Below are 60,948 nucleotides of genomic sequence, written 5' to 3'. Positions count from 1 at the left end.
AAAGTTATGTATGACTGTTATATTCTATCTTATATAATAATTATTTTCAAGTACTTCTTATTAGAGTATTAATTAGTTAACTAATTTCAGTGGTAATCTAAGTTTATGTTAGCCACTTCTACCTTAATTAAGTTATTAGTTAATGTAACTATTTTCTTAGTAGTATTTGACATAGCATTAAAAAGTATAAATTTTATTTTAAATTTCTGCATTTAAATAAAAATAACTTTTACAAAACTGTTTTATTTCAGATTTAGTTTAATAAAAAACACATATTTTAAAGAAAAGCAGAATTAAGTTAGAAGACATTTGAGTTCATTAGAAAAAACTCCATAAAAACATTTTCAACCAAAAAAGGTATGAATTATGTTCGCTCAATGTGTAATTGTAGATTTTATAGCTCATACTTTTAAGTTAGTGTTGTTGCTTGGTAACTAGATTGAGTATACATGGTAGCCTTGGTAACAAGCATGAAATTTTTAGTTGTTGGCATTATCTCTGTGTGTAAATTGCACAGTTGAAATGCTGGTATATGTTTGACAAATAGTAGGTACTAAATAAATTGTATAATTTAAGTTGTAAGTGCCTTGGAATTCATTTAAATCCATTAAAATTCAAATTTAGAAATGTAGCAAACAAAGTTTTAATTGTTTTTTTTTCTTCTTGTTTTGATGCAATTTTTGAACAGTTGAAGTAATTTAGTATCCATTAAAAAATACCAATTTTGATTAGAGAAGGTTTAGCTTATAAAAGTCATAAAGTAAACTTTCTAAACTTGATACCAATAACGATTTTATTTACATAGTTTTCAAATGAATATAGGAAAAACAAGTAAAAAGTATTAGTTTTATGTAGATTTTTAAACATATACTTGTTTAAATTAAAACCAAAATCTAAATTTACAAACAGTAAACAAAAACCATTGGTTTAAACTTATTATTAATGAATGCTTAAATAATTTTATGTTTACTTTATTTAAATCTCAAAGTATATAAGATAACTTTTTATAAAAATAACAACTAGTTTCTGTGATTTTTTAAATGCTACCAAACTGTTGCATTCAAGCAAATAATGAGTTTTCAACTACACTATTGGTGTACTAAGTAAAAAGCAACTAATTGTATTGATACAATAACTTTAAATAAAAATTTCAGCGTTGCACTGGTTTTTATCTAACCCTTACTTAACAGAATTAACTAATTTTAACAGAGTTTAGGGTATTGGTTTTACCAAAATATAGGGCATAGTAAAGTGTTTGAGTTTCTCATATAAACAAAACTAAGGCTTAATAATATTAAGAATTTTTAAAGTATGTAAGAACTAGTTGGATTTTCTACTGGAGTCAAAGTAAACTAAGCTAGGGTTAATCATCTGTAAAGCAATAGTATTATTTGCTCAAACTAGCCAGTTAACATAAACAATTGTTTATTCTGATTTTGACAAAAGCAATAAACTTATAAAAATCTACATTGCTGCCCAACTAACTTGATTATAATAATCATATTTAGTTACATAATTATACAAAATTATGTTTTGATCAAACAACAACTTGTTGTTTAATTGAATGAAATATAATTCTATTGTACTCTCTATTTTGCAAAGCTAAAATGATTCAAGTATTTATTCAACTTGTTCAAAATAAAAATCTGTATAAATAATGTATTTGCTCCAATGTTTGCAAGTGCAATAAACTTACAAAACTCGAATTGTTAAAAAGCAAGATATTAGCAACTAAATTAATTAACTTGAAAAATTAAAGCTACTTGCACATTAATATAAACTTTTGATCAAATAACAGTTTGCAAAAATAAATCCAAATAAAAATAAATCTTGTGTGCTTTGAACTATTTAACCTCAGTTTGAGATGAAATGATTTGCATCTTAAACTGGGACTTTTTTTTCACTTATGTTCTGCAATCAACTGTGTTTGACAGGTTTTTAAATATATTATTTTGTGTGAAAGTTTGAATCAGTTTAATTTAGCCCGAAATAGAGAAATAGCATGGCGCCCGCTAAAGGCTCTAGGAACACAAGCATAAGCAGGTTCAGCAAGAGTTTCAAAAAGAAGTCTGCGAGCAGCGAAAAAGTTGCAGAAACTGCCAAAAATGATGAAACTTCAGCTGAAGCAAAACCCGTTGTGAAAGACCCCAAACCTCCAAATTCAGCCACTCCGAGAGGAGTTATCTTGAGGAAAAAAGCAAACGATGGTATTAACAAGTCAAAAAGACTAGCTGCCAACAGAGTAAGGGTTTTAATAAATGAAAAAAATGGTTTTCATTTGAGATTAAAATGATTGCCTTGCTTGAAATGCATGCCGTTTTTGTTTGAGTATCTTATGTTATCTAATTTAGGTTTTGTTTAGTTAATTAGATTAATATAGTCGTATTAACCAACTAAATTAAGCATAGTACTAACTAAAAGCGTTGATAATTGATTCTAGTTAATAAAAAATAAAGACTTTCTTTTAATAAACTACTTCTACTTTAATTATGTGCTAATGCTATTTTAAATTGTTACACAGTTATTATGATAACAGTTATCTGTTGATTTATTTTTTATGTGTTTGTATTCTGTTGTAAAACAAAAACATTTTTTATACATGTTTATTGTTTAAAGAACTATATATACAGTTTGTATTGGTTAAAGCTTATGTTAAGCTTTTGTTGTATACTTATTTATATATAGATAATCTTAATACTGTTAACATATCTAACAAATAAAACTAAATTTATATTTTTGTTGTGAGTATTTTTATATTTTAATACATAATATAGTTTTACATTACAATTTTTATTTATTTATATTAATTTTTAACTACTACTTTAAACATAGTATAGTTGTACAGTATATTTTTTGTATCAGTTTAACTTTTAGCTACTGAACTAATAACATATTATTATTTTTGATATTATATAAAATAATTTTATAATCATGACCAGAATAAATGCATTTTATTCCTTAGTTATTTTTATAATTGCATGGTTTGTTTATATTTAAAAACTAAGCATCACTTCATTTAGTTTTATTTATATTTATATAGTGTCTGAAATACCACTATAACTGTATAAAAACTTAAGTTAATATACAATTTATAGTTTTTTTAAGCATTATCACTTATTTTATAGTTTTATGTTGCATTTAGTGATAATTTTTTTTACTTAATAGTAACATTTGTCTTTTTTATTTTTTAATTAACAACATAATGCGTACTAAAAAATACCAATTGACCTAATTTAAAAAAATAAAGTTTTATTATAAATTAGTCAAAAAATGTTTATGTTAATTTTTTTTTCATAATAATTATTTTCAGCTAGTTATAATTTAAGCTAGCTTTAATGGTGTGTTACAACAGATTCTTGTATTAAAAATTAAAATGTACTATAAGTAATTAATTTAATTTCAATATAAATACATGAATTTCTGTATAATTGTACACAAACTACAGTTCAATGCAGTTTAATATTTTAATAACTTATTAGTGTACTACTCTTATTTAATTTCGAATTATATAAATAGCAGGAATAATATATTTTACTTTATTTATTTATATTAGTTTATTGATATACTACAAAAGATTTTTTACATACAGTTTAATAATTTCCAGATGTACTAGTTTATATTATAATATTCACAACATATAATATACATTATTATGTACCCATTCTCAATTTGACATTGTTTTAATACTCTTTTAGTTATAGTTTAAGGTTAATGTTTAATAATAAAAAGATAATTTAAATATTTCAATTAACACATAGAGAGCCGTACGAAGTAAGAGTTTGTACGATCCAGCGTCTGAACTGAAGAAAGTTCAAATTAATGATAAAAAGATGAGAAACCTTCCAAAACAGCAATCAACCGGAAATAAAAACGCAGCAACTTCTAATAACAATAATGTTGTTAATAACAAAGCAGCAGGAGATGCTAAGAAACCTGCTTATAAGTAAGTTTTTTTTTATTGAGTATGAACTATATATAATATATGTTGACTGTTAATAACGCAAATGTTGCAACAACTTCTAATTATAATAATTTTGTGAATAACAATTCAATTGGAGATGCTAAGAAACAAGTTAGTTGTTAAAATTTGTTGTTGAGTTTTATCAAATATTTGAAACTTTTAGTGATTTCATAGCTTATTGCATTATTAAAAGTTTTCAACAACAATAACTATTTTATTGCTAAGAGTTCTGCTAATAAGATGGTGATTTGTTTATTCTGAAATTTAAAGTTTGTTTTTAATTATAAAGGTTAACTGTATAAGTTTAATTGTAAGTTTTCTATTTATTGTTGTACATTTTTTTTTACATGCGGGTTTAATTATTTTCTTAAAGTAATTTAGTGTTTAATTTACAATTAAATAGTGTTTTTGATTTATTAACAAAATAGTAACACTAAGCTTTTTTTAAATTAACTTTTTAAAATTGTGTCAAAAACATAAAGTTATAACCTTGGGTTGAATAAAAATTATAAATAAAAATTTGTGCTTCAAAAATATAAATCAAAAAATAGTTTGACAACCCGAAAAACTACTTCCTCAAAAGTTTTAGCATTACTTTGTCTTTCTACTGCGCTTATAAATGTCGTGTTAATTTGTAACAAATATAAAATAATAACGAAATACTGAATTTCAATTGAACTAAATGCCCTAATAAGTTTATACAAGCAATATTTATACTCTTAAAATGTTTAGTATTAAGTTTACTCAATGATGAATTTTACTAGAAAAATGAAATATATTATAAATACCAAGTCTTTTTCAAAATAATTTTAAAAATAATGAAAAATACTAATAAACATTTCTATTTTAAGAAAAACTTAGATTTCTGTAAATGATGAGTTTATTTAAGGAAATAAAATTATCACATACACCTAAGCATATTGAAAAACTTTAGCATTTAAATTTTCCTTTTACTTTGCACTTTAAATGTCACAGTACAGTTCAAACACGCATTCACAATATTCTAGTGTATATATATGCACGTAAAAATACTTGAATAATTTATACTTCCAGTCTACCACAATGCTAAGTGTGGTGTGGAAAGCAGTTTTGCTTTTTACTTGTTATGGAAATAAATATTTGTTTTATGTTTTTTTGTGTTTACTGTTACGACTGTAGTTTTTTATATACGACTGTAGTTTATATCGCATACTTTGCTTTTATCCTGTTAAAACTTATACTTATATGGGACATTAACTGCTAAATATTTCACAATATAAAGATACATCAAATAAGTTTTAATGAACGGAACATGCGTTAAATAGTTATAATCATAATATAGTTTTTTAAAAATGTGATTGTCATGTATTAAGCATGAAAATTTAACTGTGTTATTTATTTACCTCTCAAAAATGGAACACCCTATTAAGTAGCAACAAGAAACGAAAAAACAATTAACTAATATTTAAATATTTAATATATTAAGTACCCTATCAACTAGCAACAAGAAATCTACAAAATATTTATATATATATGTTCGGTTTGTTAATAGTATATTTGATTTATTTCAAATATACTAGATAGAAAGCCCCATCTACAAAACACCATCAGGTGATTATTTAAAAAAAGTAAATTTTTGATAATAGATTATTAATTAATTTATTTTCAGAAGGTGGAACCCCCCATCCACAAGTAACAAGAAACCAGTTGACGATTTCAACGTGCCTTCGTTGAACGAGCAGAACGTCAAAAATTTCGAGAAGAAGTACAACCAGAAGAGGGAGGGTTTCATCAGGGCGATCAACCCGACCAGGCCCCACAGCAACTCGGTTGCTGGTGGCAACGTTGCCAAGCAACCGGTTCCTAACAAACCGGTTCCAGCTCCAAAGAAACCCAGCTTGCTAGCCACTAAGAAGCCGCAACCTAATCCTGAAAACGAAGTTTGTTTTTTAATTGTTTAGGTTTTATTTAGGCTTTAAAATTTAAAAGCTGTTAGTGTAAAACTATTTTAAAAGTTTTAATTATTCTAAATACTAAACTCGCACTAAAGAAAACGAATAATTTTTTTTTCTTTTTTAAGATAGAAAATATATAATAAGTAGATCATCTATTACCTAAATTTAAAGATATTAGATATTAAAAAAAAAGATTTAGCTGAAAAAGTAATTTACAACTCAAATATTATTGAGGTAAATTTTAAACGGGTATGCGAAAACTAACTTATATTTAAGACTTAAAATTTTTGTATTAATAAATAAATTATGTTAATTTCAAACAACTTAATAGACTTTGATTCTTCTCTTTTTTTTTAATGAATTAAAACCTATGTTTGAGTTTTTACATGATGTCAAAGCATACAGTAAATAGATATAGTAAAAGTAGTTTTTCATGACCTATAATGACCATAACAAGAATAATAAGTTTATTTGCCACGTGAGACAGAATACAATAAACATAAAGAGAAAATAAAGATAACAAAAGACGTTGAATATAAACAATATTTTCTCAACAGATTGTTTTACAATGAAACTTATTTTAATGTGAATTTTTAACTATTGTGAAAAATGATTTTGATGAGTAGCATTTTAATGTATTTATTTTGACAAGTTTTTGTTGAATGTAAAAGCAGGAAAAAAAAAATAAAAACATTTCCGTAAAAAATACTAGTTATTATGACTAAAGGAATATTTTTAAGATAATGAAATAACCATATACTAATTTTGCTGTTATATTATAGTTATTGCTCTTCTTAATTTTTAGTATATTGTTTTTATTTGTAATTAATTCACTTAAATTATTTTCCATCCTAGTATGTGCACTTAATACAAAGTATTTGTAAGTATTTCATTTTGTTTATAGCTAATTAATTTAATTTCGTTTTCATTTTAGTTTTTTTTTGTAGTCAAGTAATATATATTTTATAATGCTATTACGAGTGAAAACAAAATTTTAAAATTTGATTCGCTGAAAAGAGAATTATTGTTAAAATGTTCTCACTTGTAACTTTAAAACGTAAAAACTTCAAATTTATATTTGTACTTAATAAATATTATACAACCAGGTTGTTAACGAACAAGTGTTGAAACCCAGCGAACTTCTGAGAGCAAGGTTGAAAACGAAACCTCGATCATTCAGCGTCAACAACAGAGTGTCTACACCTGCTAATGTAAACAACAAACCTACAACAACTTCAAATGCAAATAATAAACCTGCAACTACCACTGCGAATAGCAGACCAACGACAGCTTCTAATGCGAACAAACCTAATAGCTCAAATGTTAATGCGAAACCCACAGCTAACAAACCTCCCTTCACCGTGCCCACAAACCAAAATCAGGGCGTTTTGCACGAGAAGTCGTTTGTGGTCAGAAGATCCACTCCTGGTGATAATAGGTGAAACTAAGTTAAAATTATACTTTATTAAAGCTAATAGTTATGAACTTAAAAAATACTTCTATTTTTTTAGCCAGGATTTGTTTCTGTTTGCTAATAAACATCAATAAAAAAAAACACGTCATTTATAATTTTTCTAATTAGGTATTTAATCTTTACCGTGAATTTTATGATTACTAATCAGAGAAATTTATATATTCCGTGTTCCAACTAACAAACAACTTTAATATTAATTATTAATAACTAGTTTACTAGTTTGAGACATTTATATATTCCGTGTTCCAACTAACAAACAACTAAAGCATTATTTATTCGCAGACAAAACAAATCTCGAGATCCTTCGCCGTGGAATCCATCAACAAATGTCAGAAAACAAGAAAGAAAATCTTCGGGATTAGTAAGGTGAATAGAAAAAAAAAAACTTCACTTTATTTGTTTTTGTATAGCATAAACAAGAAAGAACTAAGAAGCCTATTCAGGGCTAGTTATGCCAGTTGTGTTCAATTTGATAATTTTTTAAATAAAAATGTGTAAAATTATTTTTTTGTTCCTTAATACAAAAAGAGATAAAAGTAATACCAGTATTAACAAAGATTTTAAACAATAACATACGGCTAAACTAGTTTAAACTTTAAATTAAGCAAAAAATAGACAACATATATAAAAAATTACATGAATATCACAATAGTGTTTAGAAAAGCAAAGAGGTACTATAATTGAATTTTTACATTTATATGAAATAAAAATATTCACCAAAACAAATAGATCTTTATAAAAGTTTGAACATAACTTAAACAAATGTAACATTAAAGAAAACCAAAATATACTCTGAAAGCCACACACATTAAAGTAACACAAACTCAAGAAATAATAAACACATGAAGGAAGTTTACAAACAAAAAGTACAAACTGCAATTAAACAGTGAATTTTCAACTGTTCACAAAACTTCATAAAGATTTAAATAAAATGATATAACATGTACAAAATATACCTCACACATAGAAATGTTACACAAACCCAACATTAAATTAGCATATGGCGATGGTTTACAGAACTGCAATTTAATAGTGTATTGGCACAGTCACTGTTACGTCATAATCAATGCTGGCAGCTGTTTCTCTGTTGATTTCGTTTGATCTAACGTTTTGTTTGGATTAATTTGTAAACATTAATGTAAATATTTATAAATGTACGTGATGTCAGTATTTTTTTCTAAATTTATTGCTTTTAGTTGAATCTTCAATTTATTTTATATAAACTTATAACTATACAAGATTTTTGTTTTTATTTAGTTGTTTTTAAACGTATTACTATTGTATAATGTATTAAAAAATAAATTAGATATTTCAAGTTTTGATACATTCAATAAAGTACAAGTTTAGAACTTTACAAATATTTATTAAATATTGCAATAAAAAGTGACAAATTTGGTACTCAAGTTTTTGAATCAACAGTATTATACAAAACATTAATAAATCAAACAATATCAATTTTTTTTCAGTTCATCATCCAATAGAAACCCACCCACAGCAGTTGTTGCCCCCATTACAAAAAACACTCCGCTTCAAAGTGTTAACAAGAATTCACAGAATAAACAGAAAACCAGCTCCGTTTCAAGCAACAATAACAAGTAATTTAAGTTATATGTCAAAAGTATTAAAATTTTCAAAGAAATCACCCTCTGTGATTTGTTAACAGCAGAAAACAAGCAGTTATTTATAATGATTTGTGTTGAAAAATAGTTAGTTTATATAAATATTCAAGACTATAAGGTGGGGGACCAAGGAAATTTCATAATTTCATTATATTTATTGGCTTACTAAAAGCTTGAAGTATAAATGCTATGTGTCTTGTAAAAAAATTAAGTTCAAATAATATTTTGATGTATATAAACTATTTTTTAAGATTTTTCATAAAATACTATGAAGTAAAATATGATAATAAAGATACAAGTGAGTTAATGTTCTCCAAGTTGACATTGATAAAAAAGTAAACAAACTTTAATAAATATGTCATCTTGTTTTTATAAAAAGTAGTTGTAAGTAAATAAAAGTTTAACAAGTTTGCTATATACATGTTTTTATTTTACTTTGTAAGTTCTCAAAAAACTTTCCGATTAAGTTTAGTGTACACAAGGTTATTCAATTTTTAACATAAAATTTTAGCAATAGCATTATGAACAAATTCCTTATTTTGCTTTAACATCATCAGTTTCACAAAGTAATTTAAGAATAATTTAGCAAAGCACATAAAAAATCCACATGGTGTAAAAAAGCAGGCATAAAATGTAGATCTTGAAATTGTTTTTTTGTGACAAAAAAAATACAATTCAACCGTAACTAAAACTATTTTAATTCTTAAAGAATTTATATGTAAATCCATTTCTTTTCCCAGATTATGAAAACTAAATTAGTAAAAATATGCAATTCTGAAAGTTTTAAAATATACTTTATTTAAAAAAGCATTAAAAAAGTTTCAGTTTTTTAAATTTATTGGCATTTTATAAGACCTAAAACACACATATATATAGCAGAATCTAAGATAACTTGACAAATTGGTCACACAGTTTTAAATCCACGTGATTTTAAAAACAAAGTATTTTAACAATGGGTAAAACAGAGATCAAAAAAGCTAGCTGTCTAGTAATAACAACAAACTACTTGTGGTTAAAAGTGTTTGTCTTAAGCTGGGAACTAAAATTGTGTGGCTAGGTTTAGTGTAACACATAGGTAAATATGTTTTTTTTGAACAAAAAATCAGAATACTAAAAGGATAAAACTATTTTATTGCTTAAATTTTAAAAGTATTGAATAGTTTTTTGTAAAAAAAATATACTTTTAGTTCTAACCATAAATGATTATAAGTAAAAGTTTGAAATTTAAACCAAAAGTTAAATTTTTCTTAGTGATTAAACTTGAAATTTGTTAAGATTTTCAATTAATTGATATCATTATAAAGTACTTAAGTCCAGCTTTGTAATAAAAACTAGCACTTCCATGTTAAGTTTTAAGCAACTTACTTCCTTGTTAATTTTAACAAAAAGTATTTAAGCATGACAAAAGCTATTAGTCATGCAGTTTAAATCCTAAACTTTGTGATTACTATAGATTTTAAATAAATGTTTTTATTTTATGCTAAATTATTACAATATAAGAGTTACTTTAGCAAAAGATTGCGAAAATTCTAAACGCTTAATTAAAAAATATTTAGTTATATAGTTAATTAATTTAAGTAAAATTTAAATTCATGGTAAATAGGCATATTTTTAGCATTGATATTGCATAGAATTACAACATTTGTGTCGAAACTTTTTGCTAGTGTTATGGAAAAAAAAAGAGTAGTTGTTAGCAAATAATCTTAACATAAAAAATGTTGTCTTACAAGTTGAAATATTGTAAAACATAAATTTAATTTGTAGTAGTTTACGTAGCTATTCAATATTATTTGACTATATGATAATTATTTGTTTTTAATGTTTATTTGTAGGAATGTTCAAGTTTGAAATTGAAAAATATTTCTATTGACACTGACTTGGTTAATTATTAAAGTTTTTTGATATTATATCTTTATTTATAAAAAAAAAAAATTTGATATAAAAAGTTTTAGTTGTTGTGCGGAAACACTTGAGTGCTTTTAAAATTGTGGTTTTAATTGTTGTTATTTTAATTTACTTTATTTATAAAATATCAAGAATCGCTTTACATTACTTATTACTCTTTAATTTTAATGTTAAATATAAAAAAATTAAGTATAGTCAGTATTGCCCGTGTTTTACCATAATAAAAGCAAGTAAAGAAAAATATATACACCCAAAATATTTTTTTTCTAAAATATTAATTTTATGTTTTAAAAGTTATCTACAAATAGTTGTTCTTATTTCAAAATTGTTAAAAATTGTTAATTTTTTTGATTAATTGTGTTATTTTGTGTTCTTTACTGCTTTACAACACATTGTTTTAAACAATTTAAGCAAAAAAAAAAAGTAAGTGTTACCAGTACTTAGCACATCAAAAGTAAAAAGAGGGACATTAAAATATTTTAAACATGTTTTTTTTTTAATTGATTTCTCTACAATAACTATTATTGTTTAAAGTTGGCTTTGAATAGTTCGTTTCTGCCAATTATTTATAACAAAAATAAATGAGTAAATATTACTAATGTTGGAAGTTTACTATATCACGAATTGAAAATTTGTAATATTTGCTGCAATGCGCATTCATTTAATAACTATTCTTTTCATCTTTTAACAAAATGTCTTTTATTTAACAATTTTTTTTCATGTAAGAATAAATGTCACTTGTTTTTCATAAACTCCTTGGTAGTAAACATTTATTGAATATGTTGTTAACTTTACAACCTGTTTTATTTTTACTACAAATAATATTGTTTGTAATCAAATTTACAAGTTTTTGTCATCATTATTAAATAAAATGTAAAATGTTGTTATTATTTTTATAATTTAATTCCAAATATTCCTTGGTAGTACCAATTTATGAAAAATTTGTTATTCAATTCTGTTATACTTCCTTTCAAATCTAACAGTTATCTAACAATCTAACTAAATAGGTTAATTGAGACTTGTACTTTTAATTAAACGCTTTTGTAAATGATTGCAAGTTAATAAGCTTCTTAAAACTAAATATTTTTTTGAAGTGTAAGTTTTTAATCTAAAAAGGTACTTACTTATTCAAATCTTTTAAGTACTGTTTGAAGTATTTGCTTGTTCAGGTGCTATAAAATATATTAAGTAAACTATAGTTGGTAGATCTATAATCTATATAATATTTGTAAGTCAAAAGCTAATTTAAGTTTTTTGAAGTAGAGATTTTCGGCTTAAAAAACTTAATCCTTTAATTACTTAAAGCTTTCGATAATTGTTTAAAGTACCTAATGTATAAATTTTGTTGTAAATAAGTTAACTTTGATCAAGTTTACTCAAAAAACTTTATTAATCTGCCTGAAACTAAAATGTTTTCCAAAGACTTTATAGTCATTGAAGAAGTAAAACTCAATGCTGCAATCATCTAAATCTTTTCTATGTTGTTGTTTTTATTTATGTAATTAAAATAACAAATTTAAAATGTAGAACTTTCTCATAAGAACTTAATTTTTTAATCACCCAAGCTTTTATATATTGTTCGAAGTGGTTTACGTAAAAGTTTAATTGCAATTCGTATTGCTTTTTAACTCTTTGTCGTAAAACTCAATACAAAGCCGTGGGAGTTGATTGTTTTGTATTCAATATTGTTTTGTTTTGAAATAAGATTAAATTGTTTACAGTTTGGTATTGAAAATATAAATCTAAGGAGTAGTCTTATAATAATGTTTTGTTTCAGTTCTCGAATTATATTTATTTTGGTTACAAACACTTAAACATTTTAAAGAAAATAATCATTGAAAAAAAAAGTCATACTTTTTATAGTTTGCTAAATAGAAGTTAACATTGCTAAATGTTTAATATTTGTTGTATATATTAGTAAGCATAAAACACTACTCTTATTTCAAGCTAGGTGCAAATAAAACAAAACAATTAGAGCGTAACCAAAATTAAACTTTTGTGTCAAAAAAAGTGGTTTTTTCTAATAACCACATTAAAATAACCTTGAGACTCGATAATATTTTTAAACATTAATAATTTAAGCACCACCAATTTTAAGTGAAATAGCGAAAATAAACATATAAAGCATTTTAAAACGATTAAAATGTTTAAAAAAAATAAATTCTTTAAGATAAAATAAATTCTCTAATAAAAATCATAAATGAGTTACTTTCGAAAATAAACCTTTAAAATATTGTAAAAATATTCCCTTATTTAATACATTATAAGGTACAAAATTACATTGTAAAAGTTAAAGTTTTCTTACTCAAGCAAAACAGATGTAGCATAAATAAATGCAATTATTTAAGTTTGAGTCACGAAGTAACTAACTTAATGCACATTTGTTTGCACTACTGTGAAAACTGCTATTTTAATAGCTTTATAAATAGATTTGCTGCAAAATAGTTAGTATTATAAGAAAGGTCAAATATAGACTTTTAATAAGAATGAATTGAAATCTTGGTAGTAGTTTATAAACTGTTACTTTTAAACTAAGTTGTAAACTAAATTTTTTTTGTTTAAATTAGATAATTACTTCAAATAAATTTTAACTATTTAGTAAACTTAATGAAGTTCTTTTAAAACTATATAACTAACTTTTACTTTTTACCCAATTGTTTAACTAACTCAAATAAATCAATTATTTTTTTAGTTTTTTAAGATATTGCACTAATTTATAACTAATTAAACTTTACTAAAAGTTCCTAATAAAAAAAATGGTGGTAGTAATTTTGCTAGCGTTTGCTTTTTTAAAAAAAGTTCTTGCATTAACACTTATGTACTAAAGTTATATTCACATTCTTAAAGTTTGTTTAACAGTGTTAAAAGTTTGTTTTACTCTATTTATTAAGCTTTTGTAGGTTTAAGTGTTATAGCTGTGATTTTATGCAAAAAATAATATTTGCACAAATATTTTTTTGTATAAAAAGTAATTGATTGGTTAAAAATGACGAGAAAAAATAAAATAAGTAAAATGATGGCAAAGCTTCTAAAAGGGTAAGTTATATTATTTTAGTTTTAGTGTGTTTTTGTTTTTAAAATTCTAAATAGTTTTTTTGATACTACATAAAGTTCAGTTTCATTAAGGCTGGAAGAAATTGTTAAAAACTTTATTTATATAAAGCTTTCATCAAATTCACTGCCTTGTTTATAGTTTAACAAAGTCTTAACAAAGTTTAAACTTCGTATTTTTATTTAATTATTACTCATTAGCTTCTAGCATTTGACTAAGTTGACCTACAGTCTAGTGTCCTGAATATCTTATTTTGTAAGTCAAAAAAAGTTTAGTTATAGTTAAAATATTTTGAAACAATGTAATAAAATACAGTAATATACATTACTTCTTTATTTTAAGTAGCAATCAAGTTATAAAAGCTTTTAGATAATTAATTATGTAGTTTAGGTGAGCATTGATTATTCGAAGTTGAATTTTGATAACCAATACTGAAAACAAAAGTGTATACTTAAAAAAACCTGCTCCATCTTAATCAAACATATAATAATAACTTTTAATTGTAAATGTAAACTGTATGAGTTTTAGTTAAGACTTGCAGCAATATTTGTAAATACATACAAAAGGCTCAATCTTTATTGATTGCAATTGTGTACCGTCATGGAAAGAATATAATATGATAGCTAAAGCGACTTGACTGATTATTATCACAAAAAAAAGTTTTCAGTTCTTGTAGTCTATATCAGTGGTCGTCAAAGTGTGCACAAAATGTATTTTGGTGTACATGAAAAATAATCCTAAAGTTTGAAACTTACACTAGATATTCTTGAGTAGATGATTAAGAGAAAACAAGTAAAAAAAGGTCTTATTATTTTTGAAACTTGTATTGTGGAAAAATTTCAGGAAACTTAGGAGGTGCTCATATTATTTGTTTTGCGGTTTGGGATGCACATTTTTGTTTAGCTTGACGGCCACTGGTCTGTATTGTATATGTACGTAATACATAGAAATAAGTTGAAAACAAGTTCAGATAATGAATTTAAAACATATATAAATATAGCTAAAGCGATGTAGCCACTATACTGTAATAATATTGACGACTGGCTTATACCATATAATAATGTTATTAAGTTGTATATTCCAATAAAAAAATTGCTTTTATGCTTTATCGAAGTTGATGATGAAGAGCAAAAAAAAAAAAAAACGAAAAGAACAAAATATAAATCAACTTAACTAGTTATTGTCACAGAAAAAACCACTGAATATTTTTTTAGTGCTTGTAGCCTATATTGTATGTTTATTCCAATAAAAAGTTTTGTTACCCACAGGAAGAAGCTGCCCCCGCTGAACTCGGACGCCCCTCCCTCCCCCAAACAATCGCCTGGCAACCAGCTGCTTGACGACGACGCGTTCGAGGACGAGGGGGTCGACGGGTTCGGCACCTTCATGGTGAAGAAGGAGTGTGACGTCACGGGCGATGACGTCACGAAGAGCTTCTCGCTGATACGCAACAACGAGAACAACCAGGTCATATCGAAGGCGCAGGCGAGGAAGCTGGAAGTCAAGATGAGGAGGAAAAGTTTGTTTTGTTTGTTTTTTAAGTTAATTTTTTATTATTTTGTCTAGTACGCTTTTATTTAGTTGGACTTTTTTACGTGCTAATGATTGTTAATTAGCAGGAGAAAAGTTGGTTTTCTTGTTTTATTTATTAGATTATTCTTGTTAGATAAGTATCATGTAGTATTATGTTTGATTGTTCTAAAATGTCTTAAAAAGTGTTAAACCAAAAAATCTTATTTTTAAGTAGTAACGAGTATAACTATTTCCTTTAATTATATTAGTTGTGCAACGTTTGTTTGCGGTTTAATTTCAATAATTTATTTAATTGGTTCAATTTCATTATCGGCGAGACAGTATCAAAATATTAATACCATCTTTCAAAATAACCCATGTGTATAATATATAAGAATAATTCATAATTAATTAACAGTAGAAAAATTGGTTTTGTTTTTTGTTTAGTGAAACAGTTCAAATGGTTCATAGATATCCATGTAGGTTGTGCATATTTATTCACAAATAATATCTTGCTAACGACTTAAAGGTAAAGTGCAAAGCAAAAAATGTGAGTTTTAAATTCACCATACACTCCCCTTTTAAGCAAACAATCTTATCTATAAGGCGAAAGCCTCAGTAATTATTAAAGTAGGCATTTTTTTGACTTGTCCCAACAACTTTAACGTTTTTACAACAGCGATTCGATCTATTTGTAAGTTTAAAGTTAAGAGTTTGCAGTTTTACACCCCTTCTTAACAAATAATGTCGTTTACAAGGTTAAAGACTAAAAGTGACTAAATGCATTTTTAGTTGTGTCACAGCAGTAAATGTAGATTTCAACTAAACAAAAAAATGGATTTAAACTAATTTGTACAGCTATTTTTTAAGTTTGTGTCACAACAGTAAATGTTTTCAATATTAAATGTCAAGTAATTAACAGTATTTTAATTAAAATAGTTGTAAAAATCTTTGCGCGATAACAAAATACACAAGCTTGTTTTACAACCTGTCTTGATAAATGTCAATTAATTTAGTTTAATTTATAAACAGGATACAAATAAATGACCTTTAATTTATCTGTTATTTCCTTCATTTAACATTTCTAACTTATTAATTGTCAAGTTACTTTGATCTGATTAATTGAATTTGCTTTATTACTTTTGTCACTACCATAAATTACTTTATTGCTGGTTTTTTCATTTAATTTCAAGTTTTAAACATAGACTTTTTTGATAATTTAGAAACCATTGGCACATGATAAAAATCCAAAAAGTTTTTCATGTAACTGTTTTTATAACATTATTGATAATATAATTACTGATTAATCAATATTTTTTCTCATCATTAGCACAAACATATGTTCCAATATAGAGAGGTTCATTAAAAACCAGATATTATCATATTAAAGTTATTATTACTTATTAACTTTTATCATTTTAGTTAGTTTAACATTTTTAAAACTGGTTATGTAAACAATTAATTTGAATGTTCTTAATGTGTAATAAAGTATTTATTTATTTTTCCTTTTGAGTATACATAAAAATTGTAATATAATGGAAAACTTATTTTAATTTCTGCTATTAAACACTTGCCTAATTAAACTGATGTTCTAATTTATACCCACGTTAATATAAATTCGCTAATTTTGTTTTTAGACCTTCAATTCAATAGAAAATTCAAATTTGTATGTCCTTAATAGGCGACTTAGTTTATTTGCATGCCCTACAAAAACAGATGTTAAAATAAAGATAGAGAAACTTTACTAAGGGTAAAGTTTGGTCATTGAATTAGTCGTCTACAAAAAGTTTATTTTCTCAATAGCAAATTTCCATTCAAGTTGCAGTTTGTGAATATAATCTTTGAGGTTTCACTGCATTGTAAATGTGACCTGAATAAAAGAGAAAGTGTTTCGTTTTTGCTACTGATTTTCCTTAAATTAAACTTTGCTGAAAAAAATATACCAAAAAAAGTGATATTAAGATAAAAGAGAGAAAAACTTATTAGGTCATTATACCATCTTTCAATTAGTAAAAAACTATTAACAAAATATTTCTTGCAAAGAGCTTATTAATGAATAATGTATCCGAAATAAAAATACCTGCTACTTCTATTAGAACATTGTTAGCTTAAATTTATTACAAAATCTTACTAATGAAAATACATCACTATAATGCGTAGATGTGTCACCCGTGCAAACGCTAATTCCCCTTTCCCGATAAACTATTACGTCACAATACTGTCGCGTCACAATACCATATGTTCTTTGATGTTTTACGACGGGTAGTAAAGTTTGAAGTTTTGTTATCCTAAGTAAAAGTTGAGTTTGGAATGAAATAAACAATTTGAAGTAATGTATGATAGTTTTAAAAGCTTTAGTCAAAAAAAAAAGTTAAATAGTTTTGAGTTTGTATTATTAATTTTATATAAAGTATTGCATTTTCAATATTTATTCAAACTTAGAATATTTCAAATAGTTTTTCATATGTTTATAAATCTTTATCCTTTTTTGAGTGAAATGTACCACAATCATAATTGATACATGTATGTTTTTGAAATTTCAATTAACTAAAAATTTTCTCATTTTCGTACTAAACTATCAAATTGACTTTACAAACTAAAACAAATTTATTTTTTGTTTCATTTTATGAAACTTGCTATTAAATTTTATCACAATATTTATTGTTTCTCATTTCTACTAATAGAGTCTCTAAAGTTGTGATGTCATTATTTAACCACAAACGCTAAGTTACGAAAAACTGTATATTATAAAAATCAAAATTCTTAAGGTTACTATGCTGAATTATGTTTCCTATTATATGAAAGGATAAAAATCCTTAACATCAAGATATAACGTTAAAATGTTTATCATTGTTAAATGATAGCAGAAATAAAAATTTGTTCTATGTCTAGTGAATTTGTATAAAAATATCAATAGATTCACTTATTTTGAATCAAGTTCATAAATCAGCAAAATTTTGTATATAATTAAAAAAAAAAGCCAAACAATTATATACTATAAATTTAAAGCTGCTAACAAATACATATTTATTATTATTTGAAAATGTGTTATTCCATTAAGGTTTTGAATTCGAAAAATTCAAAAAAGTAGAAACAGCTATTAAACTATGAATTTAAAATTGATAACAAATCTCTATTTATTAAAAGTCTGAATCTATTTTGTTCTATATTTTTGTATAATGGGTAAAAAGCCAAAACATGCTTTGTATTAATATTATAGATCAAATTAGAATTTCACATCTATAATGTGATAGTAAAAATATTTTATTTTCAAAATTTTTGGTAAAACAGTTCCTTTGTATTTATTAGCATTTGATTTATCCTTTTTGTCATTACAAAGTTTATGAAGTAGTGACGTCATTATTTGACCACAAACTGTAAATTACCAAAAATTGTATAAATAGAGTCAAAAAACGGAAACATTATGTTGTGTTCCATGTTAATGGATCTTATTTTCAAGGGTTGATATTGCCCTACGTTTCTCGATCAGGACATAAAATCATGTAAATGAATTTTTTAATTTTGTATATTACATGATATCTAGTGAAACTATTGTTATAGATGTATGTTTTGTTCTCAAAAGCTGCGTTCTAACAAACCGACTTTCAACGGGATTAGCAAATTGTAAAACTACTGACTTTTTATTTAGTACGTGAAGTAGAGTTTTTAAAAACAAAAAATGTTTTAAACGATCAAATATCAGCTTTTCTTAAATTGAATAAAAGTTCTTAAGATAGGGTTTTCACCCATACAAATAATCATCCAAATTAAGCATGTGTATCTTGAAACCTGCTGGAATTTAAATTTTTCATTTTGTAAACTACCTTTTGTGGTTAACCAATGACGTCACAGCTTTATAGGTTGCTTTTTAATAAGTTTTCTTGTTTGTAATACTCTTAAAAAACGTATTTCGATTTGAACATGTTTGAAAAAATATTACAAGTGTTTTGTTTTTGTGGTTTTACAGAGTTCATTACAGAACAAACAACATGGTACCGATTTAATGTTTATGTTTTTAATGAATTATTGAAAAAAAATCGAAAAGTGTTGCAGTAATTTTAAAACTTTAAATTAGGCTCAGTAAAAGCTTATGCACCAAAACTTCTCTTTTTCAGTTTAAAAACTGGCAAAAAGTTGAATTGTTTAAATATTGATAACTTTATGATAGTCGTGTTTGTAGGAATAAAATCTACAAAATAACTTTAAACCGTCAAAAAATCACTAGTTGTTACTTAAAGTTGTATTTAGATTTATAAGTGAAATTTCATCGGTACGTAAAATGTGTTAAAATACTCTCAAAGATTCATTCAAGCTTAACCAAAACTTGTATACAAAATTTACTCTTGTGCAAATAAAATACAATCCATCATTTTCAAGTTAGATTCTAGGAATAAAACAAATTCTTTATAAAAAAAAAAATTTAAACTGTGACGTCGTTGATATTTTCACACAAGTTATAGCATACAAAATTTGGGGTTGGGTCCATAAGAATGTTTTTTGCCGATCAGTGGCTAAAAGGTCAAATATTTTTAAAGGCAAAAGCTCTTTTAAAATCTGCAAATATTAAAGTAGGAAAAAAAACGTTGCAAAAGTCATCAGAATCAAAGCCTGGACACATGCCGTGAGATAAGCTACTGGTTAAAATCAAGCTTTTTATCATATCACCTTGAACAAATAAGACTTGGACCCCAGAATCATTCTTTTTTAAACTCGACAGTCAGACGCAACCGAAGAAATCAATATATACAAATACTTTATCAATAATGTTTTACTTATAATCTTTAATCTAAAATATGTACCACATCTACTGCTTAGATCGAAAATAGTATTAGCTGACAGAAGTCTGAATATTGTTTTAAATGCAACGCAGTAATTTTCTAAACAGCATTCATTCTTTCTCGACAAATAAAACATTTAAAATTTAATGATTCACAACTTTGTACACAAAGCAACGCTTAACTCAGTTAGTAAAGTTAATGAGATCCTCAGTCATAATAAATGTTTTTTTCAAGTAGAAGAATAATATAATGAAATGTTTGTTTTAAAAACGACTTGAATCAGTTTTATAAACTCAATGGTGTGAAATCGCTGGATTTAAAAAAAATATTTTTTTACAAAGCAGTTGTTGATGAAGTTGTCATGTATTAAGTATGAATTTATTCGTTCAAGACTTTATTTTACAAACTAATTTTCGGTCAAAGACCTCGTCGGCGCTTAAATAAACCTAAAAAGATAAATCCTTTAGTAGTTGAGATCTCTTTGTTTGTTTTCTAAAAATCAAAACATATAATATGTGTTAAGTATGCGTAAAACAAGTTGATATTTTTATACAACTGTTGTATCAGTTTTTTGAGAAATGTTATAAAATGTAAATAAAAGCTTTGTTGTTGTAGTTGCGCTGTTTGAGCGCTTTTCACTGTACTTTTCAAAAAGTTTTTTCCATAAATATGCTGCCAGTTCTATTATAAAAGATACAGTTATTTAAATTTACTAACAGTGGAGAATTGAGAAATTAGTTATGTTTGTAGAATTAAAAGTCGAGAAAGGCAAAGATATGGTTGGTTGTTAGCAAATTTTCTTTTATACAAATAAAAATTAAAAGTTATAAATAGTCTTTTTTTTTGATTCGTTACTTTGCAAACTTTTGCTAATTTCTAAATTGCGAGATTATTTGTTTGAAAATTGAAAAAAAAAACTCAATTGAATTTATTGAACAAGTTTTTTTTAGTGACGTCATTAATAGTTTAAAAAACAATTTGTACCAATTTGGTTTTGTTATATAAATGATTTGTGAATTCAAGTAAACAACGAAATCGCTTTCTTTGAGGTTTTATTTTGCAGTCGTGGTTATGCGGCTTAAACTGTTCACTTTAAAAAGTATTACAACTGCTTGGTGGGTTATTAGAAAAAAAAACAAAGTTTTTATATATTTTGGATCCAAAACTTGTCAGTGACGTCATTAATTATTTCCACACAATTTTCATAAATTTAGTTTTTATTTTAATAAGTTGCCTAATTAGGAAATATGAAAAGTTGACCAAGTTAACCAAGTATTAGTTTGCAGCCCCACAACGTGGCCTAAACCATAAAATCTAAGTAAATTACATGAAAAAATCATGAATTAAATAACACACAAATCGAAAATTATTACTCAACGGGTTGTTTATAAGAAGCAGCTTTTCTATAAATCAGGAAAACTGCAACTATGTGTTACCTTTTTGTTTCGAAGTCGAATATTAAGTTGTAGTTTTTTGGCTTTTTTTTTCAAAAAAAAATTGGTAAAGAATATTTTTTAAACATATTAAAAATTTTCTTTTTAGACCTGCCAACCCCTGCTATTTAAGATCTAAGGCTTGTGTTTATGATTTTAAGATCATCTTTTCCTTGAAAACAACGGGCTAATAATACTTTTGCAATGAAAAAATACGAATAAAATACTGATTTTTATAAAAGAGCTATCAAGACTTATAGACGAGTGCCAAAAAAGTTATATTTATTTAGAACAGTTGTATTTAATTAATTTTTTTTTGTCATATTTAATTAATTTTAACTGGGGCAGACGCTACAGTGTAGAATTTTCAAAATAAAATATTAAAACTATCTCTGCACGCAAACTAGCCGGTGACGTATTTAAGCTTTCCACGCGATTTTATCGTTTAGCTCCCGTACATGAAGCTAAATATTCTGAATTAATTTTTCTTTCCATCCGATTGTCGGAATTTCTTAATTTTCAGTCGTAAAATGCGGCTATAAAACTACTTGTCTACCAATTAAAAAAAAAAACATTTTAATTAATGACACCTTCACAAGGGTAAAGCTGAATAGTAATAATTTTGTAGTAGAATATTACAAAAACTTGATTGTGACTGCATAAAAGAGCTATAAAGTCCTAGAGACGAGTTTGAAGCAGTGTTTTGAAAAGTTACACTTAACAGAGTTTTATTTCTTTAAAACTGCGCAGAAAACAAGCTTTAGTTTTAATTTAAAAATTTTCATGTCGCGCGAATATTTGATGATCACGCAACTGATGTTTTGACACAATTTTAACTTATCATACATAAAGTCGAAAGTTTGGTGATTTACTTATTGCTCTTTGGATTTTGATTTCACAACTGTGCAATGCGGCCTGAAATAAATAATTGAAATGACTTGGTAAACATAACAGTGAATACATATGTTATATTTAAATGATAAACTAGTTTGTGTTTCATTCCCTTAACATCAGTCTAGTATTTAAATCGGTTTTAATCCAACTTAGTTTATTTTGCAAATGTAGTGTAATTCTTATGTAGTATAATTTTTTGAATTTAACTAAAAAAAAACATTTTTTTTATATACAAGCCAAGGTCGTAGAGTTATTTCAAAGTATTACATTGACATTATGAACAATTTAACTTCAAATAAAATCTAGTTTTTCAAAATCGTTGTAGTAAATATAAAAATTTCTCATCTGAGTTTGCCACTGTCAAAATCTTTTCTCTTTTGTGCGAGTCCAACATTCGAAGTGAGTTTGTGTGAAATTAGAAGAACACATTTTTTTTTAAGTTTCACTCCAAATAAAGTTTTTTTTTTTTTGCACGAAAAATTTTAGTTGCGTTTTCACGCATTCAACGCGAACTTGCCAATTTGATCTTATTATGAATCTGTTTGAATTTGAACTTTAACAAGAGCAACTTTTAGCTTTTAAAGCATTTCACTTCAAGTTTTTAGGAAATGTAGTTTTTATTTCATCAAAAACTTGTAAAAAGCGGGTTTTGATTAAAAAAATTATGACCAAGGTTTTATATTTCTTTATATGTAAAAATTCAAACTTAAATTCAACTCAAAACGCAATTTTTGAATTTGTCACAATTATCCCTCCTAGCTTTTGATTGAGTTCAACGTTTGATATTACAATGCAGGATGAAATTTACAGAAAAAAACTGAAGTTAAAGGTTTTACTTCAAGTTTTAATTTAAAACAAGTTTAAAGTTTTACTTCTATTTTTTTTACACGGCAACTGTTCAGTGACGTCATCGTTTATTCCAACACAATCTTGTCTTTCAAAACTATGTTTATAATAAAATGAGTATGAGTAGGCCCAGCTTCTTGTCTTGATCATATGCTGATACCTAATTTGTAGCCGCACAGTTCGGCCTAAACATAACTTGTCGTAGAACGCCTGCAGTCTACTGAGAGTTCGTTTGAAAAAATCTCAAGCTAGCTTATATGAATTAAAATCAACTTGTTTTATAAAAATGCAAGCTTTTACAGTGAGAAATATGTTATCATTAAATTTTAAAACTTCTCAATCATCGTATGAATAGAGCCATCAATTCTGTGGGAAAATTGTAATGCTTTTTTTTAAACAGCTATATTCGAACAAGTTTAATTTCTGGGTTGTAGATTAATAAAAAATTAAAAATACGTAAATTCAGAACAATCTTATTAGTTTTGCTATAAAAAAATATTTGAAGAATTCTTTGATACATATTGCAAGTCTTTAATTTCACTTAAAAAACTCATTTTTTGTACAAAAACTCCATACTGACGTCATTAGGTCTTTCGGTGCTGTTTTGTATTGTAACCATATTATATATTAAGTTGGTTCTTGTAAAAATTAAACTCTTATAAAAAATTCCCCCAAATTGCAACTGCGCTATGCGGTCTAAAGTTACAGAGTAAAAGTAATAACAATGATAAAAATATTAAAATTAAGAGTAATGACAGTAGTAGACAAATGCTAATATTTAACGCAGCAAAAAGGTTTCATCATCAAATTTATAACCTCAAATAATTTAAAGGACTAAATAAAAAGGTAAGTTTAGATTCACTTTATAACTTGTCTACTATCTCAGCAAAAACTTGCTTGTGACGTATCTATTGTTTCATCGGAATTTTATCATTTAACTCCCGTATATGAATTATATGATTTCAATGATAATTGGTCATCATACCCTCAGTGATCGGTACATTTAATTTGCAGCCTTTTCATACGGCCCAAAACAACAGAGTAAATAATTAAAGTATTTGTTTTTGTTAATGAAATCTATAATGCCCTTCCTCAAGCTTCAGGAAGGTTTTTATGAATTCGTGTTAACCTTTTCTCTTAAAAGTATACTGACTTGGAGTTTTGCGGCGAAAATGTTTTGTGACCATTTCTTTTCCTTAATTTTTGAGAATTCTTTTACAGCAAACTTATATACCGAGTTTCTATATTCTTGGTTAGTTTCAAATGTCTCAATTTGTATTCGATTTTAATTTTTATATATTTGTTCAAACATTATCTAGTGACGGCACTACCTTTTTCAACAAATTTTGTTGTTTTATTCTTGTATATGTAAAGTTAAAAGTTTTGTAACGCAGCTCCAAGCTTTCTAGCTACATTAATTTGCAGTTGTGTAATGTGGTTATAAATAACAACAAAATTAATAATATATTTTATGTAACTCTAACAAACATTGTATCAATTTTTAATTGTCTTTTGTTCTTGATATTTCAGAAATTCTGCTATGTAAGCAACGAATAATGGAGACCTTAATTTAATGAAATTAAATATATTAACAATGAGAATAGATACAAAAAAAAAACATATTAGCTTACAAACATTTAAACTTATCTTCAACTAAAAAAGTTATAAACAACTTTTTTAAACAGTCCCAACAATGGTGCAAGGAAAGGGTTTTTTTATAATAAATTAAAGCGTAATAACTTACAAAATAAAAATTAAAACACCACTGAAAATAAACAATTAATTATAGTAGTATACATTTATACAAGTTCCAATAATGCACTTAGACAAGCGAATAAAAAAGGGGCCAACTTTTTGCGAAAAAAATCAGACTAAACTTAATTAAATTCACATAACATTAATATTTATAATGCATTTTTACTTGTATACACATATTTTAATTACTAACTCCAGGCCATAACAGTGCAGCCCGTCAAGCAAACAAAAAAGGAGGCCAGAATTTTAGTGTAGCTAAATAAAATAATCAACCAAATTTACAACACTTCTGTATTATGTTGTTATAGTTTGATTTTAATTGACGTTTACTCTTACGTTTTTTAAACAAAAGTTTACGCCAAATTTTTTGTGAAGCTAGATTAAGTAAAACAATTAACCAAATATACAAAACTTGTTTATTATGTCGGTACAATTTAATTACTAATTCCAGGTATTACTATTGTTATGATATAATTAAAATATTTAAAATTGAGCAGACCTGCAAACAAAAAATGAGGCCACAATTTATGTGAAGCTAAATAAAACAAAATATACTACACATGTGTATTATGTTGTCACAATATAGTTTAAATTACTGTTTATTATTTAGGTCTGAACAACGCAGCCCGGCAGGTGAACAGGAAAGGCGGCCACAATTTCGTTGAAACGAATTTGAACAAATGGGTTAATTGGTGCGATGGTTGCGGGGGGTGGATCAACGTATTCACATCATTTATGAGATGCACTAGTTAGTTGTATTATTTGTATTAATTATTATTGTTATCATTTATTTATATTTTATTGTGATCAACGTATTCACATCATTTATGAGATGTACTAGTTAGTTGTATTATATGCATCAATTATTATTGTTATCATTTATTTATATTTTATTGCAATCAACGTGTTCACATCATTTATGAGGTGTACTAGTTAGTTGTTTTGTTTGCATCAATTATTATTGTTATCATTTATTTATATTTTATTGCGATCAACGTATTCACATCATTTATGAGATGTACTAGTTAGTTGTTTTGTTTGCATCAATTATTATTGTTATCATTTATTTATATTTTATTGCGATAAACGTATTCACATCATTTATGAGATGTACTAGTTAGTTGTTTTGTTAGCATCAATTATTATTGTTATCATTTATTTATATTTTATTGCGATCAACGTATTCACATCATTTATGAGATGTACTAGTTAGTTGTTTTGTTTGCATCAATTATTATTGTTATCATTTATTTCTATTTTATTGCGATCAACGTATTCACATCATTTATGAGATGTACTAGTTAGTTGTTTTATTTGTATTAATTATTATTGTTATCATTTATTTATATTTTATTGCGATAAACGTATTCACATCATTTATGAGATGTACTAGTTAGTTGTTTTGTTAGCATCAATTATTATTGTTATCATTTATTTATATTTTATTGCGATGTACGTATTCACATCATTTATGAGATGCACTAGTTAGTTGTTTTATTTGTATTATTTATTATTGTTATTATTTATTTATATTTTATTGCGATCAACATATTCACATCATTTATGAGATGTACTAGTTAGTTGTTTTATTTGCATCAATTATTATTGTTATCATTTATTTATATTTTATTGCGATCAACGTATTCACATCATTTATGAGATGTACTAGTTAGTTGTTTTATTTGTATCAATTATTATTGTTATTATTTATTTATATTTTATTGCGATCAACATATTCACATCATTTATGAGATGCACTAGTTAGTTGTTTTATTTGCATCAATTATTATTGTTATCATTTATTTATATTTTATTGTTATCAACGTATTCACATCATTTATGAGATGTACTAGTTAGTTGTATTATTTGCATCAATTATTATTGTTATCATTTATTTATATTTTATTGCGATCAACATATTCACATCATTTATGAGATGTACTAGTTAGTTGTTTTGTTTGCATCAATTATTATTGTTATCATTTATTTATATTTTATTGCGATCAACATATTCACATCATTTATGAGATGCACTAGTTAGTTGTATTATTTGCATCAATTATTATTGTTATCATTTATTTATATTTTATTGTGATCAACGTATTCACATCATTTATGAGATGTACTAGTTAGTTGTTTTATTTGTATTAATTATTATTGTTATCATTTATTTATATTTTATTGCAATCAGCGTATTCACATCATTTATGAGATGCATTAGTTAGTTGTATTATTTGCATCAATTATTATTGTTATTATTTATTTATATTTTATTGCGATAAACGTATTCACATCATTTATGAGATGTACTAGTTAGTTGTTTTATTTGTATTAATTATTATTGTTATCATTTATTTATATTTTATTGCAATCAACATATTCACATCATTTATGAGATGCACTAGTTAGTTGTTTTATTTGTATTGATTATTATTGTTATCATTTATTTATATTTTATTGTGATCAACGTATTCACATCATTTATGAAATGTACTAGTTAGTTGTTTTGTTTGCATCAATTATTATTGTTATCATTTATTTATATTTTATTGTGATCAACGTATTCACATCATTTATGAGATGTACTAGTTAGTTGTATTATTTGCATCAATTATTATTGTTATCATTTATTTATATTTTATTGCGATCAACGTATTCACATCATTTATGAGATGCACTAGTTAGTTGTATTATTTGTATTAATTATTATTGTTATCATTTATTTATATTTTATTGCGATCAACGTATTCACATCATTTATGAGATGTACTAGTTAGTTGTTTTATTTGTATCAATTATTATTGTTATCATTTATTTATATTTTATTGCGATCAACATATTCACATCATTTATGAGATGTACTAGTTAGTTGTTTTGTTTGCATCAATTATTATTGTTATCATTTATTTATATTTTATTGCGATCAACATATTCACATCATTTATGAGATGTACTAGTTAGTTGTTTGTATTTGTATTAATTATTATTGTTATCATTTATTTATATTTTATTGCGATCAACGTATTCACATCATTTATGAGATGTACTAGTTAGTTGTTTTGTTTGTATCAATTATTATTGTTATCATTTATTTATATTTTATTGCGATCAACGTATTCACATCATTTATGAGATGTACTAGTTAGTTGTTTTATTTGCATCAATTATTATTGTTATCATTTATTTATATTTTATTGCGATCAACGTATTCACATCATTTATGAGATGTACTAGTTAGTTGTTTTATTTGTTTCAATTATTATTGTTATCATTTATTCATATTTTATTGCGATCAACGTATTCACATCATTTATGAGATGTACTAGTTAGTTGTTTTGTTTGTATCAATTATTATTGTTATCATTTATTCATATTTTATTGCGATCAACGTATTCACATCATTTATGAGATGCACTAGTTAGTTGTACTGTTTGTATCAATTATTATTGTTATCATTTATTTATGTTTTATTGCGATCAACGTATTCACATCATTTATGAGATGCACTAGTTAGTTGTTTTGTTTGCATCAATTATTATTGTTATCATTTATTTATATTTTATTGCGATCAACGTATTCACATCATTTATGAGATGTACTAGTTAGTTGTTTTATTTGTATCAATTATTATTGTTATCATTTATTTATATTTTATTGCGATCAACGTATTCACATCATTTATGAGATGTACTAGTTAGTTGTTTTATTTGCATCAGTTATTATTGTTATCATTTATTTATATTTTATTGCGATCAACGTATTCACATCATTTATGAGATGTACTAGTTAGTTATTTGTATTTGTATTAATTATTATTGTTATCATTTATTTATATTTTATTGCGATCAACGTATTCACATCAGCTGTGATGAGATGTACTAGTTAGTTGTTTTGTTTGCATCAATTATTATTGTTATCATTTATTTATATTTTATTGCGATCAACATATTCACATCGTTTATGAGATGCACTAGTTAGTTGTATTATTTGTTTAACTATTAGTTTGTTATTAGCAGTTGTGGACTTGGGTTAATATTACAGTAGACTACCGCTTAAGTACGCACTTTTTTTGATACGCACCCCGCCTTAAGTACGCACTTATCCAGAAAGACAAAATCGAGAATCCATTCTCATTTCAGCATTGAAAATCCTAAAAAGTTTCCTCATATTATCACGGGAGACATATGTTGGCTTTGGTGGTGCAACTTTACCTTTATCCTTAGACTTGTTCCATAGAGTCATTTACTGACGCTTTCCATCCAGTTTTTTAAATTTCTCTAAATTTTGCTAAAGTTTCTATTTTTTTAAAAATACTTTCAGAATATTTGCAAAAGAAAGGCTAATTTTAATGTGACATAATATAAAATTAGTTAACCACAAAGACTAGTTACAAATTTTATAACGTCAAAATAAACATATAAAAAGAAACAACAACAACAAATTAAAGTTAAAAAAAAATTAATGAGCATCTTATCGTTGTGCACTTATACTATAAATGTTTCTACTGATATAAACTTTCATACAAAAACAGTCATGAAATGTTTTTCTTTTAAATAAAAATAAATCATTCACTTTTTAGCTAATGGAAAATTAAAATAAATGTGTAACTTTCTATATAGAATGTTTAACAAAAATCTCAGCTATAAAATACAAAACTAGGTTTATTCTAAACCGAAACAACTTAGCAAATAACATAAAAATGGTTTTAAGTAATAAATAAAACTAAACTTAGCTTGACTAGCAGTCTATTCAGAATAAAATAGAAAAATATTGGCTCTATTTCATCATGTGAAAAAGTGTGAGCTGCTTGGTTTTCTTTCTGTGCGGGGCCTGCTCAGATAAGGCTACTTTGTTTAGCAAACGTCGATATTTTTCATGGGTGCTTTTTAGCTTGTGATAGAGCTCAGGAGCTATACCAAGTGCTGATTCACTAGAGAGCTGACACTGTTTCAACAGCTTCAGTGTATAGCTTGGTTTACCCACGAAATTGACATTGACTAGATCCAGCAGCCATCTCATCTAGTTCATCAATTGCCTGTTGATTTTTAATTGCATTTGCTTCAGCATACTCTGGGCTGTTTTCGTCGTCAATTTTTATATTATACTATGTCGTCAAAAAGTACGCACTACCCGTGCTAAGTACGCACTTTTTGGTCGGGTTCAATTTGCGTACTTAAGCGGTAGTCTACTGTATTAGTGTTTCAGACCTACTTTTTTCCTATATAAGCTTTGTAGTTGTTGTTGTGGATATTTTGTCAATTAACAAGAGTGTATATTGTACCTTAGTAAAGAGTTTAGGTCTAATGTAAAGAATGCTTAAGTTAGTTAGAGTTAATTTTATAAATTAATTTTTATTATATGATCATTTTTAAATAAAATTCATTTTTTTGTTTTGAAAGTAAAAAAGTACAGTACCATCTGAGAATTTTAAAATAATACTGTACATTTTGTTTTATTTAGCAATAGAGGCATAAATTGATGTCAAGATTGTTAATTTATACATTAAGCATATTTATACTAGCTGATTTAAAATTAGAATGTTTAATTTGAAAACATTAAAGGATTAACAGTTAAACGTCAACACTTTCTAGCTCTAAGCCGTTAAACTATATTTAAAGCTATACAATATTATCAGTTTTACAAATTATATGAGTTATAATAGTTTCATATGTGTTAACTAACTTTGAAATATTTCTAGTTATTGCAGTTAAACACGAAATTAATAAAAAAATTAGCTATATGAAACATTATATAGAAGTCAAATGTAATACAAGTTTATAATAATGATACAATATTATTTAACTTCCTACTCATAAATCGTGATATATTTTAATTATGTCTCTAAAATTATTTCAAACATCTATAATAGCTATGATATTTGTAGTGATCAGTTATAGTTTATTTAGTTTCGATGCAAAGAGATTAAATGTCATGTAAGTTTATTGAACAATACATCTAAATAAACAAACACATATTAGTATTTTAAGCTGTCATATACTTCACACATTTATGCATGTTTATAATGTTAAATCTAGTTTATATAGTTTGTATGTACATGAATTAAATGTCATGTAAGCTTATTTAACACTATAAATAAATAAACACACAGTTATAGTAATAAATAATACATAGTTATATTAACAAATGTCAAATACACATTACTTCACACCTTTTTTGTTTATAATGAATAGTTGTAATATATTTAGTTTCGATGTTTAAGGATTATATGACATGAAGGTTATTTAAGCGTTTAAAATAAACAAACATACATTTATGTTATTGACTGTCACAAATTGATGTTAATTCGCACCTCTTTGTATGTTTATTAATGGTTAGTTGAAATATTAATTACTGAAATGTTCGTGTATAAGGATTGTGTGCCTTAAGAGTTTATTAAACAAAACTAACTTGTAATAGTAACTGTCACATTGATTTCACACTTTAGTATATATTTATTTATTATTTTTAATGATGACTTGTTTTATTTATACTATCTACGAAATGCCAATGCTTTTAAGATTTTAAACCACCATTTTATTTACACGTCAATACTTCGATAAAAAATAAACTCATCATTGTGTTTCGATAATTTATTGATCGTTTCTAAACATAAAATAAATAATTTAACTTTACAAACATTTCACACTTACTTGGTAGTTTAAAAACTTTCTAAATTAAAAAATATTTTTAAGTTAAAAATAATAAAAGTTCATGTGATCTTTTATACTTTTTAGAGCTTGAAAGAGTTTATTGATTAAGATTCAAAATAAAAAAAATTGAAATAAAAGCTTCTATGTGTAAATCAATTAATGTTAATACTGATCCTATAATAAAATTGAAATTTGTTTATATTTTCAATAAAATACTATGCTGATACTTTAAAAACAAGTTTATAATTTTTGGCATTTTAAAGTAAAATTTAGAACATCATTATAAATTTGCTAAAAACATTTTTTTATTAGCTTATTGTTATTTTAGATACCAATAGAATGTTTTTGTTTTTTTAGCATGTAAAACACAATTCACTTGTGAAACGTTAGTGTTTATTACATTAGTATAGTTATTTTCATGCTGATAGTCCCTTATATTTGTTATCTATAACATTTTTCATAGTCTTAGAACACCACTAATTGAGATATTTTTTCTAAATAATTAATTAGTTTTTTTCAGAATCAGTTCATCATCATAGTGTTAGTTGAAGTATTCTTTAAAAATAAGTATATAAAAATTAACATTTTGTGCTAAAATTTTGAACATCATTTATATATTTTAAAATGCTTCGATCTATCAACATCAACTTATAACTTTTAATGACCAACAGAATGTTTTTGACCTTTCGACATTAAAACTTAACTTGTAAAACATTAGTATTTGTTACTTGACCGCATTAGTATTCGCATTGATTCATGCTGATCATCCGTTCTCTATGACGTCATAATACATGCTTCGTGAGTTGAGTCATCACATTTTAGTGTGCTTGTTTAAAATGTTTCAATATCAACTTGTTTTAACCATTTTTTAATGAAATTTTTCTTTTTTTTCTAAGTACCTTGTATGGCATTGACTCAAAAGTGTGTGAGTTTTGTTACATCAGTGGAACTTTTGAAAATGGATTTTTTTATAAAATTTAGCATACGTCATGAATCCTTTTTAAATCTTGTCAATTTATTATTCGTAAAATATTAAAGTAAAACTGAAATATCGGTTTTAAGTTAGCAATAAGTCAATCGCTCATAAGATGCATATTTTATAATAAGTTGTCAAGTTTTGAAAAATATATAAAAAAAGGAACTCAATTATTACTTTTTACACTTTTATTTATAATAAATCAATTAGAAGCTGCATATGTTACACTGTATTTGTGAAAAATTTAAATTGTATCTGTTAGGCATATCAAAAATGAGTTAATTATTTATTTATTTATTTATTTTTTTGTTTAAGAAATAAAATGTTATTTATTTAAAGTTTATGAAATATCATCTCATTGATTTGCTTAAAGCAACTTAAATCATTTATGGTTTCTAACATATGTTTAGTATTTTGAAAAAAATATCGATGATAAAATTCACAAGCTTAAATCAATTATAACATTTTGACAACCTATTTTGATAAAATGAACTCTACATATAAAGTCTGTTTACCAGCATAAAACAAATGTTTTTGATATTTTTGAATGAATATGTTTTATCTGGAAACAAAACTAAACATGTGTTAAGTATCTGTTTGTATTTTAATATTTAATGTTATTGAACTCAAAAATAATAAACCAATTATCATATTTGCTCGTAGTTAATTTCATAAATTTCAGCTTGATTTAAATTATTAAAAAAATACAATTAGTGGATATGGTTCACAAATTTTTAGCAAGTTTGTAAAAAAAAAAGAAAAAAGTGAGCAGAAATTTCAACTTGTAAATTTGTTAATTACTTAAAAAAGTTAGTTACAGTTTTTTTATAAAAAAGCACTAAAGTTAATGTAACGTGTATTTTTTTGTGTAGATACAACAACCTATTATAACCAAAGCTTTTTCGAAAGTTTTTTAAGTTTTATAAACGATTCAACATCATAAGTTTATAAAAAACCTGATCAACAAAACACTCCCTTTAAAACAATTTTAATAATAAAAATGACTCGAAAGATTTTATCGTAATAAAACTATTTTATTATTTAACAATTGTTCATTAATTAAAAATAAGTAATCCCAATTTGTCTAGACTCCAGCCTTACCAACCAAACAAGTTTTAAAGTTGAAAAAGGTCAAAAGTTTATGGCACAGCACTGATTGCTGTATTCTTATTTAATTAGTGTTTGGTTTAATTTTTGTAAATCTCACATTAAGGAGTGAGTTATGTTGTTAAACATTGAATTGAAAATAAATCTCAAAGTACATAATCCTTCAGTGTTATATATATACATATTAAATTTGTTAAGCTGGATAATTATGCTATAGTTTTTTACACAATTTGTACTGACAAAACTTTACCAAAAAATAGATAAAAAATGTTTTAAATTTACTGAAAAAAATGTTCATTCTACATAAACATGTACATTATCTGTCAAAACATTATAATAGTTAATGAACCACCAAATTTGTTTATAACAATATTTTACCCCCTTTTAAAAAAATAAACAAAAATATAGTCTGTACAGTATAGCGGCTTTGTTTTTTGGAAATGTTTCAGAATCCAATTTAATAATTTCATTTGTAACTCACCAACAGTGTTCTAAGTTTTTACATTTGATTTCAGCCAACAAATAGTTAATACAAATAAAGTTTTAATTTTTTGTCTAATTTGTTTACAAACTCAGTCTTTCAACTGAATAGAGAAAAGTAATTCCTCTTTCTTTTTAGAGATAAAGAGCAACAAACTAAGTATTGGTGACGTCAACAAGTAATCCGCCCTGACATATAATTGAAAAAACTTATTAACAATATCCTTTTATTTACATTAACAGTAGTAAAATACCACAATAATCTTTAAGTTGAGTAACATTTTATAAGTACTAAAGGACACCAATGATCGTTGGTAACAATTAGAAGTATGAAATTAATTTAAAGATAACCTCTTTTATTTACTTTAACGATAGTAATTCACCTAAAATAAGGGCTTAAATTTACCAATAAACCCTAATAAAAAATTTAGAGATATTCACTAATAGTCTCCTTAATAAACTTTTACAGTACAAAATTACTTAAGATAATAAATTAATTTTACCAATAAACCCTAGTAAAAACAAAGAAAAATTCGCCAATAATCTCTACTGTTTACATTAACAGTAGTAAACTACCTGCGCACAATGTTGTAAATAATTAATTAGATTTTTTTTCGCCACCAAAATTCGCTTTATAGTGTTCGTATGTAGTACAGCAGGTGATTTAGTTGGAGATAAAAATCTCTCGAAAGCAGATTATTTTGATCAGTTTAGTTTTAAATTGGTATGAGGCTAGTTAGATGTATAGGTTTTTAAAGAGCAATTTAGTTAGTTAAAGAGTTTTTCATGTAATTTTTTTTTTACTTGGGTAGATTGAGGTTGAAAAAATAAATATGGATAATTGAGCTGTACTTAAAGTTTTATTTTATTTTTGTTTTAAACTTTGATAATTTTAATTTTTAGACAAATTTTTAACATTTATAAATGAAATGTGAATTTTTGTTTTAACATATAAGAGCAGGTCATTAAATTGTAGATAAAAATCTCTCAAATAATTTAGATCAGCTCATTGATTCAAAAGCTAGAGTGAGTTCATATAATAAAATTGATTTTTTTGCTGATAAAATTTAAACTTTTATAAAGTATTTTTTTATTGAGCTTGACGTTTAAAGTTTTGTTTTATTTAAGACCTTAACATAACTAAAAGTATGTATGTGACTTTTTATTTAATTGCTTATATAGTTCACTCTAGTTTGCTGGAAATTTTATAGGGTTTATTTTATGTTTAGTTTTTTAAGTTTGCCTTGTTTAAGAATCAATAAAACATTTTTTGTAGATGAAAGATTATGTTTATTTTATGAAAAAGTTTTAGTGAACTATTTAAATAGATATTAAGATTCATTAAAAAAAAATCCAACTAAAAATAGGACTAAGTAAATGGTTATTTTTTATTTGATTGATTTTGTTTAAACTTTATTGTTGAAAAATTTTGGTTGTAAATATATTGTGTTTTGTTTGTATTTTTATTTGTAAACATAATTTGTTTGAAATAATTTTTTCTATATTATTAAATTTTAATTGTTTGTGTTTTTTGTTTCGAATTTCCTTTCTTAAATAATTTATTAGTTCTTTGAGAATTTGTATGTCTATTTGTTTGTGTTCATTTATTGGTTGTTCTAATTTGTAAAAACATAAAAAGTAAGTTTAAAAATACACTTTTTATAAACTATTTTACATGTCAATTTTTTTTAATATAAATGATTAAGATGAGTTTGTTAAAGAAGCTTATATGTTTATATAAGTTTGTACGTTTTTTGTTGTTACTAATTTTTTATTCATTTATAAATTATGAGCTAACCTTAGTTTTTAAATATTGACTCAACATAATTTATTAATAGTTGTATTAAAAATAAAAGTGTGTATATATAAATCAATCTTAGTAAACATCTTTACATTTAGTTCTATTACTTTAGCTAAGTAATATAGTTGTTCTAGATAATTAATTTCTAAATATTAACTGTAAAACTAAAATTTTGAAAAAAAAAAATTACTTTTGCAAGAATTTTACAACCTGAAACGTATTTTATGGTTTTAATTTTTTTAATTATAAAATTACTAAAACTATTTATAAAAAGCCAAACACATTAAATAAATTTTACTTAAACAGTGCTGTAAAAGTTTAAATAAAATTAAATAAATTATAGTATTTATTTATAATAAATTGACTCAATATAGTATATTAACAGATGCTTAAAAATAAAAGTACGTGTATATAAAACAAATCAAAAGAAGCACTAAAATAGTTTATAGCTAAAAGCTAAAAATATTAAATAAATTTTGCTTAAACAGTGTTGTAAAAGTTAATTTTTGTTAAAATTTGGTTATTTTTAAAAATTTACTTTAAAACGTGATCAACCATTTCCTTATATAATGGAAGTTTTTATAGTCACTTAAAGTTATATTTGAATAAAACTAGCCTCATTTAAGCAGCGTTTCCGTTTTAGTTAAGCAGTTTATACTAAACTGTGAAACGTTAGTTTTTATTGAAATTTAGTGCTAGTTTTGTTATATTTCTATTGACCTTAGTAATTAAATTTATTATAAAATATTCAAAACACTTTATTAAATAATTTTAAATGTAAAAAATAGTTTAAAATGGTTGTATAGAATTTTAAAAGTGTTATTCAATTTTGCTTAATTATTTACTCTAAAACTATTGAATTAGACTTCAACCAAGCATTAATTAAAGTTTTCAACATGAAATTCTTAATTTTATTTTTGTTGCATAAGATACTAACTAAGTATTTTTTTTCTTAACGTAAAACTAAGGAGCAATTATCAAAATAATCTTATAAGTATTGATAAAATAAAAAAAATAAGGTAAACATTTTATACATCAAGTTTCATAACATGCATTTTTCAAAGTCATCATATCATTTTAGTAAATGCAAAGTTTACAAAAATGTATTTATTTGAATTTGTTTACATACAAATCAGGTTTGTATACATAAAAATTACATAACTGACTGGAAAGTAAAAAATCCTTGCACTTACTAAGAAAAAGAAAAAAAGATTTACTTTTGTTTTGTAGGATTCTTAAGCTTTTTCAAATAGATCTTTTAATAATCAAAATAAATACAACTTTCATAACAAATTGTATTGCAACAAATTTACTTTTCAAAGCTGTTATGTTTCCTTGTAAATGCAGTTTTTACAACATTGTATTTATTTGAAATTGTTTACATACAAATCAGATTTGTACCCATTTAAGTTACATAACTGACCTGAAAGTAAAATAAGACTGTTTTGAACAACAAATACATATGTTCTTTTTCATGTTTAATGGCAGGTTTTGTGGTTTTATTATTTTCTAGAAGATATAATTTTTTTTACAATTCTGGTGATATACATACAATAACTTTGAATATTAGTTTATAGTTTTACTAGATAATGTTTTTATAAAAAATAACTATCTGTTATTAAAAGTTTTATTTTGATCTTTTTTGTCTTTGAAATAATGTCTACTAAAACTTTATACTACATAAATTAGTTCTTGTTTTTTTTCATACTACAAATTTTAAAACTTTTGTGGTAAAATTCTTTTTTTTTGTTTTGATAAGTCTTTTGATAATTATATCTAGCATAAGCTTAATTTTCATAACAACTTATACAGTTTTGTTTGAAAAAAATAAAATACTGTTTAAGTAAACATTTAAGATTTACTAACTTTAAAATATCGATCTATACTCTACAGTAAGTAAAAACACAAAAAGTTTTAAAACCTCATTATTCTGGTTATATAACTTATATTAATCTTTAAATTATTAGCAAGTGATTTTCAACAATAGAACTTTTATCATTACGTCATTGAGATGCATGTGTCTTGTGAACAATAATTTCCTGAAAGCATTAGTTTATATACTTTAATATATAGAAATACAGTTGTGCATTTGTATATAAATTCAAAACAGATAAATTTAATTAACTGACTATTAAGGTGTTAATGATTTGTACTATTTATTGAATTAAAGATTTACTTTGTTTTTATTTTTTTTTTCTTAATACTTATGTTGTTATTATTGCTCATGTATTTATTATTGCTGAAGTTTATAAACTTTGTTATACATGTAGCTTAAAATACAGTGTTCTTAATCTAAAACCATGCTTTATAAATAAACTTTGCATATTTGAAGTTGAAGTTTTGAAATAAACTAAACGCGTATTTTATGCACATCATTTATAAATGGATAAATCGTGCTTCATAGTTTTTAACATACAGCTAATTTAAATGACATGTATAATGTAGATTTAAATAACAAAGTAAACTAGAACTTCATCAAATGATAAAGCAAACTGGGATTTTAACATTTTGAATGAACATACATCTAGTTACTGATAAAAAAGCTGATAAAATCTTTTTTTTTGTGTTTTTTATTTATTTTTATAATAATGCTAAAACTGGTTTGAGTTGTTGTCTGTATTTGTGTCTGAAAAATCTTATTTCTTTTACCACAGTTAGTGATTAATACGTAATTAATACAAGTATGAAACAATTGTAAAAACAGTTTTTTTTATTTGTAATATAACATAATAAGTGTTGAAATTAAATATTTTTTACCATTCATACAGAGTTTAAAATGCTAGTGCACACTTCTTGTAACCAAAAATTAATTAAAATAAAAAGCATTAGTTTGAATATATATATTTTCACTACAGAATGTAGAATTTAAACAATTAAAGCACCATAACATGTATTAATTTTATTTACAATTTAAACAGATTGTAAAATGCTTGTTCATACTTCTTGCATGCCAAACGTATCTCTTACTTGATATTTTAAATTATTTTAGTTAATATTATATAACAAATAAAATTGTTTATTTTAACAGAACGTTAGTACATACTAGTTGCGTACCAAACGTTTTTGAATTTGATAAAAACAGATAGAAAACAGATAAAACTGTTATTTAAGCAGAGTGTTTTTACATACAAGTTGTATTCCAAATGTTTTTTAACTTGTTGGAATATTCAAACAATATAATTAGTTTATATCAACAGAATGTAAGATGTTAGTTCACACTAGTTGCATACCGAACGTATCTCTTACTTGTGAGGCAGATAACAAACGCGTTTCTGATGACAATGATAAAATCCCCCACATAAAAACCACCGTGACTGAAACCACTGACGAGGTACGTTTTTAATATATTTAAATATTAGTTATGTATTTATTATGGTTACTTTTATACTTTTAAGATTATTATAATTACTTGAAAATAAGCTGTGGATAGTGAATCTTAAAATAATTATATTTTTGCTCAATTTTTTGATTTGAAATTAATAAATGTTTCATTTTTTTAAAAAGAGTAAGCTATTATTTTTTTTTATAAACTTATTTAAAACGCAAGTTAATAATAAGATTAAATATTTTAGTAATATTTACATACTTTAATAATAAGATTAAATTTTACTTTAACTAAAGAGCTAATTTTAAAATTTGCCAAATAATATGAAAAAATACAATTTATAAAACAATTTAAACACTTAAAAGCTTTAATCAATTTTACCAATATTTTTTAGTTTCTAAATAGTTGCAACCTTTAAACTTGGCAAATTTAAAACTCTCAAAGTATTTCAAAAGTTCAACAGTTTGAATACACTAATGTAATTAAATCAATAAATTAATTAAAAAAGTTCAACTTAAGTTTGTTCTATAATTTATAAACATAGTTTGAATAATTAAAATTGTTTATAGATTTTTATAATCAACAAAATTATCATTGACAGTTCATATAAAGTTTATTATGTTAATTGAGTTAATTAATAAAACTGCATTGAAACTAATAAGATTGTAATTACTTGCATAATATAAACCATTTGATATATGTCATCTATATTGTAAATAGATAAAGAGTATTATACTTAAATATATAGTTATAATAGTAAACTAAAAAACTACATGATTTCTATTTGAAAAGTTTCAGCTTCTTAGATCTTAGATACTATATTAGGTAATTTTACAATGTAAAAATATAAACACAAAACTCAAATACAGTTATTGTGTAACAATGTTTCATCTAAAATTAAATACATATATGTTTGAAAAATGAAAAATACACACTGTTTAGGAGTAAAATAACATTGTTTTAACAATTTGTTATGTCATTTATTAAAGTTAATAAATATAGTTGTTGTAATAAAAACTAAACATCATTATTATTTTGTTTTTGATTGGTGATTATAAAGTTAATCAAAATACACGACTTACACTTAACTGACCCTGTGTTAATTAAGATAAAATATTGTTTTTTATTGATAGTAATATTTTTTGTCGAATAAATAAAAACTTATAACGTAGTTATTATTTTTTTGTTAACTTTTGAATATTAACCTTAGTTATTAAACTTGATATAATGACTTTTATTTCATAACAGTTAACTTTATGCTTTATTGGTTTATTGTATATGCATATTATTTTCTTTGTCAAGTATTGTTCTATTGTTTGGTAATCTAGTTACAAAAAATATATTTTTTGATTTATCTTCGTTTTTTATATTTGTTTTATTTATGCCTTTTTTTATGTATTGTTTTTATTAGAATAGTTTATTGAAAAAGATATTATTAAGTTCTAAGATAATCATTTAATATAATCAAGTAATATATTACATAATCATAATTTTTATTTTAACATCAAGGGATATAGAACTTAATGTACAAAACATTTTTCAAGACTTAATATTTCAATATTAATATCACAAATTAATTCAATTATCAATGAATGTTAAAATTCATTATTGTCATGATAGTTTATATTGGCTTAATTTAAAGTATCCACATAATTTATTTGACAGAGTATTTAACAAAAGTTATTTAACAAAACTGCTGGAGTGTCTAAAGTCTTACATCAATTTTTGATAAAACCAGCAAGATTTATATCCAAATTATAAACTAAACTTTTGTGATCTAACAAAAAATAGTTTTTTAAATACTACCTTAGAAATTTTGTTCATACGACCTTTAATGAACTTGAGTTTTATAAGAAGTTAAAAAGTTACTTGAAAATATCGATTTAAGTTTGCAGAACCTGCTTGCTGAGAAGTTCGCTTCTTTATTTTAGAACCGGTTTCATTAAATATTAAACAAGTTGGATTAATTTCAAATAAAACAATCTTTTACTACGTTGTTCATTGTTTTTGTTTTGCACAGTATAATAAGTTTTGTTTGAACTGCGCTCAAAAACAAGTTATAAACCTTTTTTTAACAATACAAGTTGTAAACTGGTTTATATTAGAGAATAAGTAACAAAGCTAGTAGTTATTTGAATAAAAAACTTAGTAATAAATTATAGATAAGTTGGATTATGTTCAAAAACTACAGCCCTACTAGTTTCCAAAAAATAACTTTCCAGTTAAATTTTTTTAGCTATTTTAAAAGTACATCTAAATGTTAAGTTTTAAAATGAAGTTTTTAAGAGTTAAAAAAGTATATCTTTTATATTAGTTAAAAAAATACAATTGAAACTTAAAAAACATTTCAGAATTTAAAAATATATCTTTTTTAATAAAAATAACAAAACTTAAAAATCATGCATTTGTTCCCTATTTAGTTTTTAATCTTTTTATTAGCTTGCTAATTAGCTTACTAGTTAAAAATTTAAAACAGTATTTAATTATTTTAAACTTGAAAACAATACTTTATAGCATATTTATATTAGTAACATATGTTTTTTTTTAACTTTAATCAAGCATGTAAAAACTGATAAGCATTCAAATAGAATTTATGCAGCTTGATTTTTAGTCTAGTGGTATTAAATTTAAAATTGATGTATAATTTAATCTATTTAGTCACATAATAATTGAATTTAATACTTTATAACCTCAACACTTTTTAAAAATTTTATCAAGCATATAAAAATTATAAGCCATATATAAAAATACGTTCTTAAAATATACTTTTACAACAAGATACTAACAAGTTAAGTCATATAAAAAAGCTTAAAAATAAATATTAAGAATGTATTTTATGCTAAAAGATCAAATAAATTTAAGCATATAATTGTCCCTACTTTGAATCTGTATAAGCCTAAAAGGCCTCTCAGCAAATTTAAAGCTAAATTAATATTAAACTTTTATGTTGGTTCAATAAAAACCTTTTCACACTTTTTTAACATGTTTAAAAGTTTGAAAATTTGTAAGTGTTTTAAACTTTTGGTATATATATATTTTTTAAAACTCAATGATAAGTATATATGTTTTTTTTAGTTGACAAACGTAAAAACATGTTTACAAAAAGGTATACATTTAAAAAAAAAATTTGTTTGTATTATAAACCATTTCAAAATTGATATATACATTAAGGGTGTTATTATCTACAGTAATGTAAGCACATATGTACCAGGGTACAAATAACTATAGTAGTGCGACCAATGACCGTAGTAAAAGTAAATACAGGGTATAATTATTTATTGTAGTGTAAGAAATTTTTCCTTTACTATATAATTGTCCCAAGGCAATAGTCAACTACTAAACAACTTTTTTACATTAGTTACAGCACGAAGTTATAAAACATTACTTTCATTACAAAGTTATGTTCAAGAGTCGTTTTTTTATTGTTTAGTTTTCAAGTGTGTGTTATTTACTCACATGTAGTACAAATTTGTTTGCTAAAAGTATTATGCTTTTGTTTTGGAAGGTTAATGTTTTATTTTTGAGTTTTAGTTAGAAAATAATTTCTGAGAGTAGCTAGCTATAATTTTATTAAAAATAGGGTTGACCAAAAAAAGTAATGTTTACGCTTTAGATTAAAGAAAAATAGCAGAATTGTTATAAAAGTTTATTTATTTAGTATATGTTTTTGTTACAAATTGCAAGTAAAATGTTTATACTGAAAATCTGTGCAAAATTTTGTATAAAAGTTTAAGTCTCAAACTTAAAGCCAAGATAGACATTAGTACGTTATTTTTGTTGATGTATTGTTTAATTTAAAAAAAAAATTTACAACAGAAATATAATGAATTGAACTAATAGTAGCCTTTAGTTGCTAGTAATAAAAATTAACCTCACATTATAAAAAGTTTTTTGCTTCAAATTATTTCTTAATAGTCTAATTTTTTAAATTTTTTGTTCAAACCAGCTTAATATAAATCTCTTTCTATTAATCATTTCCTCTGGTGAAAACAAAAAATAAGCAAGTACGTATTTATGTAACTGTAGAGATTAGTTTGTGTGTAGTATTTATTTAGAGACTTTTACAAATAAATCAAAAAAGCATCTACAGGTTCTTAACAATAAACTGAAATAATTGAAATTAAAAAAGTTAATGTTCGTTTTTTTTCTTTATAGCTTTATAGTACTTCATTAGTTTTGTTTTAACAGTTTGAGTAGAATTAGTTTATTACAAGTTAAGTTTTGGATATAATGTTGAATAAAAATATCTTTAAGTTGATTATAAAATTTAAAATGTCAAAAGTTTCCTAGTTTTTATTACTTCATAATTTTCTAGGAATAAATATTGTTTTAGTTTTACACATAGAAATTTAACAAAAATATCTTAAATCTAATAATAAAATTCTAAATGAGCAAAGATTAAATTGTTGTAATTTTATTTATCCCTTTTCTCTTAATCGTTTCCTTTATGTAGATGCCTTTTTTATTTTTAATTATCATCAGTTTTCTTTGTTTTATAAGCTATTAATAAACCGCAAAAGAAAAAAAAAGCTGTTTTTTATTGCAAATTTATTTTTTTTGAGTCTAATGTTGTTGTAAGTAGTTTTTAAACTCTAGTTTTCAAAATAGAATATTTAACAACTGAAAAAACTAAGGTTATAAACCAGAATTTTTGTTAGCATAGCTATTTTTTCTAAATTTTAAAAATTATTTATTTGATTTGGTGATAAAAATTAGTTATTTTTTATGAAAAAAGAAAAAAATTGTTAGAACTGTAGTAACCAAGTAGATGTGAAGAATATATTGTGTATATTAAAATAAGAATTTTCATATACAAATTTTTAAAGCTAAATATAACTTAAAAGATATAAAAATCACTAAACAAAATTTATTTAAATCTGTTACTGTAATAAATTTTTTGATAATTACAAATTTTCGTTTTTAATAGGAAAAAAAAACCAACAGCCGAGTTAAAACAATACAAAAGTTTAAAACTTATTGATTTTAATTATATTAGCAGTTCACTTTATTTTGTTTAAGTTAATTAAAACTTGTTATTTCTTTTCAAAGTTGGTAAAAGCTTAGTGTTAAAACATAAAGTTATTTAGTAAATGAAATTATTGGTAATAGATAGTTTTAGTAAATTGTTTGTTATTTTGTCCAAAAGTAGGTTGTATAAGTCAGATTTAAATTATTGTAATTTAAATCTGACTTACTTTTTGACTTTTTTACTAAAACTTTTTACTGCATTCTATTTGTATCTATACAGTATTGTTACAGTTTTAAAAAAATGTTTAATTTTTATAAATTTGATATTTTGATGTTCTTAGTTTTGTTATTACATTTTCACACAGCACAGTCTATTGATGTAGTAATTTTTTTTCTTACAACTATTTTCTTTTGTCAAGTAGAATTTAGTTTTGATTGGTTTAATCGTCAGAGTTAGCGGTTATAAGTTTTATTGTTTACAACTTGTCCAAACCAGGATCTAAGGTTGTCTACCCATAAGTTTTTTCTTTTCCGATGACAGTTTAACTATTTATAAGATTTCTGTTCGTAAATTCTTAGTTCAAGATAGCTTCATTCAGTTCGTTATTAAAACTGTGTTCATAGCATCTGTTTTATATAAACATTTATACCTACATATGATTAGAAACAGCTATGAAATTATTTTTATTTACTTTAGGGTTTTTGTTTAATTGCACCTAAAAAATGATATGTTAAACTAAATATAGTTTGTAAACTGTGTTATGATATAGCAAAAGTACTATCTGTAAGTATAACTAAGTTGTATATAAGACTCACGAAAATAAAGTAATTGTTTACAGAAAATTAAAAAAATGATTACCGTAAGACGGAAAAAAAAGCCGTACAAAAGTAATGTAAGTTTCGAATGTGGAATTAATATTGTTTGTGTTTCAAGTATTAAATTTGTAGACTTTCTGCTTTTGTTTGTTGTAAGTCGAAATTAAATAGTAATATTTCCTTCAAATAAAATGTGTGGCTTAAAATCAAATAAAAAAAATTGTACTTTCTGTGTAAACTAATCTTAGCTTTGATTGTCTTTGTAAAAGTTGTATTTGTTGTTGTTGCTTTAAATGTGTTAATGAAAAAAAAATTGTTTATAAATATTTAGTTAACAAAACATATATGAAATCAGTCAAATGTTTATTTATATTTAATCAATATTATAAATTTTATTCTAATAATGTACTTTTAAAGTTCAACAGTAATATGTAGTATGTTTAACGGTGATTTCGAAACTACACTAAAATAAAAATGACTAAAATTTTTGAATTATAAAAGTTTTTTTTTGGCATATAGAGCTTTTTTTTTGTGATTCAGATGTGTAAATTGTTAATATTTTGCTGTAAAACATTTGGTTAAATTCCAGTTAATGTTTAGCAAAATGTCAAGTTGATTTATCCTTCAAGTTAGTCACTTTTTTGATAACCTTATGTTATTTGTTGCTTTTAAAACCTTATCAAATAATTGTAGTTGTCTTTCAAAATACAGTTTGTAATTTTTATTGTGTTCTGCAACAAGTAATTACAAAAAGTCTTTGTGTTTTGTTAAAGTATGACTTTATGAGCTAAGTGCTTAATTAAAATTATTTGTAGAAGTTTGTATGCCTTTTTCTTAACTCGTAGATGTTATAGTTTTGTGAGTTCAACTTGTTATTGTTTTATTGTTTTTCTCAGCAGAACTAATTACGCTGGTCCTGCTTAGCAACAAAGCCTGTTATAATAAGTTACATTAATGAGGTGTTACTTATTGTTTATTATAACAGTTTAAATGTAAATAAAAAACCGAACTGTCTTCACTAATTAAATATTGACAGTAAAATCATGTCTGTTATTTGTATAATAACGATATTTTTATTTGAACTAATCTCTAGTCAATAACCTTATTTTATTTTATATTCTTATATAAGAATTTGAAAACAATCAACCCGATAAAGGTGTGAAATATAACTTGATAAGTATGTTTTTAAAAGTAAAAAGATTGTATAATAAAAAATCTTTTGTGATAATTTTGTATTTTTTTGGCTTAGCAAAAATAATTTTCACATGTTTAGTAATACTTTTATTTAAAAACTAATTGTTATTGTGTTATAAATTTACCCAAACTTTATACCTGACTTTGTGTAGTACTTGATTTATGCTTTATAAAAGTTTTAACTTTTTTAAACATTTTTATTTCTTATAAAAGCTAGATAAAAACAAGACAGTTATGTTAAAAGTTGAAACAAAAACATATATTTATGTTCGTTGCTTACTAATAAATTTAGTTTAAGACAATGGATAAAAGTTAAAAAATATATATATATATGCATTACATATTTTGGCACTATATAAATAATAATTTTGTTATGGACTTTAATAAAAATATTGTTTTTTTTAAAGTTATTGCATTTATATTTTTTATTATTTTGTTTATTCTTATATTAATTGTATTTATTTATCGTAAAAAATATTAATTTGTTCTTATATTGATTGTGTTTATTTATTTATTAATTTTTTTTATTTATTTTACTGATTATATATTATATTAATTGTTTTTATTTATTTCAATGCCAGCCGGATGGGAGTGATTCAGCGATAGAGTCTTGTTTGGTTTGTTTAATAAAAAAAGTAAAATAAAATAAAACGTTAAAAAGTAAAATAAACGTTTTCACAAAGTAATAAATGTTAATGTTTCTATGTTGTCTGTTAAAAATTATCTGTTTAAGTAAATTGACGTTGTTTTATTTTTTAGTTGGATAAAAAATAAATAAATTTTATTAAGATGTAGTAAAAGTTATCATAAAGTGATACATATTAATATATAAACAAATAAATGTTCGTATGTTGTTCTGTCTGTTAAAAAATAATATGTTGAAGTAAATAGTTGTCTAGTTCGAGTAGTTACTATTAAAAATTTAGCTTTTTTGTCTGTGCAAAAAAATGTAAATCAGCAGAAAACAAAGTAACTTTTAAAGGGAATAGTTTTGTATGCTTTATAAAAAATATCTTGTGGTAAAATATTAATAAAGGTTTACTTTTACAAAAAAATGTATTTCCTATGTAAATCCAGTTTAAACCAAAAAAACAAGTTAAAACAAAAATCTCAAAGAAAAGTCCATTTTAGGTGGTGAGAGGTTATTTCTTTTGAAAAACAAAATAAAAAGTATGAAATATCGATCAAGGTTATTTTTACAAAAAACAAGGTATTCCCTGCGTATTTTTAGTTTAACTAAACTAAAAAAACATCCGAGTTGAAACAAAGAATCCCAAGAAAAAATCTATTTTAAGCGCTGAGAGCGTTAAAGTGACGTGTTAAAAATTAAAAATGTTTAAAAATTACATTTACTTTAACGAAAATACTTTGTTTTGGCAAAAAAAAAATTTAATAGCATTAAATTTTAAGCATTTAAATTATTCAATATAAATTTTCTTCAAAATTTATTTTTACAACATTTTTTTTTGGTTTTTCCATGTTTTTAGCTAAAAATGTTTGAGTTTCAAAGCAAAAACCTTTAAAATAAAATAAATTTAAGCGCTGAGAGTAAAATTTTGCACATATCAATAAAAACCAATGATAAATAAATTTAGAGCGACATCTTAAATGATATTATTTCTCAAGGTCTTTTTATTGAAAAAAAAAAAGGAAATGGTTACAAAAAACTAAAGTTTGCATAAAAAATAATTTTAAATATATTTTAAAACTTAATTACATTTTAATGGTTATATGTTTAGAATCGTGCTTGGTGTGAAATACTAATTTAGTTTTGTAATGTAAAAAAATTGTTATTTAGGTAATTGAAAACTTGCAAAATTTTTAAGGTAAAAGTTGTGATACAATATTTTTAAAAATTTTATCAATCAAATCTTATTTATTTGCCAGTCGACATTGAAGGAGTATAACACAATCAAACGCCAGTTCTCAAACGAAGAAATTCAGAACAAAATTGCAATTTACAACGAATCCGTAAAAGTTGGTCAGCAAATCACCCTTGTTAGTTTGTTTATATAAAATTAATTTTCTGAAATACTTGATTGTTCTGAATTTGAAATTATTTCAAATCTAAGTTTTGTTTACATGTTTTAAACGTAAAAAAAAATTGCAATTTTACAACGAATATGTTAAAGTTTGACAACAAATTATTGTCGTTAGTTTGTTTAATAAAAATGTTTTTCTTGAAATACTTGAGTGTTCTGAATTTCAAAGTTGTTTCAAATCTAAATTTTTGTTTATATGTTTGAAAAAACGTAAAAAGATAGCAAATTAAATAAACCTGTTAAAGTCTGACAGCAAATTATTGTCGTTAGTTTGTTGAAACACTTTTTTTTATACTTGTACAATACACATATGTTATTCTAAAAGTTATTTTAAACCTACACTTTTGTTTAAACAAATAATGCAATATTACAGGGTCTGTTAAAGTTGTTTTGTTTTATTAGTTTTCTAAATACTTTGGATTTGAGACTTGTTTCAAAACAAAACAACTAGATCAATACTCACTATGTAATAAGTGAAACTTTTTTTTTGTATTTTTAGGTTGTGCAAATGCATACAGGGGAATATATTACAATTTGATAATATAATACTCTTATTAGGATATTTATTAGTTGTACAAATAAATATAAAAAATATTGTCATATTTGCTTAAACAAGGTTTATTTATTACTTTACAATAGAATTATAGTTAATTTACAGCAATATGAAACTTTTAAAAGGTTTACAACAGCTCTAATAAATTTGCATGTAAAATAAATTAGATGTTATATGTATGTTAATACAATTAGTATTATAGTTAAAGATAAAAGCTATATATTGCTTAAGTAACTTTTATTTACGACCTAACTATGAAACAACACTTGACTTATAGTATGATGAAACTTTTACACAAAATACCAGAGTTTTAATTAGTTTACAAAATGATATAAGTATAAACGAAACAGTAGTATTTATAGAATTATAGTTAGTTGACAGCAATATGAAACTTTTAAAAGGTTTCAGTAATTTTGAAAGTATAATAAGTACAACCACGATATAAAGATTAAAAAATGTTTGTATTTTAATAGCAAGATTTTGTAGAAACATTTAGAGGTCCATGATTTTAATAAAATAATAATGATAATAATTAAATAATTATTTTTAATGCAATACGATGGAGAAACATTAAAAGCAATGTTTCAGTGAATCTTCAGATATGATATAAATAATAAGTTCAATCATAATAGTGTTATAAAAAAAATAAATTATTAAAATTAAATTAAATTTAAAGTGTTATAAAAAAAATAAAATAAATTATTTACACAGCAAGACGACGGGGAAACGTTTAGAGGATTTATCCGAGTTTCCATGAACCTTCAGAGACCAGTAACAGTGGAAGATTTAAAAAAGAAAAATAACAGGGCTTCCTTCTACGTTGATAAAGTGAGTAATATAAAAATAATATTAAATATAATAAAAAAAAATTAAAAGGGCGTCTTTCTATGTAGATAAGGTAAAATTAATTAAAATAAATAAAAATAACAAGAAGAAAAATAATAGGGCGTCTTTCTATGTTGATAAGGTAAAATTAATTAAAATAAATAAAAATAACAAGAAGAAAAATAACAGGGCTTCGTTCTACGTTGATAAAGTAAAATTAATTAAAAAAAATAATAGAGTTTTTTTCTATGCTGGCAATGTAAAACTAATTAATTAATTAAAATATTCGAGCATATTTCTACGTTGATAAAGTAATATTAATTGATGTTAAAATAATAAAAAGAAGAATAACAGGGCTTCTTTCTATGTTGATAAGGTAAAATATATTTATATTAAAAATAACAAGAAGAAAAATAACAGGGCATCTTTCTATGTTGATAAGGTAATATAATAATAATATTTAAAATAGTATTTAAAATTATAAAAGTAACAGAGTGTCCTTCTATGTAGGTAAAGTGAGAATGTAATAATGTTAAAAACTAAAAAGAAATTATTTTATGCTGATGTAGTATATAATAAAGTAATTTTATATATAATAAAATAATATTAAAAGTAAATGAACTTAGTTTAATATTGTTAAGGTGAAATAAAAAAGTGTAAAAATAATGAAAAGAAAAATACTAGATATTTTCTAGAAAATTATTATCAAAACATAATCTTTAATAAAGAACTAACATATTAAATAAACCCTTATTTTGAACTAGTATAAACTTATTTGTTCGTTGTTTATTTAAAGCTAAACGTATTTTTTATTTTTATATGTTATCTAGTTTACTTTAATCGTAAGGTTCACTTGAAAATAAATTATAAAAACTTATGATTATAAACAAAAATGATAATTTTTTTTTTATTATAAAGACAGAAGGCAATAATGTTATTTAAGAAAAATACTAGAATATTAATATGTTTTGTTGTATTTTAAGACCATAAAACCTAAAATTACATGAAATCATGTAAAGTAATTTTATTTTTATATTATACAACTTGAGTTTTACAAGTATAATTAAAAACACTAAAGATTTTTAAAACATAAGTAAATAATTAAAAAAAACATGTAATATACAAAAAATGATTTTAATTTTAAATTGTATTTTATAATTACACATAAAAAAGACTATAAAAACTAATTTTGTTTAACAAGTTAAAAAATTAAAACGTCTTTACTTAATTGTTAAAGTTACTGTTGTTTTTAAAAGAACATAAACACACAGTAAAACTTAAAATTTTTCAAGTAGCTAAAAACCGTTAAATTTTAAGACCTAAATGAAAACTAGAAAGTATTATAATTGTTTTTTAAGTTATCAGAAGATTAATAGTTGAAATGTAGTAAACTTAAATAAGTTTATGAAAGCATAATTACTACAAAGATAACAAATTAAGTTATGAGCTAGTTAAAACTTAAGAACTGGATTTAAAACTATAAAAAAAAGCAACAAAACAAATTGGTGTATATTGTAGAATAAATGATTTTGTTAAACAAAACAAAAAGTTTTGTTTTTTCATTCGAAAAAGTTTGTATACTTTTAGATAAAACTAATCTTAAATAAAAAAGTCAACACACAAGTAAAATGTAAACATGAGCTTTATATGTTAAACCGATTTTATTGATAATTTATTCCAAATTCCCAGTAGAATTCAACTTAACCGGATTAGTGCTTATAAAATTTGCCGAGTTTTTGAAAACTAGTCTCTGCATTTTGAAGTTAAGTTAAAGTTTGGTATATAACAAAAAAGATTATAAAAACTACTAAACATTTTGTTAAGTGCAATGATCTTACACCAAAAATAACAGTAAATAAATGTATAAAATTTTTATTTATAGAACTTAAACACAACTTAATTATACACACTGATACATAATGTTTATGTAGGGGTATAAAAAGGTTATATCAAATACAAACAGTATAATTATGTTTAACAAAGTTAAAGTTTGAAAGTAAAAATATAAAAAGTTTGAAAAAATAAGCAGATATTTGAAGTAATAAAATTATGATAACTTGTCAATAAAATAAATGTTTTTATACCGTAAAATTATTTCACGTTACACTAGTTAAGTTTGTTAAACTATAAATCGAACATTATGTATATATTTATCATATATAGCATTAACTTATTATTTTTTATCCACTACACCTTACATCAAACACAAAAATAGTTAAATAAACAAAACAAATAATATATTATTTTTTATTTTCCCACAGGGTGCTATGAAAGCATTGCACTTGACATCCAACATAACAGCTGAGAGGGTAGTTGAAGCGTTGTTGCAAAAATTCAGAATTGTCGACAATCCGCACAAATTCGCGTTGTATGAAAAAAGTGTTAAAGAGCAAGGCCATGGTATGTTCTTATTAATTTTGTAATTCTTATCATAAATATACTAAATTATTATTATTTATATTTCTATATAATGTTGTTGATAAGCCACATATATTTGCAAAAAGCATAAAAGTGCAAGGCTTTGGTAAGAATATGTTTATAGTTATTTAGTTATATATTATGTATTAAATTTTTGATTAAATAATGAATGTTGTTTTTTAGTTAGCGAGAGATATCTTTAAAAAATTATATAAGTTTTACATTTTTTAAGATAAGAAAATAAGTTTTTTTGTAATTTTAAACTAATTGACAAAACCTATTCTCATACACTAGTAAATGAGTATTTTAGTTTTATTTATAAAACTACTGATTCATTTCTTATTTAATGCGCACAAATTATTTCTTCTTTATATTAAAAAATAGGTGAACATTTATTTAAAATTAAATTGTTAGTCATAGTTGGTTGTTGATAACTTTTGTTACAATTTAATTAAGTTATAATTAATTTTATTGTTTTTACGAGATATTTGAGTTATTTTAAGGTGTTTTAGTCATAAAAAGTAACAAACTTAAAAAAAGTATTGAGTTAGCAAGGTTTAAAATGATACTATAAATTGTAAGTGTTTATAATTGTTAAATTGTTATTTTTCATACTTTAATAGTTGTACCCATTTATTTTTTACTGCCTTTTATTTGTAGAATACAGTGTAAAAATAATAATCCAAAGCTTTATCTTTACTTTTAACTTACTCCTATATATACTTTTTCAATATTTATTTTAACAAGATATGTATATATGAGCTAGTTTAAGCTGTTAAGTGTCTACTTGATAAGATAAAATATATCATAGTAAATTGAAGTGCACTCGTGTAAGCACTTCGATCATTTTGAAATATTGTAAGCACTTACATAATTATCTTTATTTTACTTTATTTATATTAACAGTCAAACTTTTTCTAAAAATAGTTTTATCAGTTCTAGCTTTTTCTTGAACCATTTTTGTATTTGAACTTATTTTTGTTTCATTTTCACTAATAAGTGTAGTAATTTTGAAAATTCTTTTTTTATAATCAACTTTTAGTTATACTAAAAATAGTCTAGAATTATGTTGTAACTTGTAATTTTGAGTGCAATTTTCGTACATATTTATTATATATGACTATTTATAACACTTACATAATTATTTTTATTATTGTTTTACTAGCTAGTAGTTGCGTTTTCTTAAAATCACATTACAAAATCCGCCAGTTTTATTAATAAAACAAAATGTTCTCTTTTTAAAATTATATTTATCAACCATTTAGTCCTACCGAAATTAGAATTCAAACCAGTAATTTTGAGAGCAATTTTCGCACACATGATAAAACTTCTATTTTTAGCACATTCTGAAGTCGCACGTTAATTGCAGACACAATGTTTAATTTATTATGACGTAACACTCGAATTGTGAGGTAAAAGTCGTAACGTATTTTGCATCTATTCTCTGTACTTACAAAAGATGTATCTAGTAAAGTATTAATTTTACAAAATTAAATTATAATGTTTGTATTTGTTGTATATGGCAAGCTTTGTATTAAAAAAATTATCACATTTTGTTGAATCTACATTGAATTTTTTTTTACGTTAAATATACAATCTGACTTAACTTTTAAATTTTTGTAGTCAATTTTAATAATAGTCTGAAGTTTTTTGTTGAAACTAGATCACTTCAGTATTTAGTTGTCATCAAGTAAATTATTAGTTCTCTAGTTTTTGTACAATTTATCCTGAAATTTAATTTTATACTTGGTAGAACACTTTTTTAGACAATTATATTGAAAATAATCCTGATCCATCTGAAAACTTGATTTAACATGGTTTATACTAATTTTCAGTTTTTCTCTATTTAGCAGTAATGTTAAAATGTAAGTAACTACTCAGACTTGATGGCAAGGACTTATTGTAATTTTTTTATGAGTGACTACTCGTATTTAACCTAAATAATGTTATTACTTGTGTTTTTTTAAGTTTAGCCTATGTACTGTTACATAGAAAGTATTGGAAAATTTGAAAAACAATTTTATGGAGACCCAAAATAACAAATAAATAAAAAAGATAAAACGCAACAGTTTAAGGAAACCAAGTTTTTAAACAAACATAAATTTACATTCTGTGTATACTTTATCAATAGTGTCTACAGACGTTCCTTAATGTTTTATTTTTCTTTTGATCTTTTATACCTTCATTTTCGACTGAATAAGCATAAATATTGATGTTGAAAAATATTTTGTAAATAAAAAAATTGTTTGATTTTGCTTGACTTCCAAGTAATGATTGTTTTTGTATTTTTCAAATATAAAACTTTTTTCATGTTAATAAACAAATAAATTTTATAAAACTTGTTATAAGTTTATGGTTACTGGTAAATCACAATTTCAGCTGAAATTTACAAATGACTTTTTATTGTTTATACTTAAATTTTCTTTTTTTTACAGTAATTGTAAGAAAAATGCTACCAAACGAAAGACCTTTATTTTTGAGGCTTTTATGGGGGGTCAACAATGAAGAAAAAAGTTTTGTCTTACAAGAAAACGAAACCAGAGAAATTAATGTAAGTTCATTTATTTTTACTTTTTTGGTTGAAAAAAATAATTATAAGAACTTAGTTACTAAATATACTTTGAAACATACATCAAAATTTTACTTTCATAAAGTTTTTAAACATTATAAATGTTATTAGAAGATTTTTGAATGTAAAATAAACAAAATAAGTAGAACATCCATGAAAATAAAAAATAAGTAGAAGTAAATATACTATAAAACTTAGTCGAAAGTTTAACAAAATTTCTAATACATTTTCTAATATATATAATTTTTGTATATACATTGAACTTTATCTTATGTATAGATAAAAATTTAGTTTGAATATCCGATAAACTTAACTTTTCTCTCCTATCAATAGTAAAGTAATTAACTTCTTGCTAATAACATCAAAATGAACTGTTGTCGCATGTAAACGTTTATAATTAAAAAAAAAATATATATATATAAATTCTGTAAAATTTTTAAATGACTCATTGTTGTTAGAAACGTAATTTAATTTATTTTTTTAAGTTTTGATATTATTTGCATTTGAAGTGAATAACCTTCAAAAGTTTGTTTTTAAACAAAGTATTTGTGGCTAAACATAATTTTTTGCAAAATTTAATAAAATAAATAAAAATTAAAAAATATCGAGATGACTAATGTTGACAAACGTAGTTCAAAAATTTTTGAATTTTTTAATTAATTGATTGTGATATAAAATCTTGAAAAACTAGAATGTTAAAAAAATATAAGATTTTTCTTCCAGCAGAGTTTTTTGTAAATTGTTTAACTTTCTACCATTTTTTTATAAAAATTAATATTTATAACTGATAACTATCGGCGTCTGATAAATACTAAATCGGTCATCAAAAATTAACTTTTTGTCGCAAGCGTTGTTGAAAACTTTTTTTAAAACATAAAATGCGCATTCTGTGTTTTAATGAACTATTTTAAGAAATATTTAGGTAATTTTAACTTTAAAAATGTCACAAATGTTGTTGAAATGAATTAATTTTTTTTTAATTGAAAATGCGCATTTTTTGTTTCGACGAACTATTATACTTATGTGTAAGAACTTTTACGTAAAAAAAAATTAGGTAGTTTTAACTTAAAAAGTGGTTAAAAGTTTTTCAAGCTTTCCAGTCTTAAAGATGGTTAATTTCGTTGAAGTACGTTTTAAGTGTCATTTAAGGTAACATAAATTGATTTGCTGTTATGTGTTTTGATTTTTATAAAATAAAATAAAAGATCTCAACTACTTGAGGAGAAATAGTTTATTATAAAGAAATATTAAAATAAAATAAATTAATTAATTTCATTTTTCTGAATTTCAACTTCCTTAACTTGAAGGAGTATTCTAAATGCTCAAATTATTTTCAAAATATTATTATTAAGTTAATTTACTTTACAATCTTAATTATCATTTTTTTTAACTGCCTGAATTTGGGGGAATCTTTCAAATTATAAAAAAATAAAATATTTATTTTGTTCTTAATATAATCTAATGTAGGATATTAGATTATAATTATATAAGTTATAAGTGTTTCAATACAGCTCCATTCATGCAATAACACAGAATTTTAATCACTTATTTAAAATAATACTTTTATTCCAGTAACTTTCAGCAAATTTTATTAATCACTTATTTTAAAATAATATTTTAATAATTTTTCTTTTATTTAATTTTCCAGTACTCCAACTTTCAACTGCCTGAACTGGATTTTTAACACTTATTTTATAAAGTTTTTAAAATAATATTTTTATTCCTATTTAAGCTATACTAAGATATTTTTTTAAACACTTATTTTGTAATAATATTTTAATAATTTTTATTTTATTTATTTCTCCAGTATTCCAACTACCAACTGCCCGAATTCGAAGGAATATTTCAAATTATAAAAAAATGATATATAGTTTTTTTTTGTTCCAAATATATTGTAATGTAGGATATAAGTATTCCATGCATCAATAAAGAATTTTAAACACTTATTTTATAAAATTAAATTTGTAAATATTCTTATATTTTTATTTTTTCCAGTACTCCAACTTCCAACTTCCGGAACTCGAAGGAATCTTCCAGATGCTGGGAAGGGAGGAAGAGAACCAGATCAGGGAGATTCGAGAGAGGTACGCGCTGCACAAGCAGGATTTGAGAGAGCTCATAAGCGAGAAGGAGAACCAGGTGTGAGGGGCTCTCTCGGATTTTCAAAAAAGAGAATTTTTTAGAGGCTTTTTGGGAAACTTATGTTTGATGCGCACAGGGTTTTTCGTTCGAAGTTGTTTGAGAGCGGTTCTGACGTTTCGGAGGTTTTTATAAAGTTTGGGGTAAATTTATATTTTCAAGAAGGTGGAAGTTTATTTTCATCAAAGAGCTCGTATACATTATTAATTCTCGTTTTGTCTAGCTTGATCTTTATGTGAGTATAAGTAGGGCCTGAATTTTAGCTGACCCAGTTAATGTCTATAGATTTTAACTAAAGTTAACAAATTCGAACCCGTAAATTTTTCTTAGCAAACAAATTTCTACTTTAAACTGCAAAAACAGTACAAGCTGCAAAAGAACTCTCAACTTGCGCAAGCAACTAAACAACAATCTCTGTTTAAAAAGCGTCTAAAATTACCAAGACTTTAATAAATAAGTAAAACCTTATTGGTAATATGATCTCAAAAACCTATTACAAGTTACCCAAAAAGTATTAAACATAGTTCTGTTTTAACATGTGAGACATATAACAAAATATGAAATTGTAAACATTTATTGTGGCCTGCTTTGCTTTTACACCTTTTTACACTGTGCCTGCGAAAGATACGCGTTTATTATATAAAAATAACGTTACACTCTTAAAGCACAAAACTTGTTTTCATCTTCACAATAGCTTTAACATTTTCATGTCCAAAATGAAAATAAAAAAGTTTTAAGTCTTTGGAATTTTTTTGTTTCACATCTTGGCTTGTATATTTTTAGTTTCCTACATATTGATTTTTTTTTACTATTTTTTTTAAAATAACTAAATGACTTGCATAATTAGAGAAACTCAATATGAAAACTTTTTGTTGGTTTATTATCACTATTTAGCTTTACTTCTAAACATTTCTTCAATTTTAGGCTTGGTGTACAAAATATGAAGCGAAATTTTCTGTATTTTTTACTAATTTATTTTCTCTTTTATTTCTTTCAACACAAAAGTTTTCTTTTAAAATGTTTAATTTTAGTTAATTATTTATTTTCAACAAAGCCATTTTGAAGATTTAATAGAAGCTGAAGCCTGTTTTGTTTTTTTTGTTTTAATTAAATTATATTGAAAAATGTGTTTTTATTCGTGTCTAGAATTAAAAAAGTATTTTTTTATAATAAAACTATATCTAATGACTCAAAATACTTAAAACTGAACTAAGTTTTTTTTTGTGTCTAGCATTTCAAAGTTAACTTTTATTTAAGTCATATCTAATGATTAAAAATAATTATTCAGGACAAACTTTATACTAGAGATATATTTTTTAAGCTTTTACTAGACTGAATACCTTACTTCTATAAATTAAGAATGGTTTTTTTAAATTGTTAATATAAAAAAAAACTAGTTAGTCAAACATTGATTACGTAAGTTAGTGTGAATTTAAACACCTCTTTTAGATAAGTAAGAATATAAAACTTTGATATATAAACTTTTAGATATGCATATAAAGAAAATTTTACTCCTTATGTATGTGTAAATGTACAACTAAATATACATTATTTTTTCACAAAGCCGAAAATAAAACTTAACGAATAGTATGCCAAACACATTAGGTGTAATATAGAAAGTAAAACGCGTAAAACAAGTTTAGAACATAATTGACCAGTAAAAATACAATAAAATATACAAGACACACATTTTCAATAAAACTAGATATATTTCGAGCAATTCTCATCAATTAAGTACAAAGCTAACAAGTATTAAGGTTTTACAAACTTATATAATAACCAAGTATTGAAGAGATTAAAAAAAGACAAAAGCAATTAGTATCAATTAAAATCATTTAAGCTTACTTACGTTATAATCAATATACAGAAAAACTAAACGCCACTAAAATGAATACAATACTTATAAAGTATTACAAAAATGAAAAAACAATATGGTCAAAATATTTTTGCTTACATAAACTGGTTTCCTTAACAAAATACAAATAGATTCTAATTAAACCGGATCGAAAACATAACTACATGTTTTTATAATTCTTAATCTATTTAGATTATAACTTTTTGCACATGTTGGATTATTTACAAACGGCTCTGCAATGGATGAACGTTTAGATGCATTTAAAACCTTGACCGGTACATCACCTTTCTTACCTGAAAACCAAAAACCCCCTACACTCTTTGGAACTCTTCTATCAGTTTCCCTAGATGTCTTGTTGTAAATCCAGTATAGCTTGCTTTACAGCAGCAGCTGTATTGGTAAATTACCATACTTTCATTCAAGTTTGATATTGGATTCTTTCCACCTGGTGCTAATAGTGGCTTAGAGTTGAAGAAAGTTCTAGAGTTTGCTGCATAATAAGTACTTCTTATCAATTGTCTAACCTTTTTTCCAACATTTCTGAGCTTTTGTTTAATTAATGGAACTTTCAAAGTAACAACACATTTTTTAGGTCCTAATGTCTTTATTTTATCCAAACTTTTCAAATGTAAATGAATTGTTTTATTAACTAACTCTTATGGGTACCTAATTTGTTTAATAACTGATCTGTTTGATTTCACTTAGAAGCAACTCTGGGGAACAAATGTTCCCAGAGTTGCTACAAGATTTAGTTCGCAGAACAATAACGTAAGTAAACTTAAATAATTTTAATTGATACTAATTTCTTTTGTCTCTTGATTACTATATTAGTTTGTAAAATCTTATTACTTGTTAGCTTTGTACTCTACTGATGAAAATTGCTCGAAATATATCTAGTTTTATTGAAATTGTGGGTCTTGTATATCTTATTGTATAAAATAAGTTTATTTTTTTACAAACTTTTTAAAACACACATTGTAAATGTAGCATACAAAATAGAAAAAAAATCAAGTATATTGAATAATTAATACATGCAAGCATAACACTCAAAGTTTAAACTTAAAATATTTTATTTTAAACAACTTTAGCTGCAAAACAAGACGTTTACAGATCAAATCCTATTAAAAAATAAAGTAAATAGTTTTACCTAAAAAATATGAGCTCTTAACGGATCAAATAAAACTTCTTATAAACGTTTAGTACTTATTTCTTTATATCTCAAACAAACAAGAAGACAAGACTTAAATAAAAGAATGTCTTGTAAAGCTGTAACTTATTCTCTATAACGGTAGTTTGAGTCGAGTAAGACTAAATTTCTCAGTGTAAAATAAAAAAGGAAAAAATTAACAAGATTTTAATTAACAAGAGCACCCGGTCCTAGGACGAAATATTTTAGGAGTATATTTTTTATCGTTCAATAAGCTATAACAATTTAAGAAGTTATCTAAGCTTGTGTTTACTAAACTTTATAGCAATAAAATTTGTTTCTAAAGTTTTGTGAAAACATTTTAAGAAGCTTGGAATATTGGGCAAATAGGTTAGTTTTTCACACTGGTTAAAATAAACGTAAATGAATTTCCTAGAAAACTAAAAAAAAAAGATTTGGAAAAGTTTATTGGTTTTTAGAAACAGATAGCCGTAACAGGTAGGTAACTTATCAGCCAATGAAGTATAATTTAGTCAGATATGATTTTTAACTTGTTTGTTGGGAGATGAGCAAAATTCGTCATATTGTGCTTAACCCACTAGTTGTAAGACTATAAAATAAAAAAATCTTTATTTCATGAACGCACACGACCTCTTGCATCTTCTAAGACCGTCCTCACCAAGCACTTTTTCGTCTCAAGCTCGAAATGGAACTCCGCCAGTTTCGCATCACAAAGCCGGAGCTCGCCAATTGCTTCTTCGTAAACTTTCCGCTTCGCCCAACTCATATCGTCAAGGTCTAAATGCTCACTCAACTCTCCAATCAGCAGCATCATGTTTCGCTGGTTTTCAACAATTTTTCGTTGAAGTTCCACTGTTTCCTGGAAGAATAAGGTTCCGTACACCTCAAGGTGGTCGACT

The 60,948-nt window shown here is 24.2% G+C and overlaps 1 protein-coding gene across 2 annotated transcripts; it reads left to right on the top strand.

Moving 5' to 3' along the window:
* The first annotated feature begins 251 nt into the window (after positions 1-251).
* Positions 252-58,015, top strand: LOC145831535 (uncharacterized). 2 transcript variants are annotated; one of them, XM_082938820.1, is made up of 14 exons: positions 252-357; positions 3,759-3,943; positions 5,610-5,880; positions 7,002-7,333; positions 7,652-7,735; positions 8,836-8,964; positions 15,214-15,464; positions 25,774-25,911; positions 39,375-39,508; positions 48,368-48,478; positions 49,787-49,903; positions 52,162-52,300; positions 54,754-54,869; positions 56,883-58,015. In XM_082938820.1, exons 2-14 carry the CDS (start codon positions 3,831-3,833, stop codon positions 57,030-57,032), a joined length of 2,085 nt encoding a protein of 694 aa, XP_082794946.1. In that variant the 5' UTR covers positions 252-357; positions 3,759-3,830; the 3' UTR covers positions 57,033-58,015. The 2 variants fall into 2 exon arrangements, with proteins under 2 accessions (XP_082794946.1, XP_082794945.1); XM_082938819.1 differs by lacking the exon at positions 252-357 and adding an exon at positions 1,940-2,242.
* Positions 58,016-60,948: the final 2,933 nt, after the last annotated feature.

This window comes from Thalia democratica, chromosome 3 (assembly GCF_965202585.1).
Source record: "Thalia democratica chromosome 3, ktThaDemo2.hap1.1, whole genome shotgun sequence".
Classification (NCBI taxonomy): Eukaryota; Metazoa; Chordata; class Thaliacea; order Salpida; family Salpidae; genus Thalia; species Thalia democratica.
This window is presented reverse-complemented; position numbering and strand designations above follow the sequence as displayed.

Excerpts from the sequence above, each read along its gene's own strand:
- LOC145831535 (XM_082938819.1), top strand. The coding sequence starts at position 2,003 with ATGGCGCCCGCTAAAGGCTCTAGGAACACAAGCATAAGCAGGTTCAGC. Across the intron at positions 48,479-49,786 it reads TTGGTCAGCAAATCACCCTT|CAAGACGACGGGGAAACGTT; the intron begins GTTAGTTTGTTT and ends TTATTTACACAG. Across the intron at positions 54,870-56,882 it reads ACGAAACCAGAGAAATTAAT|TACTCCAACTTCCAACTTCC; the intron begins GTAAGTTCATTT and ends TATTTTTTCCAG.